The sequence below is a fragment of the Ylistrum balloti genome, unplaced genomic scaffold (genome assembly GCF_031769215.1).
Source record: "Ylistrum balloti isolate Yb309-2 unplaced genomic scaffold, AGI_CSIRO_Ybal_v1 Utg369806, whole genome shotgun sequence".
Classification (NCBI taxonomy): Eukaryota; Metazoa; Mollusca; class Bivalvia; order Pectinida; family Pectinidae; genus Ylistrum; species Ylistrum balloti.
Window position 1 is genome coordinate 234972 of NW_026781981.1, and position 72089 is coordinate 307060.

The following is a 72089-nucleotide window of genomic DNA, read 5'->3' on the forward strand; positions in this document are numbered from 1 at the left end:
CATACATCTTCGTCCTAAGACATCTCAGGTAAGGAATATCAGCTTACATATTGATGGTTTAGGTTTTAAGTCACAATGTACCTATATTTGCTTGAAGGAAAAATAAATTCGTAATTCAATCGATTTGTAATCATATCACGGTACTTATGTGACTTTGTTGGCTTTGAAATATATTTTAAGAAAAGTCTGGATTAATAATTATCTATCAGCAACTGAACCGTATATCACTTAAGTGACTCAGATACAAATACACAACAACCATTGGCTGGAACAGATGGTACACCAATGTTAATGACCACGTTTGTGTTGTTTTATGTTTTGTTTTGGTTTCCTTTCTATTCTCTATAATTTCCTTCAAACTGAAGAAGATTCAAGTACATGGAAAAGGAGATCTGCAAAAATTATTATATTTCCGGAATGTTTCGTTAGTTGGTGACTCATTGCAAGGCCTTTTATATCCGATTTAAAAAATTCTTTTTCAGAATTTGACATTTCTACCAAAATCAACATGCAACTGACAGTACTGTTCGGCTGTGTTTTGCTTTTTGCCGCATCCCATGCCTTCCAAGTGAAGTCTAAATCTGATCAGGAGATTGCCAATACCTTACGTATGGCGACCCTAGCCAGGAGTAAGTCGACTGTTTTATCATGTATTAGCAGACTTCATTGCTTTGTTCATATTTTACAATTACCTACAGTTTGTATATTTTGTGTGTGCGAGTGTTGGTAGAGGTATTCCCATTTAATATGACTGCTCATGATTAAGGTTTTTGGACATGCCTCTCCTCTAATAATCAAAATAATCAATGTGTTTTCACTATTCCGTGTGTTTGTCTAGAGTAATTCTGGTAGTTTCACTGTTGTTAGATTGCTTAATTGGCTTGAATAATATTTACAACGCGTGTGTCGCCGAGGAAGAAGAAAATTTACCCTTCCGGAACACCTGATCAACTCATATTCTTGTCTTTTTGAATTATCTCTTAATATCTTTTTTTTATTGATATCTTTTGTTCGTTTCCTTGATTTGGTGTTTGTATTAAGAATATGTAAACATATTATTAGTGATAAATTATTTATTTCTATGCGACAGGTGCGTTGCCAGTGGAACACCAACAGATCGCTGATGACTATGTTGATGGGGCTTGTGGAGTTGCTGGGGCAGCTTGCCTTGTCGGAGGAGTTGTGGACCCTATCTGTGACGTTTCAGGAGCATTCTGTGCAGGAAAAGCTATTGGAGATACACTTGGACAATTGTTTGGATAGAAAAATGGATGAGACATTTGAGATAAAATAAAGATTAACAAAGGTGAATAATTTCACACTTTATTTTGTTTTAGCCTCATGTTTATACAAAGCTTAGGCATGTGTTTCTTAAATAGACTATGGTAATTTGTATACTATTTTGTTAATGTCAATAATACAGATAACACAATTAATGCAAAAGTAAACATTCAAACCGTTCTGTGTTGGTTAACATTTTAAAAAAAAAAACCGTTCAATCAATCTAGGATCGTGTTAAGCTCATTCTTGAACAAAATAAAGTACTGAAATAATCATTTCGACATTAATTAAACTTCCGAACCTTTAAAAGGTGTACAAAAGCACACATCATATGAATTCTCATTCACAAAACATCAATAGCATGTCACATATTGTGCGACACGACAATAACTGTCGTAACAAGATAGTTCAATGTCCTCCACAGATACAACTTAAGACTATGATAAAGAGTTCATTATAGACAGTGAAATTGCAATTGAACAGCCAATTAGACGATGATCTGTCGTTGTTGCCATGCCTACAATAATAACGCTGGTCACATGATAGATGTCATTTGATATATCTTAGATCGGTTGTCTTTCTGATTATTTTAAATTTTGGTTTTTTCATTACTTCGTTTGTCATAAATTACATACAACCCGGTAACAGAGTCACTGTGGATAAAAGAAATTCACAAATGTTCCTTATTTTGTCTATTCAAAAAAACTATTATGAATTTAAATTAAGCGGATACCATTAAATTATGTGATGACCCCATGGAAAGTTTCAAATCGAATTTCCTTAATGAACTTTTTGTGAAACTAGAGCCATGCTAGTTTCCTCGTAGACACTATTTAGTTTCCTTCCATAATCAATCCTGAAATGAGCTTCAATACAGGCTTACAAGCCTTGTACACGTCAGTACATCTAGTTTGGTAATTGGTGTCATATATTTCAAGTCAATAAACAAACTCAAATCGTAGGATATGTGGGTCATCGATGTAAAGGTCACATTCATGACTGTTTTCGGCTGTGGAACAAATCCATAGTTCAAGGTTTTCACTGAAGAGGAGTGATCTGTGATTTGTCCTATGTACAGCACGATATTTGATAATTTATGTTAATTATTTCAAATCAATAAGTAAATATCACTATCATGTTTCAGCATTCCCCCTACAAGCACTTCCGATTTTTGTATTTGTACAGTTCCAATAATATGTCCAAGGCACGTCATGCCAAGGAGGCCTCTGAATGTATCATTCCTTCACCAGCAATCCATAAAGTTCGCCATTTCCACCGATGTGATGCACAACGTTGTTACCAATGTCTCTAATGAACATGCACCCATCTGGACTATAAGTAATCCATGTAGGAAGAAATTGATCTACCGATATGAGATGGCGGAAATTTTCCAGCCGATGGCTAGGGTATCGAAATTACTCACGAAACAGTTTGTCCATCACTAGTATATTCATTGACGCTGTGTCACTAACTGCGATATTTTTCATCAGACATTCTACAATAAATCCTGGTACACAAACAATTTGTCGGCTGAATATCAAGAAAATGCTATGTTTAGTGGTGACGATGACAATCTTATAATCTGACATCCCCAGCAGTAAGCCTATATTTCATGTTAAATATCAGACTGTAAGAGACCTCTATCATGAGTCTTTACCTATAAGGACAGATACATCTTTTTAGATTTCCCCCCTCCCCCACCCCTCGAAAAACTGCACTTTTATTTTCGTTAGGGATTTAATTATACAGGAAATCCACCTAGTGAGTGTTACTTTTACTTATTTGTCGATTGTGTAACGGAAAACGAGGTGCAATTTTATAATCTGACATCTCCAGCAGTAAGTCTATATTTCATGTTAAATATCAGACTTTAAGAGACCTCTATCACGAGTCTTTATCTATAAGGACAGATACGTCCATTCAGATTTCACCCTATTTTTACTTACTTGTCGATATGTGCAATCGATGATCTGATCATTTGTACAAGGAAAGGATGTCACCACATATAGGCACGTCAAAAATTATTTCATGCATTATATATCATTTTTCAGACGTATTAAGAAAATGCCTATTTGAGATGTATCTGTGTGTCTTTTCATTGTTTTATGACATGTTGTTGACTATTTTGCCATGCAGCCCTCCAAATAAAAATAACAGAAACTATTTTTAACAGAAGGGCAAGAAAATTGATAGACAGATATGAGCACCTCGTTTACCATTAAGATATAACAGATAAAACTCCAACAATAATGTCTGGTTGCGGTATGAATATGTATATTTATAAATACTACTTATTTCCGTTTTATTTTCTAAATACATCACAATTCTAACGATAGATATGTCGAGGTTGAAGAGATTTAAAGCGTTTATAATTCTTATCACAGTACTTATCTTTCTTTATTGTCTTTCCATTCTTCAGGGTATTCTACGGCACTTGATGACTAAAGAAATTCAACTGATAACCGAAACTTGCGTACAAATACAAGTTACAGTAAACGTATCATGATTTAAAGCAAAGATTGAATTCTTTGCATGGTTTTAACATCACGTTGGAAATCAATTAAGAAGATACTTATGAAGATAATTTGTAAAATGTATGAATTTGCAATGGATGTTTTGTCCATGACTCACTTACGTTATATTTATCATAGTCAGAATTGTATCACTTTTATTGTAGCACGGTTACACATTGTGCAAGATAATATCTGTACATATATGACGGAAAGAAAAGAAAGAGATAAGTCAGAGATTCGCCTTTATTACAATAAAACTATCCAAAAATGTGTCCAAGTGTATCTCCAATAGCTTTTCCTGCACAGAACGCTCCTGAAACGTCACAGACAGGGTCCACAACTCCTCCGAGAACGCAAGCTGCCCCAGCAACTCCACAAGCCCCATCAACATAGTCATCAGCGATTTGTTGGTGTTCCACTGGCAACGCACCTGAAACAAAGAAATACAAGGACTTTAGTTTTCAAATATATATCAAGACATTCTGAATTAACGAATAATTATCTATTTCCATCAAGTACATTTGTTGAACTTATTATATTTTTTTTTCAACCGATAACAAGTAGACTTACTCCTGGCTAGGGTCGCCATACGTAAGGTGTTGGCAATCTCCTGATCAGATTTAGACTTCACTTGGAAGGCATGGGATGCGGCAAAAAGCAAAACACAGCCGAACAGTACTGTCAGTTGCATGTTGATATTTGGGCTAAAATACAAATGGAAACGACAACATCCAATAACCTCCAAAATTGGAAAATTATGTAAATAAGTCAGAAAAGGGCAAATTACGTCCTTGCTTGTCTTGATGTAAATTTCTTTTTGTTAAAACAGTATAGATTAACGAAAATCAAAATTAAAGTTGTGTTATGTATTCAGATATAAATAACACACACATTCTCTATTATCATACGCCCATGATTAAATAACCCTTCTAACCCCAGTTCCATAAAACTTTCTTATTTCAGAGATGTTGCTGAAACTTAATCAATTTGATTAATTTAAATATATTAACAAACAAAAGAAAATTATAACTAAAGAAATGCATTTGAAATTGAAGTGAATTTAAAATTTAACTGCTTAAATATGAACAATAATCCTACCTGGGAGGTTGTATGGCGAGAATTGGGCAGGAAAATGTCGGACGGAGGAATTTATAGGAGAATATTAATCGTCATGATTTAGGTTGACCAATCCATGATGTTTGGAATTATAGATAAATGAACAGTTGCAATCTTCACACGTTCTGATTGACCAAATACAGATAATGATAAACACTGCCCCCCTTTAAGCATCCTACGCCTGATTTTTAAATTATCAATGATATGGTTTCATGCTTAACACTGGCTCCAAACATTGACTGTACAGAAGGCACACGCGTAAACTGTAACTTTCAGAATTCTCAAACTGCATCATACAGTTGATTCATCCTTCCTGGACTTGTCATTAATGCTACGGACCTTAATTGTTGTATCCTAGAAGAAAACCGAAACCTTTTTCAAAACAGATGTATCAATAACGATGTATGATATAGTCAAATCACAGGCCAATATTTATCTTTATCTATTTCACAAAATATTCATCTTTTTATAGGAACTTGTCATCATAAATTGCAGAAAATTTTATACACATATCATGTATCATACATATATACCGAACTTTGTCTTTGTGTGCTACTTATTAACTATTTCCCTTTTCGATGTACTATCTACCGACATATCAAAAACAAATCTTCAACACAAATTTAATTAAACGAGGAAAAAATATGACACAGAGCCTCGTGGAAAAATGTACAAGGAAAATAGAATGAGACGCACCGCAGGGAAAGTTTCTTCAACGTCATCGACAATACCTGTCATGTTGGTCAATCCAAGTAAGATGAGAAAGGGAAAGAGCGAATGATATTTCTATCCGGATGACTGGATTCTTTAGATGTTGTACTGTTAACATCAATGATTCATAGGAATAGATTACTTTAGACGTCTTACTGATATAGTAGGTTTATTCGTTTGACCTTTAGTGCCACTGTTCAGTCACAAGATGCAACAATAACAATACGAAATGGATAGCTGAGGCTTAGTGTTCTAGACACTACCCAGCTGGGAGACAACGAATTCCCGCATTAACTGTACACTTACAACGGGCATTCAGCCTCACACATCTCAAACGAAAAAATAGAATACTCAATATATCTTGTATCTAAATGTTGAAGTGTATTCATCAAATTATTAAACCTTTTTATTATTTTCTTAAAATTTATTTTTTATTTTCGCTGTACCAATATGCTTTTATGTTTTAAAAAACGTTATTGCGTCGATTACTACTAGTGAATTGTGAATTCAACATATGGCAACATTGTTTTTGTAAAATTGAGTTCCGTGTTTGTGAGATAATCTGGAAATGGCTGGTTTGTCAAGGTAGCTTGATAATCTATTTTGTAAATGGTCATGACCTATAGCTTGGAAACAATTTAGTACGCATTACACGAAATACTAGGTTATAATATAAATATTTATGATATATAGACGTAGGTTATTTATTATAAAGGGTTTATGGTGATTTTGTCTTTGTTTTGTTTATACATGTGTTGGACACCTGAATCCACCAGTTTCATCCTTATTAACTTTGGTGTGACGAACTGAGATATAACTCTGTTATTTTCTTGACTTTGAAAAATGCTACAAGGTTTTGAAGTTTGAATTTTGACGAATTGGTCAAAAAGTGCAAGTAATTGTTTTTAACATTACAGCAAGGAAATTATCTGGCTTATCTGTTGAAAGTAAAATACCTTAGACGTAGGAAAACCTAATTTCCTCGAAATTGTCTCTGTGTGTGTGTTATGGTGTGTGTGTGTGTGTTGTGTGTGTGTGTGTGTGTGTGTGTGTGTGTGTGTGTGTGTGTGTGTGTGTGTGTGTGTGTGTGTGTGTGTGTGTGTGTGTGTGTGTGTGTGTGTGTGTGTGTGTGTGTGTGTGTGATGGTGTGTGTGTGTGTGATGGTGTGTGTGTGTGTGATGGTGTGTGTGTGGGTGTGTGTGTGTGTGTTTTTTTTTTTTTTTAATTATTTGACTTTTAGCCAATCTATTATTTCTAAATTTAAAAGAACGACAATGCGGAAAACTTGAAAACAGCAGGTATATGTCGGCCTTCAACTTCGTTGTGCAGTTAGGTCATTGTATCTATACAGCCAATCCTACATGTTGTTTACTGATCAATACTCTGCATGGATTGGTCAATTGCTGTCATCACGACTCTCATTTTCATATAAATTCCACGAACCAAAATATTCTTCATACATCTTCGTCCTAAGACATCTCAGGTAAGGAATATCAGCTTACATATTGATGGTTTAGGTTTTAAGTCACAATGTACCTATATTTGCTTGAATGAAAAATAAATTCGTAATTCAATCGATTTGTAATCATATCACGGTACTTATGTGACTTTGTTGGCTTTGAAATATATTTTAAGAAAAGTCTGGATTAATAATTATCAGCAACTGAACCGTATATCACTTAAGTGACTCAGATACAAATACACAACAACCATTGGCTGGAACAGATGGTACACCAATGGTAATGACCACGTTTGTGTTGTTTTATGTTTTGTTTTGGTTTCCTTTCTATTCTCTATAACTTCCTTCAAACTGAAGAAGATTCAAGTACATGGAAAAGGAGATCTGCAAACAATATTATATTTCCGGAATGTTTCGTTAGTTGGTGACTCATTGCAAGGCCTTTTATATCCGATTTAAAAAATTCTTTTTCAGAATTTGACATTTCTACCAAAATCAACATGCAACTGACAGTACTGTTCGGCTGTCTTTTGTTTTTTGCCGCATCCCATGCCTTCCAAGTGAAGTCTAAATCTGATCATGAGATCGCCAACACCTTACGTATGGCGACCCTAGCCAGGAGTAAGTCTACTGTTTTATCATGTATTAGTAGACTTCATTGCTATGTTCATATTTCACAATTACCTACAGTTTGTATATTTTGTGTGTGCGAGTGTTGGTAGAGGTATTCCCATTTAATATGACTGCTCATGATTAAGGTTTTTGGACATGCCTCTCCTCTAATAATCAAAATAATCAATGTGTTTTCACTATATTCCGTGTGTTTGTCTAGAGTAATTCTGGTAGTTTCACTGTTGTTAGATTGCTTAATTGGCTTGAATAATGTTTACAACGCGTGTGTCGCCGAGGAAGAAGAAAATTTACCCTTCCGGAACACCTGGTCAACTCACATTCTTGTCTTTTTGAATTATCTCTTAATATCTTTTTTTTATTAATATCTTTTGTTCGTTTCATTGATTTGGTGTTTGTATTAAGAATTTGTAAACATATTATTAGTGATAAATTATTGTATTTCTATGCGACAGGTGCGTTGCCAGTGGAACACCAACAGATCGCTGATGACTATGTTGATGGGGCTTGTGGAGTTGCTGGGGCAGCTTGCCTTGTCGGAGGAGTTGTGGACCCTATCTGTGACGTTTCAGGAGCATTCTGTGCAGGAAAAGCTATTGGAGATACACTTGGACAATTGTTTGGATAGAAAAATGGATGAGACATTTGAGATAAAATAAAGATTAACAAAGGTGAATAATTTCACACTTTATTTTGTTTTAGCCTCATGTTTATACAAAGCTTAGGCATGTGTTTCTTAAATAGACTATGGTAATTTGTATACTATTTTGTTAATGTCAATAATACAGATAACACAATTAATGCAAAAGTAAACATTCAAACCGTTCTGTGTTGGTTAACATTTTTTTTAAAAAAAACCGTTCAATCAATCTAGGATCGTGTTAAGCTCATTCTTGAACAAAATAAAGTACTGAAATAATCATTTCGACATTAATTAAACTTCCGAACCTTTAAAAGGTGTACAAAAGCACACATCATATGAATTCTCATTCACAAAACATCAATAGCATGTCACATATTGTGCGACACGACAATAACTGTCGTAACAAGATAGTTCAATGTCCTCCACAGATACAACTTAAGACTATGATAAAGAGTTCATTATAGACAGTGAAATTGCAATTGAACAGCCAATTAGACGATGATCTGTCGTTGTTGCCATGCCTACAATAATAACGCTGGTCACATGATAGATGTCATTTGATATATCTTAGATCGGTTGTCTTTCTGATTATTTTAAATTTTGGTTTTTTCATTACTTCGTTTGTCATAAATTACATACAACCCGGTAACAGAGTCACTCTGGATAAAAAAAATTCACAAATGTTCCTTATTTTGTCTATTCAAAAAAACTATTATGAATTTAAATTAAGCGGATACCATTAAATTATGTGATGACCCCATGGAAAGTTTCAAATCGAATTTCCTTAATGAACTTTTTGTGAAACTAGAGCCATGCTAGTTTCCTCGTAGACACTATTTAGTTTCCTTCCATAATCAATCCTGAAATGAGCTTCAATACAGGCTTACAAGCCTTGTACACGTCAGTACATCTAGTTTGGTAATTGGTGTCATATATTTCAAGTCAATAAACAAACTCAAATCGTAGGATATGTGGGTCATCGATGTAAAGGTCACATTCATGACTGTTTTCGGCTGTGGAACAAATCCATAGTTCAAGGTTTTCACTGAAGAGGAGTGATCTGTGATTTGTCCTATGTACAGCACGATATTTGATAATTTATGTTAATTGTTTCAAATCAATAAGTAAATATCACTATCATGTTTAAGCATTCCCCCTACAAGCACTTCCGATTTTTGTATGTGACAGAAATCCGTACAGTTCCAATAACACGTCCAAGGCAAGTCATGCCAAAGACTACTCTCAATGTATCATTTCTTCACAAGCAATTTATAAAATTCGCCGTTTCCACCGATGTGATGCACAACGTTGTTTCCAATGTCTCTTATGAACATGCACCCATCCGGACTATAAGTAATCCATGTAGGAAGAAATTGATCTACCGATATGAGATGGTGGAGATGTTCCGGCTGATGTCCAGGATATCGAAATAACTCATGAAACGTTTTGTCCATCACTAGTACATTCATTGACGCTGTGTCACTCACTGCGATATTTTTCGTCATCCGACATTCTACAATAAACCCTGGTACACAAACAATTTGTCGGCTGAATATCGAGAAAATGCTATGTTTAGTGGTGACGATGACGTCCCCCTGGCTGTTGAACTTTGTTATTTGGTTTGACATGCCGACGATGATGTGGCCATCCATTGTTGCGCATATACACAAAGGAGACTCAGCGGTGTTGAACCTGGAGGTCGTCGATACAGAAGTCACATTCATGACACTATTATCGTCCGTGGAACAAATCCATAGTTCCTGGTTTTCACTGGAGAAGGAATGGTCTGTGATTCGTCTTGTGTGTTGTATGATTTCCTTCTCTATGCCTGTTTTGCCAACACGTACTAAGGCTTTTCTATAACCGTCCGCTATCCACATATCACCATTTTTCATCCGCGCTAAGATTGGCATTATAATTACGTTTTCCGTGTCTTGTGGGCGTTGCGGTGGTGGCGTTTGTCTAGGATTATTCTTCTTATTCTTCCTTCTTGCCTTTTGATTAAGTCTTTCGGGAAACACAGCAGATTCGGTTTCCGGAGGTAGGACAGAATCTTCCTTTTCATGTCGGCTAAAAGGAGTAAATTCTTCTTTCACAGCCGAAGGAGGTTTAGTAGATTTTAGCTGCGTCGTATCAGAAATGTTATCTTTTTGTTCTGCCTGCAATACTAAATGTGTTGAAGTTTCTCCCTTGTTCTTTGGAACTTCTGAGACTTTCTCCACAGGGGTATTGCTTTTACTGTCGCCTTTTGTCACTTTACCGAACGCGTGTTTGAGGAGGTCAAGTGGCATCAGATTAGGGGAAAAGCTAGCTGTATTTAGCACTGGCATTGGAGGCAATATTACCGGAGGCTCAAAATCGATAGCACCATCATACAAGGTGATATCCTCCTTAGTTTGAACCAGTGTCCGGCATTCCTGTACCTGTTTTTTCAGCACTGCGTGTCGTTTTTCATGTTCTTCTTTATAGTTTTCTAACAAAATCATGTTTTCTACTTTAAGTTTTTCATAAACAGCAAGTGTTTGATCTGCGAGTGCATCCACCTTTCGTTTTAGTCGATCCTTCTGTTTTACAATTTCTGAAGCGATGGAAGTGAACGTGGTGTCGGTTTCGTTGATGTTGGCATCAATAATTCTGATACTTTCCTTTATCGAAGGAATTTCTTTCGTTTCTTTTTTTATTATCAACTTTTTAAGTTTTGCTTTCTTCCTCGTGGAATATTTACTCAGTGTCACAAAGGTGTGGCCATTGTGTGTCGAAGACGTACAGTCAACACAGGCAATCTCTTGACATGTTCCGCAAAACAGATCCAGTGATTTCCCATGATGATAAACACAAGTAGACTGGCCCTTCAAACGAACGGGAATCTGACCTCCACTTCGCGTCAAACTTTCAGCCATAATAGAACGATATATCACTCACTTATAATGAAATGCTGTGATTCCGTTAACTTGTTGCCTTTGGTTAAGAAATCAAACCATAAGAAACAGAAATTGGTTTTGCGTATGTTAACAGATTTGGCACACACAACCGAATCATGCGAGGATATATCTTAGTGATGTAGAACAAACAATATATATATATACGTATGTCATATCTATCATCAAGTCTTAGACCAAAGACCGCTTAGTAGGTATAAAGATAATGTTTTACTCAGCATGTGACATAACCGCGTACCAAGCACGAGACATGATAAAAAGCATCTGAAATGCAGTTATCGTTAAAACAATATTTGCATATATGTAATATGTGGTATTGATAAAGCAGTTTTAATCGGGCAAGGCTGGAATGTGTGTCTCGTGATAGGCACAACTGTACGCGCACACTGTACTTGTAAATGACAAGCTCAAGGACAATCGATAAGTTGGTCCACTTATGCCTATATCATAATTTATTTCAAGTAAATTGAACATATTTCAAGACGGAGATTGGAATATGTAGATAAAAAAGACAGTTGGATCGTGTGCGCGATCTGGAAGGAAAAATCAAGATGGCGACGACGACGAACACAGTACTGTAGTACTGACACTCTGGTCCTAATAAGGCGTGTTAACACATCTGTCGACATAGTCTACATGAAAGGTACAAATGTGCGTCGGATTCTGTGTAATAATAAACTGAAGCGAATGTTGATCGCAGCTGAGAATCCTCGGCAGTAAGATTGCGCTATCTTGAAATGTTCCCTCTAGACCATGTACACAATACTTGGAAATTAAACAAATAATTCATCGTAACGAAACCAGTAGATTTCGTACAAACAGTTCAGTACATACGCTACAGTATAATCTTCCAAAGTTATATAGTTTCTGTGGTAAATTCATTAAATTATGAGGTTAGCACTCTCTTCAACCGTTTTCAGCGGTCAGATAAGGCCACTGATAACACACACATCTTTGTCCATATGGACAATCAAAATCCGTTATATAATATATATATACATTCTGACTGTTGTTTCTCGAGTCTACCATCTGAAACACTATAAATACAGTCATTCATGTGAAACGATCAGCTGATCTCGCACACAAGATCATCAGTTATATCAATACGCCAAAACTTTTTATATGTAGTAAGAGTAAGCTCCCCTGATCCGACATTACCAAAAGCGATAAATTTGAACCTTCCGTTAAGAAGTAAATACAACTAAATGTCAAAATCGCCATCGATCTAGAACTAGGAAGTTTTCATTCTTTTAATTATCTCATTATAATAAATGGAACGTATCTGAAACTCAGTCAACCATAAATATTTATCATGGCTGATACAGAAGCATCGAGCGTTTAGGTAACCTTGAAACTTTACCATATTGAAGCTGAAAACTTTAAATGCATTTCAGCCAACCAGCGAATCTTTATCATGGTAGATAATGAAGCCTTTTACGTGATCCAGTTAACCGTGAACCTTTATCATGGAAAAGGCTGAAGCGTTATATGTAGTTGAAATTAAAATCATCACTATTGACAATGAAACAAATATGTATAACCCTGTTAAAATACTAGCTGCAATATACCGCTCGGCAAGGGAGAACTTCTCATTAGCTCTATCGGTTGACCATCAGATAAGTGAGTCAGAGGTCCCGGGTTCGATTCCTGGAGGAGGCACTTAAACTGCAGGAAATCGATATTTATCTATGACATGGATTTTAATGAAAGAATCACAATGAAATATGTAATTGTTATATTGTTTTTTATTCATTTGATATTTTTAGTAAGTACATGTACAAGATATACACTTAAAATGTTGCTGTGATATAAACAGTACAGTATTTGCTGTAATATAAGAATATCTTTATTCTCACATTTAAAACAAACCACATGTTTATGGGAGTTATCTTTTCTTAGGGTTGACACCAGTACCCCTGTATTCAAATAAAAATATTTCTGTGTACAAACTTTATCACAAATGAAATAATTTTGTGTTTAGATAATGGCCCAAGTAGAGAGAAACCATCTTGTTTTCTGTAAAGCAATGAAGAATTTAAGCATATATACATCTTGTATAAAGTAGATGAATATTCAATTCCTTATATCTGTGGATATTTAAATGTATATAACTGCCTGTGAAAATAAGTATTCTTTATAAAGGGCAATGAAATCTAACTTTTTCTTTGAAGTAAGCTTGTTACAACATCACAATGATTTTCCAAAATTACATAAATATTTCAAAATGGTTAAACATTAACTTAAGTTAACAATCTGATGATGTAAATATTACACATGTCTCTGAGGAGTATGGGCACAAAGAACTGCAGTATGTAAATATATACAATTTCTTTTTATTATTCCCAAAGGTTGAATGAGGATTCTGTTGAAACATTTATCCAGATAATATTTTTCAATGGTACACTGGAATAAAGTATTCGGGAACATTATGTAAAGGGAGGTAATACACTTTTACCACAAAGGGAGGTAAATACTGATAATTCATCAGATTAAAAGTAGATCAATTCTCCACCTTCTCCACAAAAGGGTAAGCATATACCAAACTTACATGTTGCCTTACTTTAATAGTAAGATACAGCTTACAGAATAATTGAGTTCACAAAAAATGAAGTGGGCTTTCCTTTAAAACAGAGCTATGGGAAGTTGTTTCAAATTTTTTCATTTACACTGTATTCAATAAATTTACCGACCAATCTGCAAATACTTTGACTTTTATCAAAAGAAACATGCAGATTTCCTATAAATTTGATAAAAATACAACTTAAGAAAATAATTATTAGACATCAATGCAAAAATATAATCTTACCAAAAAAATGCTAAAAGATAAAAAGTTCAGTAGATAAAACATCTCTGTGTCTAAAACAAAAACTAAACATGCCCTAGGATACTTCAAAGATCACATTCTCTTCCAAAAGAATTTCTGAAATCATTAATTCAATATATTCAGTTTAATGCCTGCATGATAATTTCAAAATGACACCCTGAATGAAAGACAAAGTATCTGTTGAACTTCGGGAAATTATCGAAGTAAGACAATTTCATCATCACTTTTTCTGAATTAGTAACAAAAGTGATGTAGCATGAACTTGAGTATTTTATTTGTGAAAGAAACTTTTTTTTGCTCATTCAAGAATGCATTATAGCCAAATTCTTCTTGTTTTGTTTTTAAGTATCTAAGTAAGTATTAATGGTTATATATTAATATGAAAATCTCTGAGTACATCTCTCCCATCAAGTAATTTCTCAAAATAAAAATCAATATACAGAAAGCTTAACAAACAATCAAATGCAGTTAATGTTAGGTGCCTTATTGAGAATTTAGAAGAACTGCAAACAAGTTCTGTTCAATATTCTGAGAGTTTAAAGAACTAGATGGGACTAGTTTTTAACAAATTAAAAATCAAGAACCACTTTTTCTTTAAATGGCCTTTAAAATATCCTACCTATGTAACATATTATATATCTTACAATATTAAGGTATTAAATGCTTGACAATGACATCCTAGAACAGTATGACTCCTTAACGAACATGCCATAATGATAATGATGAGTATTCTGTTATACTTATATATATCATTTGCTGTAAACTGGATTTATATGTTTATGAATGGATCCTAATTCGACCATCCAGCACCAGTTATGAGAGTCATCAGACTCTGGAAGACTTTATAACAATACTGATAAAACACTTGTCCATCACTCAATTCCACACAGTTCACTTGGGCACTCATTTTCATACCTATACCATCAGCACAACTTGCTTGCCTGGTAACGATTTTTAAAAACACAAACAGTTTAGTCAAACATTCACTCTACAACATCACCACGTCACACATCACTAAATCTTTGTTTCAATCACACTTCTGTGCCATCATCACCAGGGGGCTCTGCTCGATTTGACAAGACAGTCAGTAGTTGTTCAAATTTATTCAGCCTTAATGTCCGTTCAACACTTGCCCCTTTGGCGCCCCACAGCAGCTTCATTTGGAACTCTGTACGAAAAATATCTAATAGTTCGGTATCAGGGGTAAAGGCGTTCAGCAAAGCTTGACCTGTAACACTGTACAGTCCTGCCTGGGCAGTGATCAAACGTGCTGTGTCCAGGTGGGTCAATAAAATGTCTAACCCCGAGTTTGGATCGGCATTCTCCCAAGGGAGATAATCTAGAAGGGAATCATCGTCCCGTTCTAGCAGCACCACAAGAGAACTAATGTCTGGTATGGTTACATTTTGGAGGGGTAGCAAGCCACTGCCATCATTGAGTGACTTGAGTGCTGCCTTGTGTTTTGTGTCAAAGGTAAAAGCACTGGACGTGTGGTTCTGTCTCAGCACCATCCAAGTATCTCTCAGCCTCTGAATCTGTAACAGAGATTTGTCAGGTTCAGTCTTTGTACCTCCAGACAATGTTTGTGGTTTGTTTACATGAGACTCTAGTCAAATATATCGATCAATCATTCCTAAGCTACTATTCCCTGTAACAATTTTTGTTATTCTACTTAAAATGTTTTTTTAAGTTCAGTGTTTAAATAATTACAGATCTGCCATTCCTGATATATTCAAAACACAATCAACTTTAACAGAAAAATGATGATGATGATGATGATGATGATGATGATGATGATGATGATGATGATAAAGAAATTTTATGCTAGATTTTCCAAGTAGCATTTGATGGAATGTATATAAAATCATCAGAATGTCTGAGAAAAAATGACATTAATAAGCTTGGAGTTTTCTAAACTTTTACGAAGAATACTGACCTGAATACTAGCCAGGCCTTCCATCACCGCAGAAAAAGCGAACAAGTTTCCTAGCGTGACCCTCAACTGAAGAGCGACCTCTATCCACTGACTAAGCATCTTAGCACGGTCTGTTACTTTCTGACATGTCAAAATTGTGGTCCTTGTGAATAATTTCAAACAGCAACACCTGAAATGATTTTCACATTAGAATAAACATTTGATAAATTATTTACCTGATAATACATTAAAATCACAGATGCAGGGTACAAATTCCCTATCCCACTGTTTGTATAGAGGCAGAATTTCTTACTTATCATAACACACATCATTGATAGTGTGGTTCGGAATTGAAACTAAACCCTCCACGAACATTACTAACGCTGCATGGCAGTATGGTGCGTCATGTAAAACTATAACTTGTTGAACTTATCAACAGCAGTGTACTTGTATGCATTATTTCAATAACCAAAAAAATATACACTTACAGAGTAATTCAAAATAAAATGTTTAAAAATATTCAAAGAATGCTCATCAGATTGATAAGATCAGACCTAGAACAGGAATTAATCATAACAGTTCCAGTTGTAGTTAATGTTATAATTACTATTATAAATGCTATCATTACATTTGCTATGATAGTTATTTTGCAGTAATTACACTTTCTAATACATGCGCTTGTATGTATATCACTTGATGCTTCTATAAATATTCCTGATTTGATGCTGTATTTACCTCTCAACTGTGTCCTGTCGCAGCCGTTTCCCCTGTGGAAGTGTCATTAACTCCAATCCCGACTTCACACCAACTCCAAGATCACTGTCAAAAATGACCTTTAGACTCTCAAGGTCAATTTTGGTCATGTGTAATGCTAGTATTCTTGGATCTGTTGAAAGTAACAAGCTTTTCACAGTCACTAATGTTGAAGTTTCCAAAGGTTTATTTTCCTCTGGCAAAATGTCACTTGAATACTTAGCAATATTTAAGGTTGATCCAACATTATCAGTCGGTATGGACATCATTTGACTTTTAGTTCTTTTAAGCATGTCTGAGCTAGAGATATCTTCAAAATTCTCACCACTAGTCTTATTGGTGGGAGTTTTAGTGGTTGGAGTATCCGGAACCATAGCGTAGTCACGATTATCCAAGAATGAAAACTTTGTATCAGATGATAACCTTGACCTTTGACTGTCAGTGATATGCAGGTTTGAGTTTCCATTTCGCACCTTTTCCTGATTAATATTGTACGGAATTTTTTCAGAGTTATAACCATTATCATAATCATTCATATGCGAGTCCCCAGCCAAATTAGCATTTTGGTCCACAGGGAATGCCCTGTTTTGATTTGACAAATTGTTTCGTTCCAGCCAGCTAGGTGCTTCCTTCACCTGGCTGTAATCTGAGTAATCCCTTCCGTCATCCTCATACATGTCACGATTTCGCACTTCAACTTTGGGTCTTTGTTTATACTTAACAGATGGTATACGACTAGGTTTGGGAGGTGCTGGCTTTGAGAGGTTGCTGTCTGAGCTGGAAGGCATGAGACGTGCTTCGGCTGGAATCTGGAGATACTGTCCCTGTCTATTACTTACGATAAAGAGACCTGGGTCCATCAGCACTGGTTCACTTCCACACCTCACATGATACGGGGGTAAATTAGATGATGATACAGAAGTCTTCATTGTCAATGATGTGTTCCCAAGTTTATTCGGAATGCTGGGTAAACTGTCACAACGATCCATGTTAGATATAATCACATTCTCCCGATCCTCTGTGTCCACAATGTCCAGCAAAGGCTGACTACCTGTGCGTAATGGCCGTTTATGTCGAGACTTAGGACTTCCCCTAGGACTGACTTTGGGGCTGTTGTATGGACTAGCATGAGGACTCTGTGTAGGTGTGTATGCATAGTCTGCAGCACCAATCAGACTTGCCTTGTTACCATATTTGGAGTCGTAATAGCTCAGCGGCATGGTTCGACCAATAGGATTCTTTATCACAGCACCTGATGCTTTTGTGATCCCTTTGCGATGGGACTTGTAAAAGTCTACCAAATCCTGTACAGAACCAAATTGTTCATCCTCAAAATAATAGGATATATCTGGTGTGGTAGAATCAGGTCTCTCCGTTATTTGAGAATTGATCACAAAATGTATTGGTACCCCCCGACACCCAGTAGTCAAGACAAAATCTCCAGGCTGAGATATACAATCTCTCACAAGGAAATCTCCGTCACGAGTCACGACTTTCTCAGCATGCTGTCGAGATATATTGCCATGGTACCATGGCCAGTGTTGAAGCTCAGAGGGGTCCGACCTTAACTCAGCTGTGAGATCACGCTCTAGGCGCTCAGCGGAAACATTGACAACTTGGTAGTCTGGGTAACTTGAGGTTGTCTGAGAGGTCGGTACAGTCTGTAACCTGTAAAAGACAAACAAAATTATCAAACTATAGCTTTAACGAAAAAACCCAAAATGTTTCAAACATAAAATGCTAAAGTGGTATTCAAGTTTGTGTAAGGTTTGATGCTATGTTGATTGAATTAAGCATTGTCTGGGATCAGTGGAAAGTTAAGTAAAGGTGTGAGGGAAGAAGAATAAAGACAAATCTTCTTTCAGTAACAGATTAAAGGTATAACCTGACTTACATAGACTGACTTTTTAAAACCTTATTTGCTACTTATATCTACAGAAATATCACAAGGCCGTGGTTTATGTACTCTGAGCGTGTATGATGCACCAGAAAGTGTGATCAAAAACACTTTCCTGGTGACAGTTAATACCCCCTGTGACCTGTGTTGGTGTGGCTATCAGTACTGGAGTGATAGTCCCTACAGAGAGATGACCTTAGATATTGTTTACCTACTCTCATCATCCCTCCGCTCATTTCCTGTGGAAATCTGGGATAGGACTGATTTTAAGTATGGTCAACAACACAAGTGGCCATGTACCAATATATCTCACTCTAATAAATCCTGCCTCTTAAGGGATTAGTCCACACTTATGGCACAAAACAAAACTGAAAAAAAATCTATAATGATCTCCATAGAAACAAACGATGAGTGGCTATATCTGAATTTGTCAACATGTCACGATTAGTTCTTCTGAAAGGGTATTACGGATACAAGTTAAATTTGCAGGATATACCTACCTAAAGACACTGAGCCTGATACCAAAAGTCAGAAATACAAATCCTGATCTACCTCAGACACAAAGGTCCTGATATCTACATCACAAATACAAGTCCTGATCTACCTCAGACACAAAGGGCCTGATACCAAAAGTCAGAAATACAAATCCTGATCTACCTCAGACACAAAGGTCCTGATATCTACATCACAAATACAAGTCCTGATCTACCTCAGACACAAAGGGCCTGATACCAAAAGTCAGAAATACAAATCCTGATCTACCTCAGACACAAAGGTCCTGATATCTAACTCACAAATACAAGTCCTGATATCTACCTCAGACACAAAGGTCCTGATATCTACATCACAAATACAAGTCCTGATATCTACCTCAGACACAAAGGTCCTGATATCTAACTCACAAATACAAGTATTGATATCTACCTCAGACACAAAGGTCCAGATATCTACCTCACAAATACAAGTCCTGATATCTACCTCAGACACAAAGGTCCTGATATCTAACTCACAAATACAAGTATTGATATCTACCTCAGACACAAAGGTCCTGATATCTACCTCACAAATACAAGTCCTGGTCCACCTCAGACACAAAGGTCCTGATATCTAACTCACAAATACAAGTCCTGGTCCACCTCAGACACAAAGGTCCTGATATCTAACTCACAAATACAAGTACTGATATCTACCTCAGACACAAAGGTCCTGATATCTAACTCACAAATACAAGTACTGATATCTACCTCAGACACAAAGGTCCTGATATCTACCTCACAAATACAAGTCCTGGTCTACCTCAGACACAAAGGTCCTGATATCTAACTCACAAATACAAGTCCTGGTCCACCTCAGACACAAAGGTCCTGATATCTAACTCACAAATACAAGTCCTGGTCTACCTCAGACACAAAGGTCCTGATATCTTCCTCACAAATACAAGTCCTGGTCCACCTCAGACACAAAGGTCCTGATATCTTCCTCACAAATACAAGTCCTGATATCTATCTCAGACACAAAGGTCCTGATATCTTCCTCACAAATACAATTCCTGATATCTATCTCAGACACACAGGTCCTGATATCTTCCCCACAAATACAAGCCCTGGTCTACCTCAGACACAAAGGGCCTGATATCTTCCTCACAAATAGAAGTCCTGGTCTACCTCAGACACAAAGGTCCTGATATCTTACTCACAAATACAAGTCCTGGTCTACCTCAGACACAAAGGTCCTGATATCTTCTTCAGATAAATAGGTAAAAGTGATTTTCTTTGTAGAGATATATATAGTTGAGAACACACAAATGATGATGTAGTCTGTACCAGTATATTGCTGTAACCATTGACCACTGCCCCAGGACTCTGTCAGTCTCAGTTTGTACACACAGCGATAAGTATTCAAAAACACACCGCACCAGTAGCTTCCATCTTCATTTCCATAAGTAAACAGAGAAGCACTCACAGATAGATGTACTGGCTAACTTTAATTGTCCAGATCCTACAGAAAACTGATGATTTTATCCTGGTACATTCCACTATATCTAATACACTCTCTCTCCCCATTGTATGTCCTGGTTTATTTTTATGCAGTCTGCTTTAGATTGTCAATGTGTACGTATACATGTAAATGTTATGATCCTTTGCGGGAATGTTTGTAAGATCAGATATTGCTATAAAAACATTTCAAGGGCAACTACACAGTTCACAAAGGGACGCTGATATCTAGTGTATAAATAAAGTGTGTAAACAGTGCATAAACAGCATCCTGTTGACTATTCTTTACTATGTACATCAAAAAAAAGCACCATCCCTTGAAATCACATCCCCCTTCTAGTCGCATCATGAAGATCTCATAGTAGTTCCTTACAAGGGTTATCAAAATTGCATTCTTTCCCAATAAAATGCCAACCAAGATCTCATAGCTGTTCCTTCAAAGGCCACCTAGATCCCATATGTTTCTTCCAGGGTCATCAAGATCCCATTCCTTCCTACCTTAAGGTGATCAAAAGCTCACTCATCCCTACCTTAGGGTCAACACGATCTCACCCCTACCTTAGGGTCATCAAAATCTCATTCATCCCCACCTTAGGGTCATCAAAATCTCATTCATCCCTACCTTAGGGTCATCAAGATTTCATTCATTCCTACCTTAGGGTCATCAAGATCTCATTCCTACCTTAGGGTCATCAAAATCTCATTCATCCCCACCTTAGGGTCATCAAAATCTCATTCATCCCTACCTTAGGGTCATCAAGATTTCCTTCATTCCTACCTTAGGGTCATCAAGATCTCATTCCTACCTTAGGGTCATCAAGATCTCATTCATCCCTACCTTAGGGTCATCAAGATCTCATTCATTCCTACCTTAGGGTCAACAAGGTCTCATTCCTACCTTAGGGTCATCTAGATCTCATCCCTACCTTAGGGTCATCAAGATCTCATTCATTCCTACCTTAGGGTCAACAAGATCTCATTCCTACCTTAGGGTCATCAAGATCTCATTCCTACCTTAGGGTCATCAAGATCTCATTCATTCCTACCTTAGGGTCATCAAGATCTCATTCCTACCTTAGGGTCAACAAGATTTCATTCATTCCTACCTTAGGGTCATCAAGATCTCATTCCTACCTTAGGGTCAACAAGATCTCATTCATTCCTACCTTAGGGTCATCAAGCTCTCATTTTGTGAGATTTCCATGTTATTACTAGATATTCAGAGATCTAATCCTAAACTTGACATCAGCTATGTTTTACACCAGAATCACTTAGAACCTTCTCAAATCAATGATATCAGGGTCTACACAGCAGAATAAATCAAGTTTACTGTTGGCACCCCTCCAGGCTGGTCTACATATCACTATAGTACAAGGAAATTGAGATTTACTTCTACAGAGTCATAGGTTATCACACTGATCGCTTACATTAGGATAAAATCAAATCTTTCCTTGGAAAATAAATATAACTCTGGATATGTCTGTAGTATTTTGTGTCAAAGATTTAAGCAGCAGACTTGGTTTGGATATATTACTGTACAGATTAGATGTTTTGAACATAAACATAAATATCATATACCAGTCTCTACACATCCTTGAACACGGAAATATGACTATAGAGGCCAGTGTAACAGAGAAGAGAACATCACCTTCTTGTCAGGTGTCCTGACAGGAATTGAACCCAGGTCAACTGCTCTACTAATGGGGCCAAAGCTACATACTTCTTCAAAGACTGTTTTTAACACAAATACAAGCCTCACCTATCTGTTCCTTTCACACAATGGAAAAGCAGTCATTGATATGGGTGGGATAGTTACCAGACATAGACCTACTTCTGGATACATACAACAAAGTAGTGGCATTGAACCCACAAAATGAGGAAAAATACAGATAGTAAAGTCATTTCCTGATTCTTGTATAAACAAACAGTTTCTCTGAACCATAGAACTCTTCATACAGCAGGCCAACTTCCCCCTAGCCAATCCCCCACCCTCCCACTTCTCCATGGTAAGGTTGTGCTATTTTTTCATATGCTAATTACCTCCCAAAGGCAGAAGATGCCTAGAACTTTGCTATTATATCTTGGAGCCTTACCCTTAATATCTTATGCAAGGTCAGTTGTATAACTATCTCCCCTGTAACACAAGGTCATTAACTTTCACTCCTTGACAATTAAACTTCACTAAAAACCTTCACATCTTATGTATCAACAATCAAATGCGTACATATATATATACAGTCAGATTCAGGCAATCAGTAACACCTACAAATTGAGTTGTAAAACCTGCGGTACGACTGTAAACCTGTCGGAGGGGCTCATTATCTCCCCACACCAGCCCTTAATTTGTTAGCTTTATATACTGTTCCCCAATACTCACGTTTACAGAAATCTGTACTCCTCAGTACACAGCAAATTCTTAATGCCTTGATATTCATTGTTATCACTCCCAGCCAGAGATCAGTGGGGTAAGACACTCTCGGATGTCTCCACACATATACACAGTTCACAATTATTTATACAGTACACCTAGCGATCTATTTACTAAACATGCGATCCATAACAGAATGCGATATAAACTGGCAACACCCCAAAATGTTGAGGTACACACGGTTCTAAATTTTTAGTGAAGTTGTTACCACATCAACAAGTACTGATTACCATGTTAATGTAACTGGTCGTGAGTCATCCTAGAATTTTTTAACAGTAATTATACAACATACATATTTTTATGTGTAGACATTTCACATGTTGTTATGAATATAGTGATGGACACGCATCAAAAACTCTGCTTTATAAGTTATCACTGAGGAAGTTTTCCCATTGAATATTGTAATCTGAGTATAAACGATATGTGTTTTCATACAATGTTTTGTATAGCATTGTGTGTAATCTTTTGATGATCATCCAGCAGCATGATGACATTCAACAAAATGTATATGAGTTTGCGTATAAGAATATATTTCTCCAAATCATTTCCTTCATAACTTATCACATACAAGCATATGAGACGGGGTTAGTGGTCTAAGTGATAATCTTGTTAGGGTCTGTACTTCCAGTAGATCATTTAAAGTGTCAGAATACAACAGAAAGCTATTATCCGATGCTGATAAACCAGTAAATTAAGTCTAGATCAAAGTGCCTGTGGAAGCTGGTCTTCAGTGATATTTGACAACTATATACTTACTCGCGGTTCTATGTATATTCTTCACTACGAGGTTACACTACAACCTACCTACAATGTTACGCTATAACCTACCGTACAGTCTACCTTTAGTAAGAGTGGTTTGCATGTGATATAAGCAAGAAATAAAACAAAGGCATGAAACACAATCTTCTGATTACGACCACCTGTCAGTAACGTCCACATAGTATAACCATCACATACCAGTGACCAGTCACCACCTTGGGCATCAGGTCATCTTTTTCAGCATGTATTAAGTATGATCACAAAACATTAAATGTAGTGGATTAGGAGTTCTATATATTTTTGAAATACCAACCTCAACCTGTCCACCTTCTCTCATTGTAACTTCACCTAACAAAGACCAGAAGGTTTCTGTTTCAACAAAGAATATAAACCTACCTGTCAGACAGGTGTCCTACCTGTAAACACGGACAGCTTGGCAGGTGTCTTGTGTCACTCACTTAATTGTCTAACTGACCTAATTTTTGCTCTTTAATGGTAAATCACTTAATTGCCCAAGCTAATTTGTGCCTAATCTATCGCTGTAACTTCTCTGCAGGCTTTAATTACTTCAGCAGACGTGAATGATCTTCTCTGAAATACTTAATCTTAACTGGAAGCCAATTAAGGAAGTCACTTTTTGTACAAAATGGAGAATTAAAATAAATGGAGGAGAAAAAGAATTCAAAGATCAATAATTAAGACTTAAAATTTGTAAGAAAGTAATTATAAAAAAAATAGAAAAATCAACTACAGAGAAGAATAGAAGCAAGGTAAATACTGCACCAAACAACACACACCAATAATCTACACAGGGTGATATCTGTACCAATCACACTCAAGCCACTCTGTTTAAGACACAAAGCTGGAAAAATATTCTCAAGTTGTTGCATAGGATGTCATTTAAAAAACCCACAGATATTGGCTAAATGTTTAAAGGCAATCGTGATAGGAAGATAAGAATAAGCACTCAAAAAGCTGTGTAAAGTTTGTAAAAGCAAAACTGAAAGTTTTTTTTAATGTATTTGTTACCTTGGTGACTGAAGTTGTTCTGCCTTTAACTGTCTGTAATTTAAAGTCCACACTGATTATCAAGGGCCGGTCTTGTACAATATACCATATATACAAATATAATATCTGATCTGTTGGTGATAGTTTCCTTTGAAAGATAAAGCTTATTTAGTTCCACTGTCTTCATGTAAACATTATAGCCTCGCACACTGTGGCAAGTCACAAATATTCCAGATCCTAATCCACCTCAAATGTTATATAAACAGCACACGTTGGCAAATTCTTCTTTATAAGAAATTTGTATCCTCGAATAAGGAACTTAAGTCAGTCCTGAATTTGGTTTTATCAAGATTAGAAAACAAATATTCCAGTCACCACTGACACACCCGAGTACAAGAGACAGCTAGTATACATGTGGCTTACCCAGTATAAAGTATGTGGTGGCTACAGATATATGACAAGGTTGTCTCTCACAAGCCTTTACACTCTGACAGAGAAATGAGTGGGGTTAAGGGGGACAACTTCCTGCTGAGTGTTTACACAGGCTGATAAAACTCTACCACTTGCACAAACTATGCGGTCCAAGTTATATTGTATTGTCTAACCCAGATAAAACGCTTTCAACCTTGAAAATATCCTGTTCCACCCAGAATAAAGAACGCTAACAAGTTCATTCAAAAACTACATGAACAAAATTTTTTTTTAACAATTTAAAAATAGCAGATTAAAACGTTCAGGCAAACTAGAAACTGACGCTAAATGCCATGAAAAGAAGTAAACCAACATATGAACAGAACACAATTGTAAGGATAAAGAAACAACATTATGTCTATGATGTATGGGTGATGTGTGTCAAGCCTAATAGATCCTTCAGATTGTCTTGTAAAGTTCCTGTAAGTCAAAGTGCCAATACTTGTGATAAAATGTGTCAACACATACTGATAAGAGACATGTAACCATCACCAACACCAGGTGGTCAGGGATTGTCCAGGTAATTACAGGTGTAAACAACTGCTGATTACAGGTATTCACAGGTGTATAACTACAGAAGTGTGACTTGTTAATAATAATATCACCCAACCCTATCTTACCTAACTATGGCTCACGTAGCTTTTAACTATGAGTGGCCCGACATATGGTACAGAGGTATGTTGAACATTAAAATGATGTAAAACACCTGATGTTAACATTAAAAGCTTTATTTTCTCTTCGAAAACTTTCATTGTCATGAGGTTTCTTGGTTTTAATTATCATACTTTTTGTTAAGATTATTATGAATTCCTGCTTAAAGAAAAAGACACATGAAAAATAGAAATTTCATGTTGGCATTCTTGAAACATTTTAGATAAAAAATGTTGACTAAATGTAACAGTTCAAACGTTAAAGTTAAAAGTAAAAGTTGATATACTTACTGTGCTGTGGCACTGAGGCTCCGATGGAGACCTGGTACCACCTTGTATCCTGTAAATAAAAACCAGATATGTTGTAACTGCATAGAACCAACTATACCATCATATACAAAAATAACACCAAGCTAGTATTAAAATGATAAAACCAAGCCTTATAATGACGATATTGTGTACCATGTACTGTGAGAATGTACAACTATGAAATGTTAGAGAGACAGTTATTATTAAAACATGAAAGGCAAGCCATCAAAACATGGATACTTCGGGTAATTGATAGAACATGAACAGTTCCAGTCATTAAAACATGAACAGTTCCAATCATTAAAACATGAACAGTTCCAATCATTAAAACATGAACAGTTTCAGTCATCAAAACATAAACAGTTCCAGTCATTAATGAAACATGCACAGTTCCAGTCAATAAAGAAACATGCACGGTTCCAGTCATTAAAACATGAACAGTTCCTGTCATTAAAACATGAACAGTTCCAGTCATTAAAACATGAACAGTTCCTGTCATTAAAGAAACATGCACGGTTCCAGTCATTAATGAAACAAACACAGTGTCAATCAGTTATAAAATGAGAAGTTCCACTCACTGATAAAGCACAAAGAGTTCAAGCCATTGACAAAACATGAACAGTAATTAAAAAATGAAAACTTCCAGGCATTAAAATACCAGCAACTACCAATGATACAACTGATTATTAACCACTACATTACACTAGTAAGATGGATACTTAATATGATGACCCTTGTCTATACAGGTATTGAGGAGAACATGCTAAAATGAAAGCAGGCAGAAGAACTAATGTCACCAGTACACAATGTGATGTCAGACGAGTATCAAATCAGTATAACACATCTTCTGTTATAGAAATCCTGTGTAACGATGACAGCGATGATGACAAAGACAACAACAACAACGACAACAACAGAGAATGTAACAGAAAGTGTCAGAATCCTGACCCTTAACTCACCAACAGAGACATGCAGCACAGCCTGTCACTCTGCATTACTTGTAGGCTTTCTCATTAGGTGTGACAACATTAACATACAACGTATAGATGGTGATTCTAACTACTCTACAATGCTCATTCCCAAACAGAACCACCATCAAACCCAGACAGAGAATTTAACGGTTATGTAATAGAACTATCATAAAGAAGATGTGGGTTATTAAATGGTATAGATCTACAGATGTGTACCATTAACAGACTGAAGTTAATACACAAGTTCTTATCATAGCAAACACATGTGCATGTAGTCAACTAAACAATCATGTTACTATACCTCATTCTACATAAAAATAGCTTTTATCATTCCACAGTTTTTCCTCAGAAAACAAGTGTTTTTAGCCAGTACAGGCTTCAGTGCTGGAATGATTTCTGCATCCACTGATAAAGCTGCCTGCATACATCAAGTTGTTAGCTAATCACTTTCTAATTGTAATGAGAGCCATTTGGAGTTGAATGCAAATATCTGACATGTTTGGCGACAATTAACAAGATATTTGTGATTAAGGCAGTCAAAGCATATCAAAACGATAGGTCCACTTACCTCGCTGATGTTTTTCCTTCAGGATGCGGAGACTGGACACGACCTTTGCCCTAAGGGCCGGGTTATGTATGCCTAAATCTTTGATCTCTGTTTCTGTAAAATTCAGCAGATCCTGTAGAGGAATGAACAAAACTTTATTATAGAGTTGCTTCCCTTTGTTTACCAAAATAAAATCAATAAATGACAATGGACAAAAAATTCCTTCACACAGCAGCTGTAACCGGCATCCAATTTAACTTACCAGCCCCAATATCCTAATGTTATGGTCCATTTTCTTTGTTATGGATTGACTCACTGTTAGTGATGGGGAAGACAAATCATATGACAGCTACAACCATCAATTAATTGCATTCAATTTAGGACTCCCAGGACATTGTCTGTTTATTCCAAACCAGCAGAGTTGGCCATTCCAAGTATAATGGTTTTATTATTGATCAAAATGAAACACGCCTGAATTTGAATTTATTGTCCCTCAAAAGAAAGGAAATCCCTTTCACTGATTTAATTAGTTTATCATCCAGGGTAGATATGATGTATTGAACTTATCATGTTTTTATAGCATTCTTGTTTGACTTTTTAAAAATAAATTTAAAATTTAAAGAGCCTTTATGGAGAACTCATAAATATTTGTGTTGAGTTCCTTGAATTTCAAATGAAATGGAATCAAATTTAATAATGATAATAGTAACTCATTAATCACACCACGAAATGATAAAAAAATGATACTTTTTAATGCTAATTTGAAACCTTAAACACATATTTTGTCTTACACTGTACATTATATACAAATTGTATATAAAGAATACCAATTATTTATACAGTATACATTTCAATATTAAAGACCATCTGTTCTTAGGCACCATGTGTGATAAGACAAATTACTTATTAAATCTTTACTACCTGTCTATAACATTTGATTGAGAATTAAGTTAAACATTTTTCCATATGACATACACTTCCAAAACAGGTAACACCTGTCAAGGTAAAGGTAAATAACTCTTGCAATACATGAGATTTTTTTCCAATGAAACAGGGGACATAACTCCTACAGAATTACATGTACAGTGCCAATGATGAGCAGTACATGGACCAGTAAAAGGGCACTAAATCTAACCAGAAGATTAGAAATGGCATTTTATGGTCATAACAGATATTAGTCCCACATGACCAAAAATATCAATATCTGAAGTTGGTTGCTATGGGGGCCAATGTTGATGAGATCCATATTGAAGCTGGCCATTATCAGTGGGTGTACTTCCTCCCTACACAAGTCCCCCTCCTCAAAACAAAATCAATAAACTAGCTGGAGGATATAGCACTATAATCACTGTTCTGTAATACAGTTGGCCACTGTAACTGAAACACCTTAACTCTTACCCTATCATTATCTTATCTGTATAAATTCGTGTCAAAACCATTCTGAACAAACCCTTTGGCTATATTATAATTGTATCAATATATTTGTTACAGGATCTGATTTTCAAAGCATTTCCACAAGTTTTAATTTAAAAAAGAAATCAATGTTCTACACACGTTTATCAAATCTACCCTTATAGGCCATACAAATCAATAATTACTCTTCACCCCTTCCAATCTATATCCTCCATCCTCTAACTACTATCAATTCATATCTACCCCTCACCCCTTCCAATCTATATCCATCCTTTAACTACTATCAATTCATATCTACCCCTCACCCCTTCCAATCTAAATCCTATATCTATCCTCTAACTACTATCAATTCATATCTACCCCTCACCCCTTCCAATCTAAATCCTATATCTATCCTCTAACTACTATCAATTCATATCTACCCCTCACCCCTTCCAATCTATATCCATCCTTTAACTACTATCAATTCATATCTACCCCTCACCCCTTCCAATCTATATCCATCCTTTAACTACTATCAATTCATATCTGCCCCTTACCCCTTTCAATCTGTATCATGCCCTTAACCCTATCTATTCATATTACTTTCTAAACTTCTTTCATATCTATCCCCTTAATCATAGGAAATCCTACATTTTATACCCATTAACTGTCTGAAACCGTTTTCAATACTTTAATTCATATTGAGTCATACATCTGCAAAATTCTGCAAAATTGTACACAAATAGTTCCCCCAAATGATTGAATGAAAGACAGTATTTCATTTTGCAGTACAGTAACAAAATTCTGCAAAATATGAAATTATAATTAGTTGATAAGTGTGCAGGCCAGTTCAGCTGCTGTCTGCAGTTATAGGCAGACCCTGATGCAGTTAAACGCATACCCAAAACGTAATATAATTACCCTGCCTTAATTACACTCATTTCCGACCAACTCTCATTACAACCCATTAAGGCAATTGATGATTACCCATAATACATCATCCTCATCCTATCATTACAAACTTCCTGTATTATCTCCAAATTTCTGTTGATACTCTGCGTCAGGATGGAAAATTTTATTACCATTTTCCTTTCGAGGTAAATCTGATTGGCTGAGATGGGTTGGTAAAACATTCTTGTCAATACATTTCCAAAATCTGGATATCTTGTTGCATGTTCATGTCAAAGCAAACTTGTCTAGTTGTGATAATGGAACAATAAATCATACATGTCACAGTCTGAAAATGAGTCATACTTCCATATGTACATATGAAAATAATAACATTACATATTTACAGAGATTGGAGGATTTATCTGTATTTATCAGGTCGACTTACAGCAAGGAAGAAGCTGACACATTCAGGACACTGTTGGGAACCTAATGTATCATTATTATGTTCAGTATTTGTTTCCTGTCTTTTCCTTACCTCCACCCCCTTGTACTTGCTAAACACCCGGAAATAATCCCTCATACCCAGGGCCTCCAACCAGGTTTCTATGGCGATATGTTTGTGTGCCATCACCTGCTGTCTCTCCAACACAATCCTGCAAAATATAATTCACAAATATTTTGTAATTTTCAAAATCATTGATATATGGTAAACAGAAAATTCAACACATGTTCAATTATTAAGTTCCATCAAAAGAATTCTGAAAAAAAAGCACACTGATATGTTAAGCACCATAATCAACATTTCAAAATCATTTAGGTTTTTATATGATTTGATTGTGATCTTTAGTGAACTGACCTAACTTTGCTTTATATCATTGGAATGGCCCCATCTTATGTTTATAACTACTTGTAACGGCTCATCCTTACTTACCTCCCCTGATTTCTTACACTAACTCATTTGATTACTAGGTGATAAGTGACGCAGGTATACAACAGAAATATGATATGGCGGCTGTTATTCAGACATATAAAAATGTAACATGGAACCAAATTAAAAATTTAATATTCAAATCAAAATTGTTTCAATTTTTTCCAATATTTTTGGGAAGGACATGTGTTATTGAAGGAACAGGTTTCTCCACATTTTAATAAAGGTGACAAACATCCACTGGTAAAAAAAATGTGAGGATTTCTGTCAAGACATGAATCTGTAACCCAATATCACTTAAACATTGAAATAATAATTCATATATAATTGTCAATGTGTTTCTGGGGCTACCAGAACACTTGTAGATATCCAGTCAGATGCAGCGTGGTGACTAAAGTATCATAAATGTACACAGCAAACAATGCAGAGAATAGCCTCTCACGTAAAAATTTTGATGTCCCCGAGTAGGCGTTCATCTGCAGAAGTGCATCATCATGGACTATCCAAAACATGATATGCACATTTTTAAAATGCACTGTTATTGAATTATTTTAATTTTTTCCCCCCGTCACATATTTACTCTATAGTGTTACGGGTTTACGGTTGTTGTCTAGTCATGCCTGAACGACTCTCTTTTATTTAGCCTTGATGTTAGATCATAAACCATCACAATTATGGGTTATTACTACAAACTAATTACAGAATGGAAAACAATAATGCATTCACCATGATTTACATCACAAAATAACATGATTTTGGGCCAGTTTTCGATGAGTCAGTGTGTATTTGTCCTAGCCTGCATCTTCTCCACAACAAAATATACCTTACCTCCTTTTTGTGAAGGAGAACGTGTATATATATCAGAGCTATTTCTTGTTGCTTGAGGAACCAAAGTTACATTTTATCATACATGGAGACCACTTTGATATGCACTATTTTTTGTCATTGTAATTTGTTGACGTGAATTAAAACTTCATCATTATTAAAATAACGCAGACGCCTACTAGATCAGTATTAATCTCAGTGTATTTCATCCTTCTTCAAAAACACGTCTATATATTTGTTTTTTGCATGAGAATTGAAATATTCAATGCACACAACCTGCCTTACTTAAGAATAATAAGATATATCTCCTTGTGATTTTTTGTGTATATAAAACTGGTCTGCATCAAGAAACAAACAACGTTCTTCGGACTGCGTCTGCAAAGTGATGAAGGGTACTTTGATTGATCTATTGGTGCAAACGGAACAGGCACATATTTCCATTTTTTACATTTCTTGCGATTAACATCAGAAAAAAGAGAAAAGACGAAGCATTAATAACATTTTAAACGGCTTTCCTTCTCTTTTACTGTATCCATTTCAGAAAATTTCAAATTGATTACGTAGAAATATTCCTTTATAACGACTGATCACAGCCAATTCAATCAATGTATTAAGGTATCAATGATCCTGTCTTTCCTTTTCTACTGCAGAATCAGCAGTTCTCTGATTGGTCTGTTTAATGTTATAAAATTTGAAGCACTTTAAAGTTTTCATTGGTAGAATGTCCCTTCAACTTCATGTCAGACTAATCTTTAAAAAGTTTATTCTTTTTATCTAAATGGTGAATTTTCAAAATACAAGAAGAAACATTTAGGAGTGTCAAAGGGTAAGCAGTCCTGATAAAAGCCAGCTGGATACCACTCCTCCTGTATAAGGTATAGTGGATGTAGAGGCGCAGACAGATTAAGACAGAGCTAGAGAGACTGTGATGGAGTCTGTTATTGGTGATGACAAGGGTATCTCATGTCATTACCATATATCATTGATATCTGTTTCTATTAAGAGGCATGATAAAAAACCTCATACAAAATGAAATTCCATTCCTTTCACTTATGGATGTACAGTACCATACACTTAAGACATGTCATATGTAAGTATGTATATCAGGATTGTATGAAAGACACACAAGTGAATAGTATCCTTCAATACCAATAAGTAGAGCCAAAGAATAAACTGGACTGCATCATAGATCTTTCTTATTCTTTTAGTAATGTTTGGGGTCTTCATTGTTGAAACCTTGGAGGTGATCAATGACCAAAATCCAGCTTGGTTGAGAAAGATGTTTAAAAACCAGATGAAAAGTTTATAAATTTCATAATTTTTGAAAATGAACGATTTCAAAAAAATGATTTCACAAAAAACATTTTCAAATATGTTTCTTATCTAATACTCAATTATTGAACATGCAAAATGGTTACTTTTGTTTTGGACATGGAAACCTATCAGACTTTGAGCTGGGACTTGCAGTCTGGTGCCCTAGTCTTATCATGACATACACCCTTAACTGAGACACTCAATCTCTGATCTACATGTTTATCACAGAAAACCTCTCATAATCACTGGTTTATTTTTGGATTGCAAAGATTGAAAGGAAATCCTGATGATTAATCCTTGGAGGAGAATAGTTCAAAATGTTTACAACAACCTTAATCTACGAAAGTTTTGGGTGGTGATAAAGGATACAAGAAAAAGAATCACCAAAGTGTAAGAAAGACAGTTAAAAAGTGCCCGTTTTAGAGAAGGATACCTCCTTGTCAGAATGCTAGAAAATATTTCAAATTTCAGATTTTCATATATTAGGACATGATTTCCTGTCAGCCCCCAATCTAATCTCATGGTTCTTCATTGATAATCTCCCCTACACAGTTGGCTACCACTAGGTGGCACTCATTGATGCAGCTGCATCATGTAATCAGTGCACCAGATTGACTGATAACACCACAGACCACGGGACCACATGAAACATGCTAACTAGCACCTCCACAGACCACAAGTAAATGTCTTCAACAACTTATACTTCCTACAATTTTTCAATTTTGATTTCACTGAATGCAATAAGTTTACTTAATCCAAAAATTGTTTGAACAATGTTCTCATTGTAAAAGACAGATAATGCTGGCAAAATTTTACCAAACGAAACAACTTACATTTCCCAAAAATCTTTTGTTTTAACTAGATAGCTTTCATTTTATAAAATATCTTCTCCATATTTGATAACGAGGAGTCAATCTACATAATACTAAAGAATACATCCATTGTATAATGGATAGGTAAATATTCCCACACTGTAGGTATTATATAACACCATCACTGCTGGTTTAGGTCTGAAACTTAAAAACAGCCCAGTACATTTATGATTAGTGAGTATACAAAGTCTGAAATAGTCATTACTGACTCATTACCTACATCACCTGTTGGTTAATGTATCTAAACTCAGTGGAAACCAATCACATTATCATAATAACATATACTGCCAATGTAAGCAGTCCCCCGAGCTGTACTGAAGAATATCATAAATAACACTATAGACAGCTGAGATCACCTGTTGAAGACTGGTAGAAACCTCCCAAGGGAGATAATCAGGTACTTTCCAAGGGAGATAACTAGGTAAGCAAGCAATAAAGTTACCAATTAAATGATATAGTCATAGACATATGTACATGACCACTTCAAGATGTATACTACATATACACTGTCACATAATTTCATTATAGCTATATGCATGGTTTGTGTTAAAAGTTATCTCCCTTAAATTGATATCCTTTTAATTTATCAACATCATTTCATCTTTCACAAAATATATAATGTACATTACATCACCTTCAATTCCATATCAAGAAACACTTTTAATAAGGAAACAGAAGTTTTTACAGCCAAAGCATTAACATCCTTAAAAATCTGGCAACTCTCCAGTGACTAAACACCATTAAGTTTGAAATAGTAATGAATATGAAGATATGTTGTATACATGTAGCATTTGATATGCATCAGAATGTGCAAATTCTGTGCTCCATTCATTCTTTTTGATACCAGGGCTAGCCTTCAAAATCTTTTCTCAAGCTGCCTGTCACTAGACTGATCAATTATTGAACAAAAAGATGGAATTCTAACACACATAAGTAAGTGTAAATTTTTTATCTGAACTGAGACTTATACACACGAGGGAGCCATTTCAAGATGTAACTGCAATTGGAGCAGAAAAACAGCTGATAAATGGCAATGAAGTAAAACCTGTAATTACACAGCCAACAGATAATTCTCTGTGTAGTTATCTGTTTACAGATAACTGGAAACGTCTTAAAAAACTCTGGATGTTTACTAAACAAAATCCTGACAAAATATTTGCATCAGAAGTAACGTTGAAATCTTGAATAAACAGTTCATTAAAAATAATAAAATGTTAAATTTGATCGAAAATAAGTTAAACTATCATGAATGGAATTTGAACATTTAATAAATTTGATTTCCTTAAAATACTTTTCTGATAGCTTTGCAAAAGGTCCAATACCTATGTAGCTCACACCAAGATGAAAGTGCTTAGACATGTTAGTGACATTAGCATTGAAAGTTAACACTCTGATATTTATATACTATAAAGATTTGAGGAAAACAATAAAAAAATTTGCATTACATGTTTATAAGATATATAGTTGCCCTTTTTTCCAATGGCTATGACCCTTAGCCCTTCCTTTTTACCTTACCCCCATCTTCTCTAAACCCCTCTTTCCCATCTCAACCCCCATCTTCTCCACTCTATACCCCTCATTTCTCCACTCTTCTCCATCTTCTCCACTCTATACCCCTCTTTCCCATCTCAACCCCCATCTTCTCTTCTCTAAACCCCTCTTTCCCATCTCAACCCCCATCTTCTCCACTCTATACCCCTCTTTCCCATCTCAACCCCCATCTTCTCCACTCTAAACCCTTCTTTCCCATCTCAACCCCCATCTTCTCCACTCTAAACCCCTCTTTCCCATCTCAACCCCCATCTTCTCCTTTCTATACCCCTCTTTCCCATCTCAACCCCCATCTTCTCCACTCTAAGCCCCTCTTTCCCATCTCAACCCCCATCTTCTCCACTCTAAACCCTTCTGTCCCATCTCAACCCCCATCTTCTCCACTCTAAACCCCTCTTTCCCATCTCAACCCCCATCTTCTCCACTCTAAACCCCTCTTTCCCATCTCAACCCCCATCTTCTCCACTCTAAACCCCTCTTTCCCATCTCAACCCCCATCTTCTCCACTCTAAACCCCTCTTTCCCATCTCAACCCCCATCTTCTCTTCTCTAAACCCCTCTTTCCCATCTCAACCCCCATCTTCTCCACTCTTAACCCCTCTTTCCCATCCTTACCCCATCTTCTCCACTCTTAACCCCTCTTTCCCATCCTTACCCCCATCTTCTCCACTCTAAACCCCTCTTTCCCATCCTTACCCCCTTATTCTCCACTCTAAACCTCTCTTTTGTCATCCTTACCCCATCTTCTCCACTCTAAACCCCTCTTTCCCATCCTTACCCCCATCTTCTACACTCTAAACACATCTTTCCCATCTCAAGCCCCATCTTTCCCATTCTAAAACCCCTCTTTCCCATCCTTACCTTCATCTTTCCCATCTCTACCCCCATCTCTTCCACTTTAAGCTCTTCCTTTCCATCTTAGCCCATCTTTGACACCCCCCTCCTGTTCCTCCACAACTCCTTTAACTCCACCTGGATGGTGATTACCTGCACAAACTAGCCTCAATTTCCTCCAGTTTCTTTTTTCTGTAATACCAGGTTCTCTCCATTATGATAGATCTAGCTCGTTATGATCCTCAGTAAAATCCAACAAAATCAGCAGACATATGTTACAGTACAGACCTGGTGGTTTGACATCAATACTCAGTATGTCAATACAGGGATTCTCCAACCTTATGATGACATATGCTAATTAGGTCACAAGTGGTGAAACTTCATAAAAAACATCCACATCAGCTCATCTTATCAATCAACTGTGGTTATAAAGTTTGAAGACAAATTAAATCATTAATCAAGTGTCTGTTTCTGTCTTCTCTGATAGCAATCAAAAGAGTCCTTATCATAACATAAGATCGTTACATATTTGTCCTGACTGATGCTTATACGGAGACCTGATGTCCACATCCACGGTTGTTTCAGACGAGTTAGTATGACTTTGACTGAAAACCAACAAATGTCTACACAAAGTAAGAATTTGCTAAGTAGTAACTTGATAACTTTACACACACGATTAAGTTAGTTTGTATTCTGCCAAAAAATAGTCCAACATCATTGCATCATCGGTTACTGCAATTTCTTATCGCCGGAAATCAGTGAAAATAAAAGCCATATTTTGGTGACTATAAAATATGCTGGCACCGAGAGGTTGAGTTCATTGCGTGGTGTATTGATATGTACGTGACATCAAAGCTGCTTCAGTCTTTATAATCCTTGTAATTCCCTTATAATTCCAAATGTTAGAGAATTAACGGAGAATAGGCTGCATACTAAAACGACAGGCACACAGGCATTCATATTTTTCTCTCAGATCTGAAAATGCTGATTTGATTTTAACATGACTGAGACTCAAATTTTCCAATAATTCTCAGAGAACACTTATCCTCACAATTTTTAACTTTTGATACATTCAATTGCCATTGACTGGAATGCACACTTGAAGTTTCTAATATTTGTTGGTACAGGGTCTAGCTGTAAGATTTTATAGATCAAAGTCAGTTTCAAGTGGCAACATATCACAAGTTTTGACTGTATACATAATGCACATTTCCCGTCCCATCTCTCGAAGTTGGCAAAGGTTTTTAAATGACACATAAAAACCGAGGTGTATTTTTATTGTTTGTGGGCTGCGACATATTTCATCCTTCGCTGGCCGTGTTCAGGGCACTAATACAAATATTAACACATTTCATCCCAAATAGAGTATAAAGGTGATTAGAATCTGTCCTTTATCAGAACGCAAATCAAATCCATTTTAAAGAAGTGTAACAGTCAGAGCAGAAACATAATGTCCATCTTGACAGAACTCCATTTTGAATATGTTTTAAATCAGGTTTTACCAAATCTGCTCCATGGAGAGAAACTTAATTAAAAAATAACAGGATTGTGAGGTTTATTTCTCAGTCAGTAGGTCAGACAAACTCTTCAGGTACCTCAAAAAGCTCCCAGCAGGCCTCTACATCTCCACTGGTAGATAAGGTTCATTCAGCAATGGCCAGCCTATAAAATTATCAATGACCAATACCTCGACAGCAGAATTCAGCAGTAATCCCAGACAGATTTTCTTTAATTCAAGGAGGATTTTCTAAGCTTTCCTCATGAAAACTCCTTATCTTTCAATCTGATGATGGGTAAACAGGATTTTTTGTTATTGGAAAGCAAATGTCCAGCTGTAAGTGTGAACTAAATTACCTTCATTATCCATATCACCAATCAACTACGTCATTAAGTATCATGTCAGAAAGCTACAGCAAAGAGAAAGTCCAACAATGTTATCACTCAGGTGCGATAGACCTAATACCACAAGTGCTTGTTGTCCATCTCAGACTGAAAAAAAAACCAATGTGGAAGTGAACAGCTCCTTATTCCACCGATGAATCAGTTTTCTTGAAGATGAGAGACCAAAATAAACATTTTATCTGTCCATTGAAAGTAGAGGCATCTGATAACTCCTCCGAGTCTCTCCACATCCCACTGAAGATTCTGTAAATCAAGCTCTATTCGATTGACCTCAACCTCTTCCTGTCATTACAATCAAAGCCTAGGCCAAATTTTTATATCAGAGCAGTCGTTAAAGTCATTAAGTTGGTCCAGGTGACTTTGACAGCCGGAAGAAATCACCTTACACCAGTCTGTGTACTGTCAGGTCAACAGATATGGCCGAGGACAGTGTCAAAGTTCTCAGGGAATGAAACCACTTCTAAAGTTCCCCTTAAGTCCACAAAGTTATTTATATGTATAATTTTGAAATGTGAGATAATGATTGGTTCAGATTTACATCAGAGTGTGAAGTGGATGACTTTGATGTTGTGTTGCCTCCTTAGGCTATTCCTAAACACTGCAGTGTTCATTTTGTCACTTCATGAATATTTTACATTCAATAAGTACTTGACCTTAAAACACTGAACCTCATATCATTCAAGAAATAGAACCATATATATATATGTGGAATATGTTTCCACATCAACTTGTCAAATTTTCTTTTTCTGTCCCTGTCAATACTTCAGTGATAAAAGTTTCCGTGGCAATGTCCCCCTGACAACAGGTTCATACCAAGATTTTCCAAACAAGATTTCCCTAACAACAACTTATATAAAGATTTCTGTTATAACAGGTTTGTGCTGAAGTTTCCCTGACAACAGGTTCAGAACTGAATTGAAAAATATTTCCCTGGTAACAGGACATAATCATTTCCTTTTTACATACCACCTTCAGTCTATCACCCTAACAAGTCATAGTCCTTGACAGAACTGCTGTATCAGATTCAGCTGCAGCTTTGTTACCCCTATGTCCAGGATATCTCTCTGAACCCCCCATCCATCACATGTAATAATCACCAAATCCAATCTGTCACCGCATCATTACAATCTGTTACTTAATCATTTCTCCTGCATTTTTAAAAACATATACTTATGTAATTTTAACAATAGAACCCCAACAATTTTCCTTGTCTGTTTTCTGATGACTTTTAGCTCCACATGTCCACCTGACCAGGTCCAGCTGATTCTAATTTTATCCTTGTAAAACAAAAAGACAATCATAAAATACTGCGCTAATTCTGTCCTCCTCCAAACAACACACCATCAATTTGAAACTTGATCCATGTTCAGACAAGAGCTCTCTATTGAGCCTTCTAGCTTTATGAAATCATAAAGAATGCCAGTTTTGAGAGATCGGATTTCCTCTCCACAATCCAATTGTCCTATTGGAAATATATCCGGAGTGTTATTAATCTCCCACTGTTTGTATGTGGCACACTTGAATGTTCCTGAGCCATTCTTCAATTTCTGTTGAAAACACAATCAATCATCCTCGAAATATCAAGTCAAGTCAAAGAACCAGTTACATAATTTACCTCCACAGTATTTTTTTCCAAACGTTCAATATCCGATTTCACAATGGAGCCATTTCACCTACTGTATTAACCAAACAGCTGGAAAATATCAAACTCCTGTCAAGTATTGTTGTATGTTGATTTGCGCTTCTGTATTCCAATTGCCACTTGTAACATTTCAGTTTTTAAAGTGCAAACCATTTAGCTTGCTTCACATTGTTGATATCAGTGTAAAATCACAGCATCATAATACATCCAATTTTATGGTCGTGATATTCACTTCATACTATCTAAACTTTCACAAACAACACTTGAAATATTTCCAACCAGAAAGGTTCTGAATGAGAATAATGTAAATATATCTAACATACGCCTGTCAGGGTTAAATGGCTTATCATTCCCTAGGTCATCAGATAAAACGTATACTTATTAAAAATGAAAAAAAAATCACCCACTGAATTGGTTGCCTTGGCGTAAAGGTGTGATTTTCTCAACAAATGTGTCATATGAGTGAAGGGTGATGTGTTCAGGCTACACACAAATTGTATGTGTGAAGGTAAGTTTTACAACTTTTTCCCATCATTTACACACAAAACTTCAAAAGTTTGGCTAGCTTGAATTATTCTGTTGACCAAAGTCTGTTTCATATTTTTTAGAAATTTTTGAATGATATTGTTATCAGGCATGCCGTTTCCTAACCTGGTCATTTCATACTCAACCTTCAAGATTTATCACGTTTGATAAGAAATTTCAGAAATGATTTTTATTGTGAACTGTAAGCTGGACCAAAGTCTGCGAGAGATACACTGATTATTCCACCAACTCTCGAGCAACAAACCATCAAATGTTCAAGATAAGTCTGATAAAAACCCCAAATTGGAAAACTTCAATGAAGATTGTGAGAGTTTAGTCCCCCTCACCTTTCCCTGCTGATAACACTAATCATCGGAGGTCTAGTAGCAGGCGGCACTAACTCCACTGTTGGAGAAATAGTGTATTAGTATCAATCTCACCGATTCCTGTAAATAGCCAGAAGGATTTGTCATTTTTAGAGTGAGTAGTGAAATCCTGTGGAATGTCTGATAGACACGGAATCGGTTTCCATTAAAATGTTGCTATCTTACTCGACTACATTCCTGGTCTATCCTTATTGATTTTTATCTGATACATATCTATCTCGGTGCTCCTACATCACAAATATAAACCCCCTCCCCATCTGCAAACTAAACCCTGACCGGTCACATCTAAATGTTTCCCTTAAATACACTCTTCATTTCTTGCTTTGGCATGACAAAGTGACTATTTATTTCATATGCTTGATATATGTGTTTCCAGTTTCACAACTTGTTTAATTTAAACATTTTTTTTGTCTGTAAAGACAAGCATGCTGAGGTTTAAATGCTCAGTGACTTTCATGTTTAATTTCTTTTTATCTCTCCAGTAAAAAAAACACAGTAAATGAGTTGTGTCCTTGATGTGATATCTATGAGATATGGGTACTGACACTTCAAAATTTTGATAGCTTTGAAGCCAAGTGTTGAGTTATCTCCCCTACAAATCAAAAGTGAATTCTTGGACTCAAGGCCTAACTTATAAAGAATCAAAGACATATATCAAAGATATAGAATGACACACCAAGGTACATATCTAGGCACATACAGATGATTTATTTTGAAAATAATTTCTTTTTTGAAAATTTCGTCCAGTTTCAATTCTGTAAAAATGCTTTTAGGTGAAGTATTGGTAGATTGGTAATACTGGTTTCTTTCTATCGTTAGGTGTTATCTCACTGATGAGTATCAGTGTTCTGACAATGTTAGTACTACATAGAGACGCCATTTAAATACCTATACTGCTATATCATTACATAACCATTTTAGAAACTTCATTTTGTAAATTTTCTTACAACAGTAGGTATGTGTAAAAATTACACAATGGATTTGAACCCAGAACCTCCAAACTGTTTACATAAAAGCTACCAGTGACTGACCATGCAGTTTCTGATTCAGTATTACAGTTACTACAAACTTACGTATATTGTACTTGGTATTGTCTGTCATCACATATCATTCTACTATCAGTTAAGGTCAACCACAAAGTGTGTTCCTTTTATCTATGTGGTATTATTTGAATGTTACACTGTTCTCACATCAATAAAATAGCTATACCTTTCCCAGTATCACCACATCCCACATTACATCCCTATATCACTGTAATGGAAGCGCTGAGGTCACTTCTGCATATAGGTAACTGATTTACATAGAAAATTACAATTACAATTTTTATTTAATGGTTCTATATAGAGTCTAATATAACCATTTGTATACACTGTTCCAATGGCACATATTGACGATAAGTAAAACTTATGAGTGTAATTGATATACATTCTCGATACAATTTTAACCCGATATACAATATAAAAGTTTATGAGATTCGAAATAAAAAATAATGTTAAAAATTCTGAGATATGACAATAATGGTACACGTACATATGTACTTTTGTTCATTTACACAAATACTTACATACTCAAACTTTTCCTACACCTAGACGTCATCCTGCTGTATCAGTTGTACAGATAATACAACAATAGGGAATTCCTGGCCTTTATGCTAAGTTCAAATGCACTGATATGTTTTAATTCCTGTCATCAGCGCTCTTTGTCACAGTTGGGCACAATTCTGTTCAGGTCAAATTCCTTGTCATATTTTTAGTGTAATTACCAGAAACATCTGTATACACAGAAACATTCAGGACAACAGTAACAGAATTTCTACAAGCAACAGTTCCTGTATATAAATGAATATAGATTTCTAATCTACTTAACACATAGTTGTGTCAGATAAAATGATATCTCTGAGCCCAGGATTTTGAACCTCTGTCATGTGATGATAAATCTTGCAGTATTCAACCATTAAGGCCTCCAGTTTCTTGTGCCAAAATAGAAACAAAGAGACAGGAAAAGTCCTCTGTCACCCTCCAAAATAGAAACAAAGAGACAGGAAAAGTCCTCTGTCACTCTCCAAAATAGAAACAAAGAGACTGGAAAAGTCTTCTCTCACCCTCCAAAATAGAAACAAAGAGACAGGAAAAGTCTTCTGTCACTCTCCAAAATAGAAACAAAGAGACTGGAAAAGTCTTCTCTCACCCTCCAAAATAGAAACAATGAGACTGGAAAAGTCTTCTCTCACCCTCCAAAACAGAAACAATGAGACTGGAAAAGTCTTCTCTCACCCTCCAAAATAGAAACAAAAGAGACTGGAAAAGTCTTCTCTCACCCTCCAAAATAGAAACAAAGAGACTGGAAAAGTCTTCTCTCACCCTCCAAAACAGAAACAATGAGACTTCAGAAGTCTTCTGTCACCCTCTAACCTTCTTTTTAGCTCCTCTCTTCAAAATCCTTTACATTTGATCTGTGGCAGTTTTGTATCTTTCCCAGTTAGATGAAATATTCAAACTGAATCACTGATTTGCTTAATCACACTTCCACTGACACTTTTAAAGTCCATTCACCCACGAACAGGTGACACCCAGCCAGGTACATGTGTAGGGATTCCTTTTAAAATCTGTGACACGAGGATTGTCTTAATTGTTTATTTTGTACAACACTAGACAAAAAAAAACTAAACATCCCTGTCAAACCTACCTGTAATGATCCACACATTCACCAGGACATCAAATTTTATACCCTTCACTTCAAGATGTATTATAAAGTACTTCTTGCGTGAAAAATATTCATTTTCACACCAAGCGAGCTAAAAATATAAAGCTCTGGTTGTGAATGTTGATTAGTTAAGTTTCGCATTATTTTTATAAGGTGTAGGAAACCTCTGTTATATGTTATCGTTTATCACTAGTCAGATATTCTTACTTTCTATCTTCATTTTTAATAGTCAATAAATTATTGCCTGGGAACCCTCATGAGGAGAATGCACAATATTTATATTCTGATGCTCAAGTGATAAACACAAATCAACATATCTAGAGCTCAAATGTTTTATCAGCAAAACTCACTTTATGATATTATTCAATTTTTTTTTATATTTGATATTACGGGAATGAACGTTCTTAGCATCAAGAGATGGTGATTTATCATTTGGGGGTAAGATATCACCGACCTGGTGCTCCCAGTAAATAAACTCATAAACCTGCACTCTTCCAATGGGAGGCACCCCTTGTTCCCTATCAAAGATCAGCCCTCACCCATTACATAACTCTCCACACCCATCACACTATCTCTGGGTGAGGATATTACCTGAGTGCAGTTCTGTCCAATCATTGATGTATTTTTACACCTATCAACATGTTTTCATATATAAACCACTACACTTATACCTATAGATATAAAACTTGTTTTTCAGCACTAAACAGCACTCCGTACTATCAGATGAAGCCTTGATAACTTGTACTATATAACATAATTAAAACTGTGTCATGCTTGGTGGAAAATGTCATGGACATTTTGAATAAGATAAGCAAGCACATTTTTCAAATCTTAACTGTGACGATACAACTACCACAATCTGTGGGATTCTGTTGGGTGCCAAAATGAAAACACATTCTTGGTGGGTGTGATGACAGGAATCAAACTGGAGTCTGCAGCATCCATGAAGCATGCTACACCTACTAGGGGACAGAAACCATATTTCCATGTACATATACACTAAACTTATCCCATGTATTTTCATTGTTATTTAAGGAACAGCCACAAAATCCATAGATATACAGTTTCTTGACAATATCCTAAAGGAGTTGACTGAAAAAGTTTGTCTCAATGGTTAGTTCCATACCTTTCCCAAGGGAGGTAATCCATGCAGAAATTACAACTAGTAATATTTATTTTAAAGTTGACATCACGTTGTCATTGTATGAAATTTGAAATTAAATTGATGTACATATTATTCAGCAAAATATCCGTAAATCAATTTCCATGATAACAGAATTCAATACCTTTTAGGTGTAATTTCATTTTCATTGCCATAGATTAAAGAATGGTTTCATTATCTCTCTATTTATATGCAACAGCCACTACACTACTGCATCTAAATGACAAAAACCACATGATCCCTAATTTTGTATTACCAAGCTGTATAACAATAATGATTTATAATAATCATTATAAGCCTCAAGCTCTAAAGGGAGGAATCAATCACTCATCCAGTACACACAGGAAGCCTACTTAATGCTCATTAAATTCACAGCGGTGATCAATTACCTTTAATGTATTAAGAGAGGACGGCTCATCATATTTAACTCTTGGTTGATAGCTTTTAATATTGGATATAACTTCCTGCCAATAATACATGTTTTGTTTGTTAACTAACTACAGTATTTTAAAAACCAAGAAAGTAAGGGCTACCTTGTCACATTACAGAGGTACATATATCAGTTGTGTGTGACTAGAGATTGTCACATTACAGAGACACATGTAACATTACAGAGGTACATATATATTAGTTGTGTGTGACTAGAGATTGTCACATAACAGAGGCACATACATCTGCTGTGTGTGACTAGAGATTGTCACATTACACAGGTACATACATCAGCTGTGTGTGACTAGAGATTGTCACATTACTGAGGTACATACATCAGTTATGTGTGACTAGAAATTGTCACATTACACAGGTACAAACATCAGTTGTGTGTGACTATAGATTGTCACATTACACTTTCACATTTCACAGGTACATTAGCTGTGTGTGACTTGAGATTGTCACATAACACAGGTACATCAGCTATGTGTGACTAGAGATTGTCACATAACACAGGTACATCAGTCACCGGCAGTGAGTTATCAAAGGATGTCAGATAATACAAGTGCAACAGTCACCAGTAGTGACAGCTATCAGAGGATTGCAGATTATACAGGTAAAACAGTCACCAGTAGTGACAACTATCAGAGGATTTCAGAATACACAGGCAGTGCCTGTCAATTTATATATCTCACAATCTAGACTTTGCCCTGATATATGATTTAGTATATTGGTACCTACCTGGTAGTGTCTATCGGTGTAACACTCCAATGTTGGTTTAACTTATATTAATCACAAGTAATCAACAATTATATATACAAACTAAACTTGTTCCCAAGTCATTGCGTGGTGCTTTATACTACCAGGGTAAGTAGACAGATACCTGTGTACCTTAGCCTTGAACACCTTTAGTACCCGCTATAGTGCACACATAATCTACAAACACAAAACAAACTATTGTACTACCAAACTGTTGTACTGTACATATGATTAGCCTAGCATATCCGTCCACACATTCAACCTACCTGTTATTAGTGTATAAATGGTTGAAGTACATACCTTAAATTGCCTTAGTATAAATTAAAACACTAAGTCTGTTATAGTTCACTAAAAACATGTTGTTTTGTGATATACATTTACGCCTAACCTATCCTGAAAAGCTATATTTCATTCAATCATGCTTTTAGGTAGCAGCTGTAAGAAATCAATAACAGTCACTATTGAAATATTTTTGTTATCCCCACCCGTCACACACCCTTAGGTGACAGATGTTTTAGTTACTGTTTCATCGTCCACTCTAAACCGATAATTCTTTTTTATGATACAATGTATACCTGGTATAAATTGATTGGGGAAGTCCTCGCCCCCTACCTTCATCATTTCTAGTCTTCATTTGTTTTTTTTTTCAGGAGGTTAAGATAAGCACCCTCTCAGTGATCAATCTATAATTTGTTATTATGAGTCCTTTTCAAATTAATTGCTAAAACAATGGGTCTCACACGTTAAAATTAAGTATTTCCATAATTACTATGAGTCCTATCAAAATTCCATAAGTACAGGACTTGGGACCCGCATGTCGACGATCACTGCCTCTCTGTATTACTCACTTGGAAAGCCACTGGTTTGTTACTTTTACCTATACATACGATATCAGAGAATCTTAACAATACTTCATGTTTTCTACCAATTTTATAAACAATGTTCCTTAAATGTAAATCTACACCTTCACAAATTACTGGTACAATCACTTGTTAACTGTTAATTTCATGGATACTAGTAACACATCACCTTTATCTAGTGTGAATTCTTACCCATCTTCAGTTAAATCTCTTCCATCTTTGACTAAATCCCAATCAAGATTAAAATCCTCTAGGTGTCCTTCCTCTCTCACATCTTCCATTTTATCAGATGTATGTACCACAGTTTTAGGCAATATATTTTGCTATCATGTTGTCCTGTTATAAATCTTGTCAACTAGAACCTGTCCAGTTCAATTTTTCAATGTCTGTAACTCTTTTATACTTTGAAACAGACATTCCTAAATTTCCAAAATGGACTGAACAAGATAATGTATAGTCACGATCTATTTCTGGCCTATAGGGGTTATCAAAATGGTTTTAAGTCCACAACAAATGCCAGCTTATCATAATACCAGCAAAACTAACTTGTGTCCTTAGGGCTCCAGTAACAACTCAATTTCATGGTTTGCTTTTTCAATGATAACAAAAGAACACTTAAGACAAGTAGTGTGGGTATTTAAGGTGACAATCTTGACAGTGATCCTAAATACATAAACTTTGGGTGAATTATACAATTTCCTTTATTGAGCAATAAATTTAAGCACTATTTCCTTCTTGTTAAAATATATTAAAGTACCTTTTAATTCCTTTATTCCTTCATATAACAATGAATTTAAAGTACTATATCCTTTATGCAAAACAGTGTTTTGTATGAGCAAAGTTTAATTGTCTCACATTGTCAGCTCAAATAGAATCTCATTTCAATGATATCAAATATTTTTCTGTCTATCAAAAATTATGAAATATGGGAACAGAGAGGGTTGGGGGTGCAATGGCATAGTCAGTAGAATGTCACAATTTGATCCCTATCCCAGGTAATGAGTGTTTGACAGGAAGATGAGGTCACTTTATACTCTTGTGGGTGGTGTCCTTGGGTACACATTTTATCTCAGTTGCTCTGGATAGCATGGTGTGGCCTCCTGCATGGTGTTCACATAGGTACATAATGTACCAGCAACCATCTAATGAAAGGTCAAAAACAGTGCATGCCTCAAATGACCTTGACATTCACAGGGAAACAAAACAAAGTCATTAAGAACTACCTTCCTTGTCAGGCAATGTATTTAAAACATAGCATACAGCCTTAAGACGTTCTCAATTCAGTTTAACATTAAAGGTGTTTATTTCCTGCAGGTACAATTCTGAGACACTGTCTATCAACAAAAGAGGTATTAAAGAGAGGATTTCAGCTTTGAAATGACCATTCCCTTGGTCATGGATTAATCTCCCTTAGGACACCATATGGACATCAAAGGACGAGAACATCATAAGGCTAGAGATCAGAGGTCAGCTAGACCATAGTCAGTGACCATACAGAAATCCGTTTTTGTAATGTTAGGTAATATCAGTGTTAATCTCATTAAACCACTAATCAGATTAACATAACCATTTTCCCACGCATGACACACTTTCTTCTAATCTCTATTGAATGGAAGCTTAAGCATACAATATCCCTTCTGGTTCAGAGTTGATTAAATAACCTTATATGTACAAGACAAGGTTAATTTTGTATGAAATAACTTTAAATCCTGTAAACAGAGTAGACTTGGACAGAGCAGGACACTGGTGGTCTATGCCACCATGTAAGATAGTGTATATACTGCGAGATACAAGATACGCCCAGAGTAAGACATGCTCTGTAAGATTGCACCTAGACTAGGAGTATTTAGACACAGCCTATAAGATACTCCCCTTTAAGAAACATCCTGTAATCCTTTCAGATATTGCCATACTAAGACACACAATGTAAAATATATCCTGCAAGATGCATGATACACCCACGATAAGACACATTCTATAAGACTGCACCTAGACTAGGAGTACTAAGATACAACCTGTAAGATAACTCCTCTAAGGTTCTCACATTTTAAGATACATCTTGTAAGATATTCCCATACTAAGAGTACTAAGACACACAACCTGTGAGATAAATCTTGTAAGATATATTGTGTAAGATATAAGATACACTTAAACTAAGACACACAAATTAAGATATACATATATTTACCCACCCTATAAGGTACATTTAGACTTAAACACATTCTTTAAGATACACCCATATTAAGGTACACTCTGTAAAATCACCCAAAAAGACACCCCCGGACTAAAGTTTGTATGACATCCCCTGTAACATACATAACCAAAGAACAATGTATGACCAAGTAAAACTGAATGGCTAGACTACTACAATTACATATGTTGGTAATGTTTAATACAAGACTGTCCCCCAAAGTCACTGTTGTCGAAAAGTCTGCAATACAGTCCTCTAGTTACGACCCTTTGACTCCAATCTCTTATCTTAATCTCCCATCAACTTCGTCAGATTTCAAAGAACGCAGAATGATCAAACACAATATTGGCTGGTCTCTGGGTGGTGCACAGCTTACTGCACAAAGTGCAGTGTTGAAAGGCATTCTACAGGAATGACCACTTGACCTCAGTAATCAGGTCCATCACTATGACTACATCTCATCTATACACAGCTAAAAACACTACTAATGCATAAAGATACTTAAAATCAGAACTTTAAAATAGAACCATATCACTTTAAAACATTTTACTTCACATTACATTAAAAATCTAACCCCAGGTACCTTTCCTGTTTTCCAAAATCAAAGAGTTCCAGCTGAACCATACAGGTGTTTAAAAGTGCATCATTGCCTCTAGCATATCATTTAAATGTATGTCAGCTCTCCTGTTTTATGTGCTAAAGGTCTTTAAAATTCAGAAAAAGTAGATGTGTCTTCAGTAAAGTAAATAAATAACTTACTTCTACCATATTTCAGCTATATTAACAATATAAATACTCTTTTGAAATGTAGCTTCAATCAAAAGTAGTGAAATGTGACAACAGCATATCTATGATATTTTTCTCAGCATCAAAGATTGTTTTATCTTCAATATTCATTTTACATTAAAATTTTACTGGAAAATTATCTTTAATTATAGAAGTTGAATTTACTGACAAAATCACTTGATACTTTTTTTTCAAGATTTAAAACAAAATGTTTTTTATAAACCTAGTTATTGCTTTAATTGCAAATCTGATCTGTAATAACCAGGTGTGGTTTTTATACATAAACCATCTATCTAGAAATCTGGACATGAGAAGCAGAATGGCTGCTGCAGTACGGTCTGTACATGTTATCTGTAACTAAAATGTGAGATACTGAACCAGAACTGCTACAGATGCTGAAGACACACATTAGATTTCTCTGATAGTCTAGGACCTCCCATAGGCAATAAAAAACCTAAATCTGACTGGCATGGTGATGTGATAGATAGGGGAGTAAGGAACAGGTTGTAGGTGCCTATGTTCTCATACAGAAGGAAGGATACAGGTGTTTTTCACATACACGTTTATTTCTATAGGGTCAAACATAAACTATTGGTGGCTGTACACGATACATAGGGATGGGAGTCAAAATAAACATCCTCATCAGGTACACAACTAAACTGGTGACTGTACACAATACATAGGGATGGGAGTCATAATAAACATCCTCATCAGGCACACAACTGGATTTATGTAACATATAGATCGCCTAACATTTAGGGCCTCAAATATTCAAGAGCTATATATGATAAAAGATTTCAATAGATCTATTATGACACTCTCATAAATAAAAGATACTTTATGAAGTAATTTGAAAGCTAGCTGTCTGGTTATCTGATGCTTAGAATAGAATACCACAATGGCATGATCAAAGTTATGTCACGAAGGAAAATGATGAAACAGAAAATTGAAAACCATAAATGGAATTTAAAAAATATCTCAAGAAGATTTCCACAAGGAATGATTGTGATATGGAACCGAGTTTTGATATTACCTTAAGGAACGTTTGTAAATGTTGCTCCTAAGAGTTAAGTTTTCCTGATTGTTCGCAGTCATATTTAAAAGATAATTAGTTTAATCAAACTATGGTCCTGTATATATAATGTATATTTTCTTCACTACCCAGATCTGTACTTGTATATATATCCTAATGTCTTCTGACATGCCAACTATTGCTATTTCCTGTAGGTAATATGATACTATCCTGAAAATGTTCGCCTTGTTTTCTGTTTTTAAATACAGGCATATGATATCAGATCTGTTTATACTTGAATTGTCTACATATCATCCAACAGCTGAACTCTCTAATAACAGGAAGTAATGCTTGATAGATGAAATCTTAAATTTCAATTATAACCTGCTATTTCCTTCCTTCCGAATGTCTTTAAATGTGTTCATGAGCAATACTGACAGGAAGACTTAATAAATCATCAAATAGATTTCAAGTACATAAAAACAACTATTTTCAAACATTAAACAGATTCCAAAAGTTCAATCAAATTATGAAATCTCTATACAGAAACTAATTTGATTGAAATCTCGATACGTGAACACATTTTGAAAACTAAGATCTAATTTGTAAAAAAACAAAAAGGATTGAGAGATCATTTCACAAATTGTAGAAACTGTTTTAAATCTGTTCTTTGACAATCTGATACCTCCTCTATAAAGAACAAGTTTTAGCTTGTTTCCATTAGCACTACTATGAAAACACCAGTATACCTACAGTGTACCCCAGGAACCTATACTTACCTGGATCCAATAAGGGAGCCCAAGGCTTATTACTGAACAATGACATGCTACATATTGCTCGAAACTGCATTAAATCTACCTGGGCTTATTACTGGTCATAGGCTTATTGCTGTGTAAAGTGGACACGCTTATTGCTGTGTAAAGAGGACATGGCCTATATCTTCATAAAAAACAGTGTTAAGGTTAAAACAAAATATTGTAATCTCTTTTTTTTCGAGAATCAATTATTTTATATAAATATCAGTATACACAACTTGTATAGAATATTTATAGCTACTGGTTATACCTTGCAGTTAGTTACTATGAAACACATACCCAGGTATAGAGAGGCTTCACCTTGTAACTTTCTATACCTCCCTCCCACACATTCAACAAAGGAGTGCACTTTGTGTAATCTATACCCCACATTAGGCCTGATGTAGACAGAATCATTATCAACAACATTAAAATGTAAGTAAAATCAACAACACTATGTCATCAGCTTTACCTACAGATGTAGGCTGTAAATGTTATAGGGAATATCAATGAGTGTAAATCAGTGAAGTGAATACTCCACATGTAATATCAAAACACCAAAATATCCCCTAAACAAGACAATTTTAAATATCAAACCAGCATATGTCATTCTATAACACATTGTCAATCATTTCAAATCAGCCCTAGAGTGTATCGTAAGCTGTACATCACTAACCTCTTCTAAATCTGACAAAGAAGTTTCATTTTCACAGCCTCTTTCCCATACATAAAGTAACACATCCGACCAATAAGAACAGTGAAGTACCAATGAGTGCCTCACAATAAGAGACTCTCCTCCACAAATATTCATCTAAATTTGCACTCTCACACTTACAAGAAATACTATCATACTTATTCCAGTGTTAGTCTATTTACCCAGCTAAACAAGACGTGTGACATTTTAAAACAATACAAACAAATTAAGGCACTTTAGAAATAAATATCAGTGATTGCTCTAAACCACAAGCTTTATCATAAACCTTCCATTAGGCTATGACATTTATGTCAACTTTGACAGAAGACCTTTTAAAACAAACAATTGTGTATTCATCAACATCAGCTTTAGTAGATAATTATTATTTATCATCAAGTCTCCTCTGTTGACATCCATAAACTGCTTAGCTATGACTTTTTCTGGATGTGATTACATCTATTCATCACCCAGCACCCACCAAAATCAGATTTTTTATTTCAGCAATTCAATCCAGTATATGTATGTATCAGATCTTGCTAAAGTCATATACTATAATATGAAAGTTGTACAGAGATTTCTTGTCTTCATAAATCCACATATCATTATAGACAGAGTTCTTATACCAAAAGAAATTTTAATCAGGTAACAATTTTTCATATAAAGCAAGGGTGACCTTGGGTCCCTGAAACACATCAATGTCCAAAGTATACTCATAACATAATTGAACTTTTTATTAAGCTTTCGACCAAAATCTGTCAAAGATTGAAAGTTGCTAGGTGCTTAATTCAATCATTACAGGACGCAATGCGACATGACAGACATGGACATTACCATTTGCCCCCAACCCCACGTTTTTGAGGGGGCAGGGGGCATAATTATGAGGAATATATGTATTCTGAACAAAACTTTTTCATGCCAAGATGGTCAGCCACACAATATGATATACCGGTACTGTATCTCTCCCGCCGCACAGCAGAGTCAATTATTACTGAATAATGAAATAACACTGCTTTGTGTTGGGGAAACATTCACCTAGAACATGTAAGTGATTGTACTTTTTTATTTTTTATAATTCTCCTACATCTATTTACCAACGGTAGAGAAACAAGCTATGATACACTAGAAAACTTAAGATGATTACAAGCAGTATTGGATGAGGCAGTAATGATGTATCTATGTATATAATACTGTAATAAAGACCCCATGTCCTAATGGTTTGTATTGATTGTCATCATTTCTCCACTCGTAAAGGTCTCTGACCTGATCAACTGCAGTTATTTATATGAACTTTTAGAAATATCTATAGCTCTTAGCTACCTGAACCATACCTGAAGTGAATGACCAGTTGTTATTGCAATACAGGAGATACGCAAGCCCCTTATCTAAAGCAGGCCATTTTCACTACACTGGACCAGTTTGTGCACAACTGTAAATTACCTTATGCAAATATATTTCAGGTAATAGCCTATTTACTTCACCTTGATTCTTGCAATAGACATTGATCAGGTAAACAATGATTGAGCTAGTACACACTGCCCTTTAGCTGAAGTAAGTGTATTTAAGACAGGTAAAAATCGCATGGGAAAATGTACACAAAACTTGTTCCGTAAACCATGACAAGTATATCGTTATGCTATTTTTATTTACCGTCCATATTATCATGTCAATGTCACTTTCAAATCTTCCCTTGATACAACACAGAATTAGAATTTCACCTGTAACCATCATCAACATTTCAAATGAAAGTACCACACAGGTGAGTTACCATCTGCTGAAACTAAAACAGCTGTCACACCTTAACTGGGTCAGACAGTAGAATGAAATATTCAACAGGTCAGCGAATCGAGGTAGGAAAACAGTAAGCCATTCAAACAACAGTTATAAATATACGTATATACTACACATATACTTTCTTACTTGTGGCAAGAAGGAGTTCCAGTTGGGATTACGTCCTTACAGATATATTGGTGTCTACAACGACACCAATGTCGAAAGTTTTGAATCCTTTATCCTGAACCGACATTCATGACATTGACACTTAGATAGTCATGTCTGTGCTATATTTATACAAAGTTGGGTCACAATCAATGGCACAGACAATCGCAGACCGTAGATATTGAAAAAGTCAAGTATACAAGTATACTTACCTAACTGTTATATGTAAACATGTAAGTCTCTAATACCCTTGAACACAATTATTACAAGGTGTCTCTTGACTTTCTCCATATATATGTCTTCTACCTATGAGACAATTTATCTCCATGTAATTTATACATTGTGAAATATTACACATGCATCATTACAATAGCATATATTAAACACACCTGACGAGCTACAGGTATATCTGTATATTACAAACGTATAATGCAGATATAGCCTCACTTAATTAATGCTTGACAGTCTAAAAGTTGCCCAAAGATAGATACTTCATCACAAAGTTATCCTAAAGTTACCTGTCGATGTCAGGTATATATGTTAATATCACACCTTTAAGTAAGGGTGAAACACAATGGTTATTGAGAAATGCACCCTCACACTTACCCCCGTTTTACTTACAAACAAAGGAATAGGTAATTCCTTCCACAAAACCAGATGGTACAGATGATGTTGTTATTGACTTTGGAGTACTTACAACTACCCTGTTACTATATCCTGACTGCCAGTACTTACAAAGATAACTAACGACAGGTAAAGCCACACTTGTAATCAGACACCCGATCAGGTACGCACAACACACGACAAAAAATGAAATCTAACCTCTTTTTTTTGTTTTGATTTCGTTATTTTAGAAGTTGTGACTAACGAGGTGTGTACATTGCTTACGTAGAGTGCACCCTTGAGTAAATTTGACAACCTTAAGACCTTCGCCAAAACTGTAAAGTCCTCACAATGGACAATACTGAGCAGAGTTTATCAGTAGCATAGAACCATGTGTACCTATCCATTACCTCAGGTGGGAAAATTACATACTCTGGTAGACAGTCAGTGATTATAGTGATATATTATAGTAATACAGCCCGTATTTCCTACAGTTAGACACATGTCAATCAGGAAATCTAACAATACAGTTCTAATTTCTCTACAAAACATGTCATAATCATCAGAATATTTCTTTTGTCTAATTTCACCCTAAAATGCATCTATGTAACAAAATTTATGCATGATAAGTAGGAAGGGTATCTGGTTCGATGTTCTTATAGAGATACAACACTGTTATGGATTCTGATTCATAAGACAAACAATGCTGAATGATTTATAAAGATTCCAATGTGAATGAAAAATAATGTTGAGAGAGACACATCTTTGTAAAGTGACGTAATATTGTATGCCTATGATGCTAACATGACATAATATTGTACGCCTATTCTTAGATGCTAATATGCCAAGACCATGATGTCAAAACAACACACCATACCATATTATCATTTTCAGAACAAAGCCTTAAACATGCTACATTGTCCCTGTCTTTATATTTGTTGCATGAGAAGGTTAATAGTGTGGATCTAAGGATTGTGAAGCCCAGGCCTCCTGAGACATTAACAGACTGTATATCTCTAAGGTGTCCATGCATGTCCTACATTTATCAAGTTTGTCTAGATCCAGGACAACACACTCAAATTTTAAGAGACTTTTTCTGTAGTGGTTAATGTCTGGCTATGTTTTATGATATCATCTGTCAGCATGGTATGTAAAAATCTCCCCTATCCTCTGTCACTGACACACTGGCCCAATCCTTGTGACATACCCCTCTCCACCACAAGGTAGGTCTATTTGTCTGAGGCTAGACAGACCCATTTATTTGGGCCACAATCATTTAACAATACTTCACAATGTAATGTCCCCATACCCAAAGCAGTCATATGTAGTATTACCTGCGGTCACAATCAAACATCATCCACACCATACAGTATTTAAACTAAGTAATATAATATTTAGAGTATTTTTGTAAATTTTGAAATTTTTCAAATATAAGTGTTAATGCATATGAATGGCACTGCATTAACAAACACTGGACCATGTTTGCTCAGTCTGTAGAGTTTCAGACTTTCAGATGTAGATCTGAAGTGTGTGGTTCAATGCTCAGGGTGGTAGGTGTGTCTCAGAAAAGATTCGTTCAACCTAGACTGTCATGTTTGTGTGCTTAGGCAAGACACTTAACCCCAGTTGATTACGACAGAATGTGACAGCCACCAGCATGATGTTCTGTACGACAGCCACCAGTACTACAAGATAACCTGGTTGCTCAGATCCAGCAAACAAACAAGCAGCAGTGAAAATGCATGGAAGATCATTAAAGTCAAATATTATCACTGAACAAATGCCATGGAATATCATTTTATAAAAAAAATAAACTTCAAACAAATGTCAGGTCATCAAACAACCTTATAAAGTTTCACCAAACATCATCCCTCATAAATGACATCATCAGTAATATTTCCATACAGCTGTTACTTTGAGAGTGGGTAGTCATTGGTTCAGTAAGATTCAATGCTCAACTGGTTTAATTTTACTAGGATTTCATACATTGTAGATATTAACAATACTTTTGTGTAAATTCTTATTTAATATTTCTATAAAATATTCAAATCTAAAACTACAAATGAAAATTTGAAAAAATTCATTAAAAAATCATGTTCTGATTTTCAGACTATTCTTAAAAGCAGAACTTTGAATATTTATGGTAGTGGTTTCTGTGAATCACGTTTCCATTTCAGTAATAATTACCAAAACTTTAGTATGCATATCTTCCACTAATTCCCAGTCATTTGTATATAATATAAACCACCGACTCATCAGGTTCATTACCAATCCTGTATTTGTACAGGTGTGACATATCATCTAAGCATGTTACACAGATATCATGACACACTTAATGATCAATAGCCTTTCTCATTTAATCTTTATCTAAATTATGCAATCCCAAAAAACTTAAAAGGTCATATATCATTATCCTAAATGACGTCAGAAAAACACACAGTAGGATTGTCAATAGAGTCACTTAGAATTGTGCAGTTTTTTTCGCAATTATACAACTTAAAATCTGTATTTTGTCTCGTTCCATGTAAGGAGCTATGTACAATAAATATCAAGTATTACTGTAAGAACAAAAAAGCATTACCTGTAGTCAACATCAGCCATGTCCCAGTGATAAAAACAGAGTGAAGTCCATGTATACTCAGAGAGATCTTCTCAAGCACCACCAATATAATTCAAACTTTCTGCAGGCCTTATATTAATTGAATTAAAATTCTTCAGGTAGTTAGGAAAACATATTCATGAGGAAATATTTGTTAATGAATTACATGGATACAAACCCCAAATTTTGTACTGTTTCTGTTCCAAAATGCTGCAATTCCGGTCTTATCCTATCGGCAGACATGATTTAATTAAATCAAATCGTACTGGTTGTCAACACAACATGGCCTCCCTATAATGAGGCTAACACAGCAGTTACCAGACCATTGGTATATCTCTACCACCAGATGACAAGATAACTCTTCACCTTCAAATCTCTGGCATATGTCAGAATTAGAGACAAAACCCAACATGTTTAACCAGACATGGATACAACCTGGCCTTTTCCTTCCTCCCATAGAGTTTCAGCCATCTTCATACCTAACTTCTGTTTTTGGAGAGATTTGAAGTTGTTATTACTGGTAAACCAAAGGTCAGGAAAATTGTTTTCAAGGTCAAGTTGACAGTGTCTGCAAGTTAAACATGCTTTTTAACCTGGGTGGCCAGAGTTTGATTCCCCAGCAAGGCCTGAATAGATATAGGGTAACCTGAGCGAACATACAGGCTTTCCCCAGCTACATGTACTTCTATCATTTTGTTTAAGATGATGATATATAGAAGATTTTTAATGGTTTCCTTGTTTCATGGTTATGACAGAATATTTATATTTTTTTATGAGTGAAAAGTTTTATGTGTTGTTCTTCCATTTTACGCCGTTGCCTGGTAATAGTTGATTACAAATCAAAGAAATACACATATTACAGATCTGATGGAGAACCAACTTATTCAACCTTTGCTTCATTTGCCTCCGAACAGAAAAATCAGTAAGTTTCAATGCAGTGACTAGAAAGCATCGCTTTGATTGGTCAAAATTTCTTAAGTTATATCATCACTGACAAAATAATGTCATCATAAGTAATGATGTTTTTTTTTTCATAAAGTTGATCAATTTTTATTATTTCAGTGGCAAAAACATAATAAAAACAATTACATGTAGTTTATTTTGCAGTTTTTGTAAAATGAATGAAGTTTATGGTATAATCCATGTCTTATCAAAAGTACAGTTAGAACCTAGTAAAGAACTTTACATCAGACCTGCTAGTTCCATGGACTCCTTTACATGAAAACATTGGAAGGAAACATTACATAAAGCTTGTCAGTAAAGTGTCCCCATACCTAGTAAAACAAAGATTTCCCTCTTAGAATGAGAATTATACTGATAGTTGATATATCAATTTCTATACAATGCTGACATCAAGCAAATTTTGCGTTACACCAACTAGAAAATGTTTCTACCCATTCATAAGCAGATAAACAGACATATTTATCCTTTTACATGAGAAGAAATCTGCAAAGAATTTGCTGTGTTACCTTTAGATTAGATAGAAATGACACTCACCATCCGAGGACGTATGGGAACAAGTCTGATGAGGGTTCCATATCTGTAACGTAGTGCTTCATAAAGTTAGTGAGGTGCTGTGACTTGTGTCACTGTTGAGGTCTAAATTGATCACTGGATTTCTTGTTGTCACTGAGGTAGTCTCGAGTGATCACAGGGTCTCTGTCATCACTGCGGCAGTGCCTTGTGTCACTGTTGAGGTCTAAATTGGTTACTGGATTTCTTGTTGTCACTGAGGTAGTCTCGAGTGATCACAGGGTCTCTGTCCACAATGAGGCAGTGCCTTGTGTCACAGTTGAGGTATATTAGCTCATGTAGTCACTGCAGATGAGTCATCTAAGATAAATAATGTTTCCTGTCGTCAATTTTTGTCTCCTGTTTTCGATAAGGAAGTATCATCTGTTGTCACTCTGGAAGTGTCTCTTGTTGTCACTAAGGAAGTATCACCTGTGGTCACTAAGGTAGTGTCTCCTGTTGTCACTAAGGTAGTGTCTCCTGTTGTCATTAAGGAAGTATCACCTGTGGTCACTAAGGAAGTGTCTCCTGTTGTCACTAAGGTAGTGTCTCCTGTTGTCATTAAGGAAGTATCATCTGTTGTCACTAAGGTAATGTCTCCTGTTGTCATTAAGGTTGTGTCTCCCGTTGTCACTAAGGAAGTATCACCTGTTGTCACTAAGGTAGTGTCTCCTGTTGTCACTAAGGTAGTGTCTCCTGTTGTCACTAAGGTAGTGTCTCCTGTTGTCACTTAGGAAGTATCTTACACTGTCACTGGGTCTCTTCGTCACCGAGGTAGTTACTTGAGTGATCAGGTGGTTTCATGTGGTCACTAAGCAAGTATATTATATAACAACATCGTCCTGTGGGGTCGCTCCAAGGCAAGTGTCTCCTATGACCATGTGGTCTCAAGTGATCACCACGGAAGTGTCCTGTATGATATCATTAAATAGTCCCCTGTTGTCACTTACGCAAACTCAGCAAATCTTACACTGATAAATCCATCATATCCAGACAATATCCAATTATCTTGGGGTGAAATAAAACACCCTATAAACTCAGCTGATTGATTATAAACCTTTTTTTCTATTGATCTGATTCTGCTGTCCATTAAGGTCCATTGAGGCAAGGTCCACACAAGGCCCATAACCTTTACAGTAATATCATTACAAAAGTCATACAAACACGGTGTGATGCGTCTTCAACATTGTCCAAAAACCTGTGTAGCAATTACAGGTATCTTCCGTCAAATTCAAGTATAAGAAATAGCGTTTTTGTCTGTAGTCTCCTTGGCAGAGCTGAAGTTTCACCTATGAATTACAGTCCATTTATCTGAAGCTGCCTAATCTAACATTGACATTTACACTAACATGTTTTCCATGTGATGTAAAGTTAAGACCACTTTTAAACGAAGTCTCTAATAAATCCTTTGATTTACCCAGATCCACACATTTCCATATTTCCCTCTAGCCAAACCACATAGAGTAACATTCTGTGCATTAGCCACAGGTCTTTACAGTACAGATGTCTGTTGAGATATATGGCAGAAAATGTATGCATTCATCACCGGAACACTGCCTGGTCCAAGATTTTTTTGTTCTGTCTACATATATACTTATATTACAGTAGACAGGGAATAAATGGGATAAAATAATTAAAAGCACTGTTATGAATGTCAGTTGTCATAGGTCTGTATCCCCGCCAGCTAGATATCCCAGTATAAAACCCCCTACCAGGACACATACTCATGCCATGGTAAGATGATAGTCAGATAAGAATTATAACTGAGACCATTTCCGTTGGTGCTTCTTTTGGAGGAGGCAAAATTTATTGATAATATGTTTAGTATGAGGAGGGGGTTAACTTCATCATAGAAATAAAATACTCCTGGAATCTCTTTTAACCTTTAATAGGTGGTGATCTGATGTAATGGCTAGAAATAGGTGTTGTTTGATGTGTGGAGTTTGACAGCATCAGATAGTCACTGGCCTCTGTATCTTTATCTTAATCATATAAACTTACCTGTCTAATGGTATGAGCTGGTAACATAACTTTACGAGGCACACACCATATTACATTTTATCACAGGTGTCGGGAAAGACCATTAGACATCACATACACAATTTTACAACAGAGTACAGGGTCATTATTGTTTTCCCGATATCATACCCATAAATCTAGATTTCATTACATGTACATAACTAATGTCAAAGGGAAAAAGTGTAATCCTGCATGAACAGGACTACATGGTATTCAATTTCATATAGATCAAATATATAATTATTCCCCCTGGTGTATTTATGATGTAGAATTATCTCCCTTTGAAAATTAGTTTTATGTTAGTTTTTTTAAAAAGAATGTAATGTAATGTTCATTATATTTTAACCATAATAACATAATGAATATATGGTAAATATCATACTAATATCTAATAAAGTAGCTGTAATATAGAGTTATCTCCCTTTATAAAGTAAATAATGTAGAGTTGTTTGAAATATAATAATATGATGAATATGGTAAATATTATATACATTTACAAAGTAGCTGTTACATAGAGTTATTTCCCTTTACCAGATCAGCTTTCCGAAAATCATTTAAGTTACATTTTACATTAGGTAGAGTTAAAAAATGGCAAAAAAATAAGGCAAATGAAAACTTTGATAACAGAGACACTGAGGTTTCAAATCGGGCTTTTCTAATAATTAAATAACTCACAGGATAACCATTTTCAGGAAAGTATATAAACTAATTGACAATCTGGTTGAGCCGATCTTACTGCTCCAGAGTAACACTCTCTTGTAATGGAAAGGAAAATATATAGACATACACCATCTCACTATATACATTTAGTAGTCAGATCAACAATAAAGACATAAAAATCAAATAATTAGTTTTACAAGGTGAACAATATTTGGAGTGATCTCCCTTTCTTTATAATTAATGTTTTCTACCTTACAATGTAACTACCTGACAACATGTAAAATTTTCTCCCTTAACAAGTATGTAATGATGCAGATGCCCGGCATTATGATTATGATGAGGAATTTGCTTTTTTATATGAATAAAATAACTGCTGTAGTTCTTTTCATTAAGATGTTAACCAATGAAGTCCTCCCCTATATTCCCCAAAGGTAGACACATCTCAATTTACGAGAGTAAGTTTTAAACTAGAGTTATCTCCCTTCATAACAAATTATATTTTTATTTACATGCTAACCATAATTTAGAAATTATCTCCTGTTTGAGCGTTATCTGTTTAAAAAACCACCCCCAACACTGATAAAACAGATGAGCACTGAGATAGGTAAACAAGCCAGTCATTCTGATAACTATGACACAAGTGGTATTCAGCATCTTAAACTAAAGATATGTCAGACCAAACATAAATCATCCATCATCTGTTGAACAACAGAATTGAGAACAAATCATCAATAGAATATCTCCAATATGTTCTCCATGACATACATATGTATCTCTACCTTTCCCCTGTCCATCACTTTTGGCCGACCTAGTATCCCTCTCATCACTGACTCTTTCCCTCCTTTTTCACCTTCCCTCTGGATTATACCTTTTGTCCTACTCCCAGCCTATTTCCTTCTGACCTTTATTATTTTCCTCCCTCACTCCTTCCCCCTCCCTATCCTCCATCTTGCCCCTGCTTCCTGTCCTCCACATTAAACATATCCCTGTCCCTCTGAGTCCAACCTTCCCTTCATCTTTAATCACATTCATCATGCACTTTGGTTCTTACACCTTCCAGCCTGACTATCCTCTACCAACAAAACCTTTCCCCTGACCTTCCCCCTTGATCTATCCTTTAAATCTCCATCTCTCTCCTTGCCTTCCCTCCATCCAGCCCTTTTCAGGGCCTATGCCTTTCTATCCTTTTCCCTTCATCTCACTACTGATTTCACCCTCCAACAGAGGCTCCTGCCATTCCACACCAGTCACGGTCATTCAATCCCACCCTGAATAATTCCTTCAAAGAACTTGAAATATCAGAACCTTATCAGTGGGCTAAACTATCAGAGTTCAAAAAGAATGTAACACATAATAAATCCAATTACTGGGTCAGGATGCCACCACCAGCTTCCTTGTCTATAACTGCCAGTGCTCCCCCCTTCCCCTACTCTCCCTCTGGTAGTAGTGATCGATTTATGTATCACAGGGTAAGTGTTTATTACCCCTGTACTACTTAACTAACTAATAACAACACATTCCTGGGTTCTGGTTCTGTTTTATACTTACAACTTCAAACATAAAGAAATCAATTTTTCATGAACTTGATACCAATTATCTCCTGTCCTTGAATCATCTATAACACACCATGCAAGCATATATTCTTTGATATCTCTAAAAAAATTCCAGATGTGTACAGTCAGATTTTCAAAACGTCTGGTCTATGTTTGTCAAATATTAAAAAGTAAAGACTCAACCCTTAGCAGTTGGCAGTGTCTTTACAATGACTGACATCTATTTTTATTATTATAAAGTGAACGCTCTGATACAAGAGATCTTCCTGTGATTTTGGCAGCCACTATCATGAAATAGATCACAGCATTTAGGGCATTTTGGGATAAGTCTGGTACAAAATATTTGACTGGAAATAACTGAAGACCTTATTATTGGTTTGTCAATATTTGTAAAAAAAGCTATCTTATTAAGTTAAGTTGGTAATTGGCAATGACACAGGACCATATACCAGTACTCCTCTCAGAAAGAATTCAGAAAGTCCTGAGAAATATATATGGTACAACAAATTTAAACTGTCAAACACAAAATGGCTGATAACCACAATTTTGAATATCCACTCATGTTTTTCATATGGTCCCCATTGTACGTCCTGAGGTTTTCATTAATTGATTAATTAATTGATGACAAACTTCAAATATCAATATAACCAGGCTCTCAGATATCTGATTATGTATAAAATAACGCAGGAATAACAAGGACCATTACTGTCATTAATCCTTGTAAATGACTCCTTAAGATATTCAAAGGAAACACACCCCAAATGTTAAAATTCCAAATGGCCACTCATAGTCATATGATCAATGTTATCATGACACACAGCATACTCCAATACTGAATACATCTTTACATTCTCCATATTGTTGAAAAAAAAATTGGACAAAGACATGATGATTGGTTTTTGAAGGATTTCCGCATATGATTCTTTCTGCTAACTTTTATATGATTTCCAGATCAGATTCTCATCAGACTTCCTTACAATATTGTCATTATCATCTCATCAATCCTAGTTGTCATCTTCATTGTAACCTCACCTGTTATAGCCTGGTAGCTTCTGTATACACAAACAAAACTGGTAATAATTTCCTTTCTATATCTTTACAATGATACTGATATTTAACAATTAAATCAATTGACAATGTATGAGTTTACCCACCTACACAACTGAGTTATGGGAGGAGAGTGAGGAGGGAGCAATGTCCTAACATTTACCCTTATCCCTGAAAAACACTATTTTCAAGATCAGTATCAGATCCTGTGAACATTTTAACAGATTTCATTCATATTTATCCAATATTATCATAATATCATGTCCTACGCCTTATTTTCTGTCAAGGTTTAAAGGTCACAGGTCACATGTGACAATTTCTGCAAATTCAATGACACTTGTTTTCCTGGAAATGAGTACATTTTCATCTTCAATATTGTGTAAACTGTCAGTGGATTTACAGCATGATACACTATATATTGATAATGAATGAATGTCTTCAACTGAAAAGTTTTCTAAAAAGCTAAAAGAAAGACAACTGCAAGTCTATGCATGAAGCATGACTCCAGGGCATCCCAACATGCAGTTGAATATTTTTTTGAAACAATTTCAAACAAAAGAATCAGTCACACATGTATTTCTGCAATAGATTGGTTGTGAGGCGGAGTTACCCCTCATGATATGCTATAGCACATGACATACAGATGCCATCGACCCCCACAACAGGAAGTTACCATTCTAAACATTCAGAGTTAGAGACTTGACAGGTGCATAAACACTTAAGAATCAAGCCACTCTTGATTGAAATTTCAATCCTCCAGAATAATTAATAAAAGAAAATTTCTTTACAGAACCATCTTTACAGCTATAAAAACAAAACAAACGCAAAAAGTTATGTAAGAAGTTAACCAAACATACAGGCTTCCATCACTTTAGTAGCATTCAGCTCCGCAAAACTTTGGAAAGCCTGAACATCCAAGAGAATATAAATCAACACAAAAACCGAAATACTCCTTTTTATCCTGAAATTGCAAGACAGCACGAAATATCAATTACAGTGCCAACTTTTTCCAGAAAGTCTGTCAAGGTTTAGAATGTCATTCTGAAGGGAAAAGTTTGCTGCCTCTGAAAGTATCAGACAATGAACAAAAGAATGAAATCATTCAACAATTTGAGGGGGTAAATCACTCAAAAAAAAGAGTAAATTACCTAACGTCCTACAGATTGTAAGGGCTCTTTACCACATGTTTTTTCTTCAGACATGAAATGTGAATGATTTTGTCAGCTGTGGTACGAAAAGCACCCAGACACTGTGTAATTCTCTGACTCAATCATTCTCTCAGGTTAAGTGGATTACAGTGAAGAATTATAGCTTTCCGTGGGAAAATCATTGAAAAGTTTGAAGGTCTAGTAGTACTATACATCTCAGCAGGATCTGGGTCAGTACAATGTTTGTATTTTGTAAACTATTGCAACGGTTATGTGTTTTTTTATTTTACATCTAGATAGCATATAGAGAACTATCTGTATTACAAGTTATCAGTGAAGTCTGTTTCAATGATGATAGTAAGATAGCACAATAACATTTTAATATTCAAATAAAAAAATAAATGAAAAATAAAAAAAAGTAGAAACAACAAACTCTCCTGAATTAATTACTTTATTTAATTAGTCAATCTAATACATTTTTAACTATTTAAAAACAAATTAACTTGTCTGGTAAAATGAAGTGAGACCTTAAAAGTATTCTTTTTAACAGGAAGAAAATTATTCTTACATCAAATTACCCATTTAATTTTCAAAAACAACTCCCTTGGAATTGGACCAATAGTGGCACCTGACATATAAAACCTTGTGTTGGAATCTGTTTGTGGCCTTATCTGGTTTAGTCATCGCCATGTATTAGCCTCTTACTTCTATATTCAGTTTCATCAGCATTTGAATTTGGCTTGATAATGAAGATTTATTGTAAACCTGATCCTGAGTCTGTAGGTACAGAATAAGACTGGAGCCACTTCCCCTGTAATTCTCAACAATGCCTTTATTTTATCAGATGATGTAGCTTATAAAACATGCAATCTCGTGGAAAACATCAAATTCCAGAGTTTCAAAGTTCAACAGGTTAGTTAAACAATAAATTCCAAACCAGTCTCCACATCCTTGTTTCAATATTAAGTGGTGCCAGTAATATGAGTTCCAGGCCTATAGGGCCTGTATGGTCAGTTTGACAAAAAGCTTGATTTGATGAAGTGCCTAAGCTGAATGATACAATGTACTTAACCTAAAGAGCCTTAACTAGCTACCGTGCCTTAAAGGGTTATGGGTATATAATGTAAACATAACTTACTTCCTAGGTTATCCTAGAGTAGTGTCCTTAATTCTCAGTTACTGTAATATCCACAAAACATATGGACACTTTAAAACAGAAGTTACTCAAAACTTATCTATAATTTAGGGTATTAAATTGCAACAAGCTCAGTATACGATGTTTCTTTCTTTTATTTTGCACTGATCAGTTTTACCCAAAACAGTACTTCATCAGCCCAGGTCCTGATTAAGTCACTCTGACTTGATAATTAGCCCACTCTAACTTGATAAAGCCCACTGTTCCACTGTTCGGGTGAAACCGGTTTGTGTATATAGTATAATAGGACGAAATAGGGAATCCTGAGTTTGTTGAGATTGATTAGCCTTCTTAGTTTGTCCCTATTCTCTAACTGCCCTACATACTGAGAAGTATCTTGGGATACAAGGAATTTAAATAATGGTGTTGGCTCTATATCATAGTTTATGTTATCTAGATTTTTTGGTAAAGAGACAAAAGCAGAAAAAAGGACCCATTGCCTCTAAACAAACTATTTCTCCCAAACCATAGGCACTACAGAACTAACTGTCATCATTGTGTCTATACAAAACTATAGGCACTACAGAACTAACTGTCATCATTGTGTCTATACAAAACTATAGGCACTACAGAACTAACTGTCATCATTGTGTCTATACAAAACCATAGGCACTACAGAACTAACTGTCATCATTGTGTCTATACAAAACTATAGGCACTACAGAACTGTCATCATTGTGTCTATACAAAACTATAGAACTAACTGCACTACAGAACTAACTGTCATCATTGTGTCTATACAAAACTATAGGCACTACAGAACTAACTGTCATCATTGTGTCTATACAAAACCATAGGCACTACAGAACTAACTGTCATCATTGTGTCTGTACAAAACTATAGGCACTACAGAACTAACTGTCATCATTGTGTCTATACAAAACTATAGGCACTACAGAACTAACTGTCATCATTGTGTCTGTACAAAACTATAGGCACTACAGAACTAACTGTCATCATTGTGTCTATACAAAACTATAGAAATTACAGAACTGTCATCATTGTGTCTATACAAAACTATAGAAATTACAGAACTAACTGTCATCATTGTGTCTATACAAAACTATAGGCACTACAGAACTAACTGTCATCATTGTGTCTATACAAAACTATAGGCACTACAGAACTAACTGTCATCATTGTGTCTATACAAAACTATATTGTGTCTATACAAAAATAGGCACTACAGAACTGTCATCATTGTGTCTATACAAAACTATAGGCACTACAGAACTAACTCTCATCATTGTGTCTATACAAAACTATAGGCACTACAGAACTGTCATCATTGTGTCTATACAAAACTATAGGCACTACAGAACTAACTGTCATCATTGTGTCTGTACAAATCTATAGACATTTCAGAGCTTACTCTGATCAATGTGTCTGTACAAAACTATAGAAATTTCAGAGCTTACTCTAATCATTGTGTCTATACAAAACTATAGACATTTCTGAGCTTTCTCTCATCAATGTGTCTGTACAAAACTATAGACATTTCAGAGCTTACTCTCATCATTGTGTCTGTACAAAACTATAGACATTTCTGAGCTTACTCTCATTATTGTGTCTACAAAACTATAGACATTTCAGAGCTTACTCTCATCATTGTGTCTACAAAACCATAGACATTTCAGAGCTTACTCTCATCATTGTGTCTACAAAACTATAGACATTTCACAGCTTACTCTCATCAATGTGTCTGCACAAAACTATAGACATTTCAGAGCTTACTCTCATTATTGTGTCTACAAAACTATAGACATTTCAAAGCTTACTCTCATAACTGTGTCTACACAAAACATAGACAATTTCAGAGCTTACTCTCATCATTGTGTCTACAAAACTATAGACATTTCACAGCTTAATGTGTCTCATCAATTTCTGTGTCTGTCACAAAACTATTTAGACATGTTCTATAAAGCTTACCCTCATCATTGTGTCTGCACAAAACTATAGACATTTCTGAGCTTACTCTCATTATTGTGTCTACAACTCTCATCATTGTGTCTGTACAAAACTATAGACATTTCACAGCTTACTCTCATCAATGTGTCTGCACAAAACTATAGACATTTCAGAGCTTACTCTCATTATTGTGTCTACAAAACTATAGACATTTCAAAGCTTACTCTCATAATTGTGTCTACACAAAACTTTAGACAATTTCTGAGCTTACTCTCATCATTGTGTCTACAAAACCATAGACATTTCAGAGCTTACTCTCATCATTGTGTCTGCACAAAACTATAGACATTTCAAAGCTTACCCTCATCATTGTGTCTGCACAAAACTATAGACATTTCTGAGCTTACTCTCATTATTGTGTCTACAAAACTATAGACATTTCAGAGCTTACTCTCATCATTGTGTCTGTACAAAACTATAGACATTTCTGAGCTTACTTCCATCATTGTGAGTATTCAATTTACAAATTTTTATTATCAGTAAAATTTTGCAAGTATATACTTGGAAACAGCAGCAGTAGAAAGTCATAGACATAGATATTATTTATCAATCAACATGTGCTGGGTGTTACCAGTCTGATTTAAAAATAATCCTACATATTCCACCAGATAGCAGGAGGGCTAGGGTGCAATGATAAAACAGGAAAACAGTTTGCAATCCAGGTGAGCCGAAGATACAGAAATCAAGACAAACAAATTTGAATATTTTATAAACTTGGTCAGTTTTACACAAGTTCTGTCTAACAATTATGTATTTATACTCCACTTCCCCCATTTAGCAATCTCTGAAGTGCCTAAATTCAAGCATCACAATACTTTGCTCTAAGATACAATCATTAAGTCATTCCAAGTCAAGGAGAGATGGTGTTGCCATGGACACCACCATTAAGTCATTCCAAGTCAAGGAGAGATGGTGTTGCCATGGACACCACCATTAAGTCATTACAAGTCAAGGTGGAATTCCATAGCAACGGACACTAACATGAAACCATTCAAAGTCAAGGAGCACTATTAAGCTCTTCCGAGTCTGGGAGGGCTTGTGTTGCCATGAACACCACAAGTGAGCCATTCTATATCTTGGATGAATTGTGTCACCATGGACACCGCCAGTAAGCCATTGTGAGCCAATCTATGTCTTGGATGAATTGTGTCACCATGGACACTGCCAGTAAGCCATAGTAAGCCAATGGAGCCATTCTTAACCTTGGAGAGATTGTATTGCCATGGACACAACTAATGAGCCTAAGTGAGCTATAGTGAGCCATTCTATATCTGGGAGGAATTGTATCACCATGGATGCCTTCAGTGAGCCATAGCAAGCCATTTCAAGTCTAGAAAGGGATTGCTGTGGACACTACCATTAAACCACTAAGGTTTACTGAAGAGGTTTCAACTTTGCACATGATTTTTTTGAGTGGTTTGCCTTGGTCACTTACTACCACTGAGACATGACCACGGTCTATACTCTTGTGTATTGCCTGTTATTGTTACATTCCTTATGTATTATCAACTCAGTATATTTCATACAAGTCATATAGTAAATAAGCATACTTATAAATTACACACACCTACTCCTAAATTATTTTCAGAAAAAGAATTTTTCTTCTACTTTTCACATTTTCTTACCAATACAGCCATTGTCTCACGATTTAATTTAGAAACTCCCACTTTCTGCTGACAATGCTTTCTGTGACCAATAAAACAAATATCTTATCTTGTCATGGTTGACCTATTCACCGTTTGCTTCAGATATAACATTTTTCACACTACTGTTCCCTGCCTAAAGCTATGGTGAGATGGAATGTCAAGAATATTAACAATGGTGCATAATATACACAGTACACCGATCATGTTTACCATCATAAAGCCAAGACTGGTTAAAATTCTTAATCAGAGTAATACCTTGAGTATCACATCTTCAGAAATTGTTTCTCTAAAACTATTTTTAATAATAAAGATTAAAAACAGATTTTTTTTTTCAATTCCAAATTCTACATCGTACACATCTGTCATTCAATTGGCAGAGAAATTTAAAGGAAAAAAAACAAAGAAAAAAATAAAACAAGTACAAAATTGTATATCAGAAAATGGAGTCACCATGAAAAGAATACTTATGTAATCATTTAGAACAGGCCCAAGTACTGCTTACCCTCCTCCCCAATGAAAAAGGAAAATGTCCAGTTCCTCTTGGTCAACCCATCTTACATACACAGGTGACTCCTCTTCCAATGACTCCTGATCACTGGTCTCCATAGTTACCTCCAATGAAGGTATGACATCCATATTTTGTGTATCAAAATACATTCCAAACATCGTATTACATTATCTTTATAAGGTTCCACTTTTCCAGTAAAAAGACATTATCTCTCTGATAACAGAAATCATCACTGTGGTTCATCATAGCTATATTCCAATGAATTATTCTACAAGCTTATCACATTCCAATTAATACTTGCTTATCATTAACCTGTACAGGTGAATTACACTGGAGATCTAACATACACTTTTGAAGAGGCAGTAGGCATAAGCGCTAGATTTTCTGCCTAATTTTCCAGCATCCGTCTCCTGTCAATCATGCACTGCTTGAGTTACAGTTCTCTCCCCCAAACATCTGTCCAGTTTCTCCATTATATACAAATGCAGATACTTTGTATATATACAGAATATACATTGTATATATTGCATATATTCTTCCAAACAAAATAATACTTTGTATATGTTATTATTCACATGTATACATTACTCCATTAGTCAAGTATACATACAATGTACAACGTCTATAAACACACTCCTTTTATATCACAAAGAAGTTTTTTTCAAAACATTTTGTAACTGCAGTAGGCTTCTGACTTTCCTAGGAAAGGAAAACCCACTGAGACTTCAGGAACTAGCGACAATATCTCAAAGTATATTATCTATAGCGGAACCACCACAGGCAATTTTTTTAAGGGAGATCAAGCATATGAAAGATTCAGATCTGAAGTTTAGGCGTCTTCAACACAGTAATTATTTGGTCATACTATCGTACCTGACAATAAATAATGGGAGGAAACATGTAGTTTTGTGTAGACATAAAATACCTCCAATATACAGGTTGATGATGAGATGGGGCTGGGTTGGGGAGGGGGGTTGTTGTTCTTTACGCTTCAATTGTCAAAACATGCAAGATGATTGTAACTATTAGAAACATTCTCAAGATCAGCTTTCTTTGCTACAGTCCTGTCTGTCCCCTTGGACATCCTATCTTATTAACAATTTGTTTCTGTTGTAATATTATGCTTCCCAAACAATAATCAAATAATTCAGTTCATCAAAGCATACTGGATATCAGGTCTAATTATGTAAGTCTTACAACAAATATCAATTATAACTATCTTTTTAAGCAAGGATAAGTTCTGCAAGCAATCCTACAGCCTCCAACCTGTTGACATAGTAATAGTGTCAAAATTTACAATAGGCAATTACTGTATTGTGTATGTAAGAACTATTGGATATAGTGTTCAATATCATGAATGATAAAGGGCCATAACTCTGCAAAAACACTTAAATTGTGTAAGAACTACTAGATATAGTGTACA

At 35.6% G+C, this 72089-nt stretch overlaps 2 protein-coding genes across 2 annotated transcripts; both read right to left on the reverse strand.

Annotated features, from left to right (window-relative positions):
• Positions 1-9603: 9603 nt before the first annotated feature.
• On the reverse strand, positions 9604-11253 carry LOC132544671 (uncharacterized). Its single transcript, XM_060208295.1, has one exon. The coding sequence runs from the start codon at positions 11251-11253 to the stop codon at positions 9604-9606; it is 1650 nt and encodes a 549-aa protein (XP_060064278.1).
• A 2834-nt stretch (positions 11254-14087) lies between these two features.
• Positions 14088-59126, reverse strand: LOC132544647 (breast cancer anti-estrogen resistance protein 3 homolog). Its single transcript, XM_060208269.1, has 7 exons — positions 58908-59126; positions 30640-30757; positions 27840-27951; positions 26283-26331; positions 16767-18452; positions 16053-16221; positions 14088-15651 (listed from the first exon to the last, which is right to left on the reverse strand). The coding sequence occupies exons 1-7, from the start codon at positions 58967-58969 to the stop codon at positions 15148-15150; spliced, it is 2700 nt and encodes an 899-aa protein (XP_060064252.1). The 5' UTR covers positions 58970-59126; the 3' UTR covers positions 14088-15147.
• Positions 59127-72089: the final 12963 nt, after the last annotated feature.

Bases quoted from the DNA above. Each gene is read 5' to 3' on its own strand.
- LOC132544671 (XM_060208295.1), bottom strand. From the start codon at position 11,253: ATGGCTGAAAGTTTGACGCGAAGTGGAGGTCAGATTCCCGTTCGTTTG.
- LOC132544647 (XM_060208269.1), bottom strand. From the start codon at position 58,969: ATGAAGCACTACGTTACAGATATGGAACCCTCATCAGACTTGTTCCCA. The intron at 18,453-26,282 runs GTAAGTATATCA...TGTCTTTTACAG, and splicing joins AGCCTCAGTGCCACAGCACA to GTTACAGACTGTACCGACCT. The intron at 15,652-16,052 runs GTCAGTATTCTT...TCTCTGTTACAG, and splicing joins AAGGCCTGGCTAGTATTCAG to ATTCAGAGGCTGAGAGATAC.